Here is a 60948-nt window from a genome sequence, read left to right on the forward strand (position 1 = left end):
ATGCTATATATGGCCAGATATATAGCAATATATATATTTGGTGTGTGTGTGCGTGTGTGTGTGTGTACGCGTGGGCATGTGTGTATAATTTAAAATATCTGCAAAAGTAAAAGAAGGGTATAACCTCCTTCCCCCTCCCTTACTTCCATACCCCTCACTCTGCTCCGTTCATCAATTTCTCCTGGCCAATCATGTTTCAGCTCTGCTCCCTGATTCTCTCCCTCCCCACTAAGAGATTGTTTTGAAGCAATTCCAAAAACATTCTACACACATTCTTTCTCCTCTACCCCAATTCCACTTCCTTAACCCCAGTCTCAACAAAGCCTGCTGTCTCCCTGGAGGAGAGACACAAAGCCCAAGGGAAGGGGAAATACAGGAGACAGTGAGGCACAGCGTGGCCGTGGGACCTGGGACGGTCTCAGGGGGCGGCTGGGTCGTGAGCAGAGCGCTGCAGCATAGGTGGAATCCTGGTGGGCAGCAGTGACAAGATGGGAAGGAGCTTCCAGGCAGAGGGCAGCGGGCGCAGAGGTACCAGGTGTGCAGGGGTGCCAGATGGGGAGCTAGATCTTTTTAAGTCATTTTAAAATGTTTATTTTATTGATTTTAGAGAGAAGAAGGGAAAAAGAGGGAGAGAGAGAGAAACATTGGTCTCTTCCTATATGTGCCCTGACCAGGAATTGAACCACCAACCTCTGTACTTCAGGATGATGCTCTAACCAACTGAGCTATCTGGCCAGGGCCAAGAGAGAGATATCTTTGCCTTAAGTGGAGGGGCCAGGGCCTCAACCATCTTTGCTCTGTGCAGGCCCGATGGGATGTTTTCCTGCTAACCCGATGAAGCATAGTGATGAATGATAGCACAGTGTAGTAATGCTGTTAAGGGGTTATCATGGGTCAAACGATTTTGATAGAAGTTTTAGAGAATCACACACGCCGACTCAGACATTAACTTCCGCAGCCCAACTTGAACACAGCGCAGCGCTGGAGACCCTGCTGATGGTCGGCTGTTTGAGCAATTGTAATGACCCACTTCCCTTTGCCTTCGAGAACTTGACGTTCTTTAGAGGGTCGGAAGCTAGTTTGATAACTACCTAGATGGACCAGCTTATGCCAATTTCTCATGAACAGAGGAGGGACTTTTTTCTTTAAAAAAGATACGGGTTTGGTCAGAGGTCAGGTGTGCTATTAGCCCCGTGGTCCAGGCAGCCCCGGGTGGCAAACGAAGTAGGCTCTGTAGGTTTGTTCGTAGGTTGAATTTGTATGTGAGTTGGAACAGGCACATTCCCTGTTAAATGCAGCTTAGACACCTGTTGTCTTAACGTAGTCTGTAGTTATTCTTTTTTTACCTTTCTGTACCTATAAATATTTAAACATTTTCAAACCTACAGAACCCATCTCGATCATAATAACCCAGGGACGGCTTGTATTGGCTTAAAGAAGTCACCTCCTCCTCGGTTCTCTCTGTTTCTTCCATCCTGGACATTAGAGGAGGGATGTATCATAGGGGGAATTTATTCAGAATAGAGGGAGGTTCTTTGCAAGCGGCTTCCCCACTCCCTTGCTGGCCTCCCTTCTCCTCACGGCCTGGGGAGGGACTCTTGGCTTCCTCATTCCTGGACGAGGGACAGCGTGCCTGCTGCCGCCTCTCTGCCTGGCCCTCCCCGGGACTAACCGTGGCCCTCCTGGCAGGTTTGCCCCTTCCTCCAGGGAGCGAAGAAGCGCTGGCTCGATGACCAGTATGTCCCTTATGCCTACAAGGGGGAGGAGTGGGTTGGCTACGATGACGCCGTCAGCTTCAAACACAAGGTGAGGCCTCGGTCTTTTCTTGATCCAGCGTATAGTTTTCTGGCAGCCATGAGGCCCTTGTCTGGTGTGTGCGTGTGTGTGCGTGTGTGTGTGTGTACTGGGTGGAAGAGGAAGAGGTGGGGAGGACGGAGGACTATAGCAGGGGAGTTCCAGCTACGTCTGAACTCAGTGGGGTTCTCTAATCCCGTCTGGTCCAACCCTCTCATTTTGAAGAGAGGAAATCTCTGTGTTTCACGATCCCCTAGTTCAGGGGTCCCCAAACTTTTTACACAGAGGTCCAGTTCACTGTCCCTCAGACCGTTGGAGAGCCAGACTATAAAAAAAACAACTATGAACAAATCCCTATGCACACTGCACATATCTTATTTTAAAGTAAAAAAACAAAAGAACAAATACAATATTTAAAATAAAGAACAAGTAAATTTAAATCAACAAATTGACCAGTATTTCAATGGGAACTATGCTCCTCTCACTGACCACCAATGAAAGAGGTGCCCCTTCTGGAAGTGCAGCGGGGGCCGGATAAATGGCCTCAGGGGGCCGCATGTGGCCCGCGGGCCGTAGTTTGGGGACCCCTGCCCTAGCTAATCAGTGGTGGAGGCTAGATTCTCATCCAGGCTATCCTCCTGACCATGTGGCCGGGCTGCCTCCTGGGAGCCCGTCTTCTGTTTCTGGCCACGTGCCCCATCTGGAGGATGCCGGTGTAGCAGGCCGACTGACTGCTCCCTTTGCAGGCACTGTTCATAAAGAGAGAGAACTTTGGGGGGGCCATGGTATGGACGCTGGACCTGGATGACGTCAGGGGCACGTTCTGTGGCTCCGGCCCCTTCCCCCTCGTCTGCGTGTTGAATGGCCTCCTTCTGCAGGACGGTAAGCAGCTGTGACCTGGGCGCTGGGGTCGGGAGTGAGTGCGCAGGCGCCTGGGGGGTCCCTTCCGCGCGGTCTACAGGCTCTGGCGAGGCCACGTGACACGTGGGGAGAGAACACGCCCCCGCTCTCCTGTTTCGTTCCTCGGTTTGCTGTGTGTTCCACCTGACCTCTCTGAGCTTGGTTTTCTGTACCTGTGAAAGGGGAGCAATCTTTGTGCTCCTGACAGTATTATAAAAACCAAGTGAAATAATGGAACGAAAACTGTGCTAGCTCATAATGAGCACTCAGTATGTGTGAGTTGATTTCTATTTTTCCCTCCTGCTTTCATGGCCAAGGGCCACAAAAGGAAATTAGATCTCCTTTGATATCTCTTTGATAGTAAAGACTTCCCTGGCAGTTAGGAGACAGAAGCTGGTGCCCTAGAGCGGATGGTTCATAATCCCTGTTTTATGGATAAGGGGCTTGGGGCTCAGAAAGGTAACACAGCCTGACCTGTAGTGACGCAGTGGATAAAACGTTGACCTGGAACACCGAGGTCGCCTGTTTGAAACCCTAGACTTGCCCAGTCAAGGCACATATGGGAGTTGATACTTTCTGCTCTTCCACACTTCTCTCTCTCTCTCTCTCTCTCTCTCTCTCTCTCTCTCTCTCCTCTTTAAAATGAATAAATAAACATCTTTAAAAAAGAAAAAGGTAACACAGCTAGTCCCGGGTGGAGGTGAGACTCCAGACTGATTCTTTATGACACGCTGTCTAGAACCGCCTTCTTGACCTCATGGCTGACCCTGGTGCCTCCTACAATGGGGGACCTGGAGGGCGGTTTCTCCTTGAAGATTCCAGAAGTAAGGAACTAGGCTTTGGGGGCAAGTCTTGCGAAAGGTATCACCAGAGAGGTCAAAGTGTGGGCTTCAAGCTAGAGAACTGGCAGGCCCCTTCTGGGGGCATTCACCGGGAATGGAGCCCATCCATTCGGTGCCTCAGATTGTGTTTAACATGATGAGGTGGGGAGCAGGGCTTCCGTGTGGCGGGACTGTATCTCTGTCCTCAGGGGGGTGCATTATGGGCTCCCCCAGTGGATTTGAGGAGCAGGCCCTTCAGCTTTGGAGTGGCGTGACCTCTGCCAGTCATTATGGGATGGAGAGGGAGAGAGGTAGGTCACTCACCCTTTTCTGATGACTTTCTGCAGAGTCGAGCTCAACTGCTTCATCAAAACTGTGTCTCCCGTCTGCGACGAATTCTTCAACAACCAGCCCTGGCAGGCTGACTGTGACCACTGACTCGGGGGTTTTGTTTCCAGGAGGAGAGAGTACGGCCACCGAGACCCAGAGAAAGATGGAACATCTGACTACAGTCCCCACAGGTGGGGTTGAGACCCCTGCAAGGGGAATCGCAGCCTTTGTCAGGCACACTGTGTTTATGCAAGGGGAGACAGAGACCCCTCAGGAGGGGACCATGACACCTATGACCTCTGGATAAATAACTATGACCTCTGTGCGTCTTCCGACCGAGACCTCTGAAGTGAAGATCATGGTCCGTAGAAGAAAGGCTGTAGCACCTGCAAAGATGACTGTCCCCTTGGGAGAGGTGACCGTCCCCCTGATGGAAAGACTAAGACTCTAAGAGGAGACAATTTGACATCGGAGGTGGACACTGACTCCCTGTTAGGTTACTCCAGTCTTTAGACGGAAGCTGAAAACAGTGTGTGTTACTCTCTAGTCCCCAGGACCCAGGTCTCTCTGTTCCTGTGGACGGACACCATTTTGTTACCTTGGTGACCCTCCCAACAAGTCCTCTCTCTCTAAAGGAAGGAAACCCAGAAAACTCTGCTGTGGATCAAGGAGCCTAAGCTCTGTTCGTGGCCGGCGCTGGGGAAAGCCCTTGTCTTTTCTTCCAGGTCACCTGCCAGAAGCCACCTGTGTCCAGCCATTCATAAACCATGCATGGCACAAAGCGGGTCCCAAAGCCACACTGAGCATGATCTCTTTCCTGCTGAATAAACCGCAAATGCAAGAATCTGTCTGTGTTCTCTGAAGTTATTTTCCTGAAATGGCCTGTGCAACCCGATTTCAGCTTCTCTCGGGGCCCCTTTCCCCGCCTGCTGTTGTTGCGAGAGGGTATGAGTCCTGCCCACACTGCCAGCTCCCACCGCGCTGCTCTCTCTGCCAGGAGCCGCCTCTCACTTCACGGTGGCAGACCCGGAATCTCCTCTAGAGTGTTCCACCATCCTCCAGGGAGGCTGGGAGAGGAAGGGTTGAATCTTCCCAGTGCGTTCCCTGATTGGTACAATCTTAGTTGTCTCTGAAAAACTATCCTTATGCTCTCTTTCCATAAGAAGTGGTTGAGAGGAAGGCAAAACCTAGTATTTCTGTGTTACCTGCATGATTCTTCTAGTTTCCTCTAGAAACACCAGTTCGCACTTACTACGTACTGTGGTCTCCCCAGGGGGTGTCTCCTGGGCATATGGGCGCTCGTAAGTTAGCATAGACACAGGACCGATTTTTAATTCTCCCCTTCTAGGGAACGATGATGCTCAGAGTGGGTGTCACACCAACACCGATGTTACCTTTTTGTTTGGAAGTGCAGCCTCCTAGTTTTTAAGATAGGAGTCACAAATGAAAATGCCCATGGAGCTAGGCACCTATTGAAAATGACTGAAACAGATAAAGGGTATACCCACACAGTGGGGGCTCATGGTCACAGGCCCGTGTCGCCACAAGACAAATCACAAATCAGTTAAGTTGCATAACAGTCCAACCCCAACACGTAGTGACTTACGAAAGAGGTGAGATGGGGAGAGGCTAGAATGAACTCTGTGATGTTGGAATCAGAGGTATCAATATCATCCTTCTGAAATATATGCAGATCGGTCAATAGAAAAGTTCCTATAGAAATACAGTGTGTATATACATAAATACATCCCTAGCTTGGACCTCTGAGAGGGCCGAGAAGTAATGGCATCTCAGAAGCAGTAAGTACAATACAACTAATGCTCAGAACTTGATATCTAAATCTTGTTTTCCAATAAAAGGAACTGGGGACCCTCGAAGGGATGGCTGGTTCTCGGGCTGGAGCAGGAAAGGGATAAGACAAGACTGCAATGTCTTATGTTTTCAGGAAGTAAGAAAGTACTCAAAGAATAATGAGGCTATATCAGGGGGACACAAGAGTCACCTTGAAGGAGTCCCCAATGGCCAAAATGTGGACAATTTGAGCAGTAAAATACGGCTAATAAAGGATTATAGTTCACAAAATAAATATCATAAGTTCATATGTCATCAATGAATAATTGACTAAACAAATGGGGAAGAAGTGACAGCTGCTCCTTACAATAGAGTGTCAGTTAACAAACGTAGAAGAAAGAGTCCGGGGTGTTAAGGAATTACTGTGGGACAGAAGTCTCGGGAACACGGACAAGGTGATGATTTGGCTGATTGACGTGGGTGGGAAAGGGGCAGGGTGCAGGCTCAAGCAGGAAAGACTAATGAACAGGCACAGTGTCTACAGCCAGGAAAGTGAGCCCAGGGGAAGATGTTAGGAGCTTTTGTCACATCAATGTGAATGTTTGAAACACTGTATTTGTAACTTGGAAATACTGCCACCAGGGGGCAGCAGCATACAGGGTTACACTTTTTACGTGGACAGGAAGAAAACTTGGGAGTATGAAAAAAGCAATTAGAGTCTTTTTCTACAAAAAAAAAAAGGGAGATCAAGAATAAATATCTATATTGTTATTATCATTAAAGTCAATAGTTTCATGTACGTTAAGGCAAAGAGAACTTGTGCACACCAGGCTTAGAAGAGGGGCTGTGGTTAGATAGAGGCTGACAGCTCAGTCAAATCAGATTTAAGACCCAGACCTGCTGTTTATTAACTAACTATGTGATCATGGAGGAAGTTAAATTAGCAATGGTTACATGAAATACGTGCCTGAGCCAAAGTCAGTGGTCACTCAGTGGGAGTTATTTTATAAGCAGATGTTCTGTCACTCTGGTTTCCCTTGAAGAATTTATTTCTGTAAAGAAACATTTAATCATACACATGAAATCACAAACTTCTTTCCACTTGTGCATAGCTCAACAGCTTCAAGGGTAGATTCATGACAAAGTTCTAGTAACTTCTCTCATGCCAGCTATGATGTCACTTAGAGAATTATGTAGGCAACTGACCTTTTCCACTAATGCTTCTAAAACACCACATTGTATAAAATGATAGATAGAAGGTATTAAGTGTGCTGTTTTCTGGATTTAAAAAAACCACAAAACTTTAACAGCTCTTTACCGCTTACAGAATCAAGTCAATATTGCTTAGCATGACATGTAGGGTCTACCTCACGATCTGGTCATGTCCACATAGGCGTCTGGGGTTGATCCATGGTGTGTTGTAATCAGTTATGAGGCACGTCATAAGTAACTTGGTAGAATAATAGTTACAGTACTAAATAGGAACTGCTTTAATGTAGTACTGCAGACTCAGAGTATTGCTGTTTTAGCATTATAGTCCTTTCCACTTCAAATGACTTCTTGAGTAGAAGATCATTTCAAAGCAACAGCATGATGAGAATTGTGCAGATACGCGGTGAGAATTGTTCTTCCGGCCACATGGGTCACAATGTTCTCTGCATTCAACACCAGTTTCACTTCTTTGTTCCTTTGGGCCGTCGGTCAAGCTGTCCTCCGGCCTCCGATGGCTTTCCACTTCTCTTACTTCCCCATCCGGGGTCCTGCATGGCCCTTACTCAAGTGACCTCTTCTGTACAGCCTTCCCCATCCCACCAGGAGCCATCATCTCTCTCTCCGCATGCTTTATGAAAACTGTTATTACACCACTTATTCATTCAACACACATTTGAATGCCTAGAATAATCGCATTGCCTCATAATTTGATGATGTGTTGGTCATTCCAGTGGGAATGTAGGCATTTGTATCCAAGGACCATTTCTTTTTTTTTTTTAATTAAAAAAATTGTTTTATTCAGTGAGAGGGGAGACAGAGACAGACTCCCACATGCACCCTGACCAGGATCCACCTGGCAAGCCCACTAGAGGGTGATGCTCTGCCCATCTGGGGCCGTTGTTCCATTGTTCAACAACCAAACTCTTCTTAGCTCCTGAGGCCATGGAGCCATCCTCAGCACCCAGGGCCAACTTGCTCAATAGAGCCATGGTTGCAGGAGGGGAAGAGAGAGAGAGAGAGAGAGAGAGAGAGAGAGAGAGAGAGAGAGAGAGAGAGAAAGAGAAGAAAGAGAGGGAGGGGTAGAGAAGCAGATGGATGCCTCTCCTGTGTGCCCTGACTGGGAATCAAACCTGGGACATTCACATGCCAGGCTGATGCTGTACCACTGAGCCACCTTGTCAGGGCCCAAGGACCATTTCTTAATTATCTTTGCACTTCCAGAGCTTAGAACAGAGGTGAGCGAACACAGAGCAGGCATTCCATCCATGTTGGCTAATTTGTGAACTGAGTTGACAATAAAGAGCATAGAGTCAGGGAGAGTGAGAATCCTACAAGGAAAGCGATGGATGTGACTAGTCAGAGGAAGGGGAGGAAAAAGAGAAGAAGCAGAAAGTAGACTGCAAATCTCCAAAAAGCACGTGCCCTTTGGAGCTAAGGGGAAAACCGTCCCACTGCTCCGGCAGAAGGGGCCAGCACCCGCTTTCCAGTAGACATGAGCACCTGGGTCTCTTGTCCCGGTACACTTTCCATTGGTTATCACATCCCAGCCTTTACATTCCATCAGCAAAGCCATTAATTGCTGTGTAAATAGACCCAGAGTGGACACGGAGGTCCTTCAGGCTTGCCGAAGGGAAAGACAAACAGTCCGTGGGTGTGGAGGGAAGCAGGCTGTTACCAAGGCGGAAAAGCCCACGTGCCCAGAGATAAGTTCAGGGAGATCAGGGTATAAGAGAGGGACTCGATCTCCCGCCACGCGTCCCAATACGTGCGGCTGTCACTGTGCTGCGTGCTGGCGGGCACTGGAGAATGAGCACCATGCAGATCCTGGCCTTGGTCTTGGCTTGTCTACACCTCTCAGAGGGTGTGGAAAGGTGCATATGGGGATTCAGCCTCATCGTGAACTCCAGCCCTAGGGGGGCGTGACGAGCCAGGGAAGGACAGAGGGCTTCCTCCGCACGTCCCCTGGACAGGCAGCCAGAGCGTCTCCTGGTACCACGAGCTGGACACCCGCTGGGGGCCAGGACTTGAAAAGGATGGATGGATGGATAGATGGATGAATGGATGGATGGATAGATGGATGGATGGATGGATGGATGGATGGATGGATGGATGGATGGGTGTGTGTGTGTGTGTGTGTGTGTGTGTGTGTGTGTGTGTGTGTTTAAGGGTGTGTTGGGTGTTTTGTTGGCTTAGAAGGATGGATAATCCCTGTTCCCAGCTTAGAGGAGGGACTAGGAAGAAAAATATATTTATTCTCCAGGAACAATATATAAGCTTAAACCCCCCAACATATCATGTGGTGCATTTCTGTGCTGGGAATCCGGGGTGACTGCTGTGGTCAGCACTGGCTGGAATCCAGGAGGACTTCCTGTAACCACTCTTCCTGCGTGGAGCACTGGGGAGGTTTGCAGACTCGGGGTGATCAGTGAAGAAATGGCTTTCCCGGGGCAAGGTGAAGCTCAGGCCTCTTTTTCACCCTATTCCCTGCAGAATCATTCTGAAAAAAGGCAAGTCCATCCGCCAGACAATGGAGGAGAAGGGTGTCCTGGAAACATTTCTAAAGAACCACCCAAAGGCGGATCCAGCCGCCAAGTACCATTTCAACAATGACGCTGTTGCTTACGAACCCATCACCAACTACTTGGATGTGAGCGAGGGGCGGGGGGCGGGGGGTGTCCATACATAACTCTGGGCTGGTAACCATTTCTAAGTGCTCATGTACATCTCTCAGTAGCTCTGATTTCCTTTTCCATAGGAAAGCGAAGTTTCACTTTCCTATGGAAAATATCTGAATACATTATGAATTTGAACCATCCAATAGGACAGTAGCTTCCTTTCCTTTCCCCCCTTTCCTCTCATTGCTGACCCGTCTCTACAAAGCCCCATTGATACGGGTAAGAGCTTCACAGTGGAAATGTTCAATTCAGTTAAGAAATTGCCAAGGATGTCCTAACACTGAGCTGCAGGAGACAGAAGGAAAACACGGGCAGGACCACCAGGGAAAAAAATCTCCAGTGACTGCAGACGACATCCCTCCGCCTTGGGAAAGATACACAGGTGTCCAGAGAAAGTATGTGAATGTTCTTGGGGCAACAACGTCTGCTTAGGGCATCTCAACTATCGTGGTGCCCTGTGGACTGTTCTTAGCGAGGAGTTACATAGAGCATCGGAGCTGGAAGCCACTGCAGGGGTGTCTCCTGGTATAATAGGTGGAGGCGCCAGAGGAGGGAAGTGGCACGACTGGCCCCCATTCACTTAGAACTTAAACTGCCTCTCAGTGAAATTCGTTTCTTGCTTTCCACGTGGCCTCTCATCCTGGATATCCGGGCACTCTGTGCTAGTATGTGACCAGGAGGGAGGAGAACGGTGGTGGAAGTATCTAACGCTGGAAGAGAAGGGGAGAAGTGTGTGTGTGTGTGTGTGTGTGTGTGTGTGTGTGTGTGTGTAAGAGAGAGAGAAAGAGAGATGTAGAAGGGTAGATAAAAAGTGATTGCTTCCCCACCGTTGCTTGTTCTGGCATAGCACGCTAACTCCACGGTGGTGTCACCATATTGCAAAGTAGAAAACACATTGAGGAGAGGATGTTGTCTGCAAGACTGTCTCAGCTGGTCAGAGGCTGACAACTAGAAACAAACAAAAAAGGAAAACACTGAGAGGAGCTGACATGGCACATGTGTGGGAGAAGCCTCTTACTCCCCCAACGAAGTGACCTGGGTAAAATGTAACTTCCGGTGGGTCAACTTCTCCCTCCATAAGACAAGGCTGAGCTGCTTAATGATGGTGACATACTTTTCTTGGCAGGCTTTCTATTTTGGGGAGATCAGCATTGGGACACCACCCCAAAATTTCCTGGTCCTCTTTGACACGGGCTCCTCCAACCTGTGGGTGCCCTCCACCTACTGCCAGAGCCCGGCCTGCGGTGAGTAGGCTGCCATCACCACCTGCCTGAGAATGGGCGTGGCGGGGGGGGGTAGAGTCAGGACTTAGCCCAGCCTTCTAACGCCAAGTCCAGAGTTCTTGGTGTGTATCCATCGTCTGATCCTTGTTAAATTCAGAACATCTAGAAATCTTGCCCTCAGTCTATGTTTCAGAGGTGCTGAAAGTTCTGGAGAGACCTCAGAAATAGACTGCAACCTCCCTTTCTTTCTTTATGGTCCCTTCCACTCAGCCCTCTCCAGTGAGCCAGAATTCCTGCTATCTTTGAGGGACCCATCCATCATTCCCTGAAGGAATTTGGGCAATGTTTGTTAGCCAGGGGGACAGACTGTGCTGGGGATGACACAGTTTGTCTGTGTCACAGAGGATCTCAGGCTGAGCCCCAGTCCAGACTTGGTCTGATGATCCCAGGCCGTTGAGGGTATGGTGCTTCCAAGTATCTTGGGAAGCAGTAAAGGATGCTAATGGCTCATTCTGTCTTTCTACAGCCAATCACAACAGGTTCAACCCCAGCCTGTCTTCCACCTTCAGAAACAACGGGCAGACTTACACCCTGTCCTACGGCAGTGGCAGCCTGAGCGTGGTCCTGGGATATGACACGGTGACCGTGAGTGATATTCTCAGAGCCTCTGAGGGTCTGCAGTTTGGCTCCTGCTTCTAGAGCCTTGAGCTGTCATAGAAGTTCATGATTACGAGTCAGGTACAACCTTCCCAGGAGCTGAGAGCTAGAAAAGATGGTGAAGGCCATCTAACTCAACCTTCCTCCCAAGAAAGGAACTGCTCCCTTCTCAGTCCTGGCCACAGAAAGCTCTTCCTGTTGTTTTAAAGCCATTGTGTCTTCTTGTGACTTGGCTCCCTGGTCTTACCTGTTTGCTCCGGAGCCACACAGAACACATCCGCCACCCCCACCCCCCACCCTCCCGCCCACAATTTCACTTTGGATCTTTGAAGACCTATCCTTTCACTGGTCCCTTCTGTCTTTACATCGAACACCCACAGTTTCTCTCTAGATCATTCTTGTGCACAGATTGTTCAATATGAAACCCTGGATGTGGAAACTGTAACTCCAGAACACAACCGCTACTGCCTTCCCAGCACCCACACGTTTTCCAAAACACGCGTGGTTGGGTGATGCGGTTGTCCTTCCGCCTTCCACACCCACGCCCACGCCCACGAGTGAGCTCAGCATGAAAAAAAGCCAAGTCTTCTGGGGAGAGGTGCTGCTGGCTTCCAGGCCCTGGGCACCTACGTCCGGGGCGGATTCGCCCACGTGCCTTGCTCAGCCCCCCTGTCTGCTCGCCCCAGGTTCAGAACGTCGTCGTCAACAACCAGGAGTTTGGCCTGAGTGAGAATGAGCCCAGCAACCCCTTCTACTATTCAGACTTTGATGGGATCCTGGGGATGGCCTACCCCAACATGGCGGTGGGCAACGCCCCGACGGTCATGCAGAGCATGCTGCAGCAGGGCCAGCTCGGCCTGCCCATCTTCAGCTTCTACTTCTCCCGGTAAGAGGCCAGAAAATCATATTCACACGTTAGGGGAAGTTTTATTTTAAAGACACTGGAGGAGCCTGACCAGGCAGTGGCACAGTGGATAGAGCATTGGACTGGGATGCAGAGGACCCAGGTTCGAGACCCCAAGGTCACCGGCTTGAGTGTGGGCTCATCTGGTTTGAGCACAGGCTCACCAGCTTGATCCCAAGGTCGCTGGCTCGAGCAAGGGGTCGCTTGGTCTGCTGGAGCCCCCCCCCCCCCCCCAGTCAAGGCACATATGAGAAAGCAATCAGTGAACAACTAAGGTGCTGCAATGAAGAACTGATGCTTCTCATCTCTCTCCCTTCCTGTCTGTGTGTCCCTATCTGTCTCTTTCTCTGACTCTCTCTCTGTCACACACACACACATACAAAAGAAAAGATGCTGGAAAAACTTAAAACAATGGTCACAATGGTCATAAAGAATATTGATGACTTTATTTTTTTTTTGTAAAAATAAGCACTAGTTCCTCAATATTTGTTTGGTGAATCTGGAGATTGCTGTCAGATTGGCACAAGCCCTGTGGACCTTTGCTAGTGAAGAGAACAATAATGAGATGATAATTATAGTGACACCTGTGGCTTTCACAAAGGGCCCCTGTAGCAATGACTTCGAATGGCGTCTTAAAAATCCTGTTGTTAGCCTCATTCTGCCAGTGAGGAAACGGAAGCTCGGACACGGTGTGAATGTTGAGAAAAGTCACCCACTGGGAGGGAAAAAGCCAAGACTCAGACACAAATACCTTGTCCTGAAATCCAGTGCTGTCCCCACTCCATCTGGCCTCGAACTTCTGTGACATTGCTTTGCTCTCCCCCTTTTATCCCTAAACACATGCTCCTCAGGGTACCAGCGGTCCAAATGCCTTTCTCCCGTGACTGGCAGGTGCAGGGTAGTGAACGCACTAACTTAAATCCTCGTAACATTGCCTCGTGACCAGCCTCACCACAAAAGTATCCCCATCAAAGCACACCTGGGATGAGGCACTCTCAGAGGGAAGTCTCACTGTGCCCCTGGCAGGGGTTCCCTGGGATACTTTTCTAGTTGCTTTTTAGGTGCCCGGTCTCCAACTCCATCTTCTCTAGCGACAGTCTGTGTTTCCAATTCTCCGATATTTGGAGTGTTTCTCTGAGAATTGCCTTTCCCACTGTAGCGTGAGCCAGGTGAATTCTGAAGAGTACCCGCTTGTTCCGCGGTCCCTCTGTGTCCTAGGGAGGAAGGGAAGGAGAGAGAGGGATGGCTGACCCATTTGTGTTATGGGAACTCACGCTCATCCATGTTTCTTTTCAGACAACCCACCCGTCAGTACGGCGGAGAGCTCATCCTGGGAGGCGTGGACAACCGACTTTATTCCGGTCAGATCGTCTGGGCCCCCGTCACCCAGGAACTGTACTGGCAGATTGCCATCCAGGAGTAAGTAGAGAGGACAGTTCCTATGATTGATGGACATGCCTAGGGTGTTTCTCCTGTGTGACAGAATTCTTGTTCCTGTCATGGCATGGTTTTCTTGAAGAATCACCAAACCCTCAGGCTGAGATAGACTCCGGCATCTAGCTTTCGACCGGCTGTTTTGAACTGGTCACTGAGCCTTGTCATGCAAGCTGATTGGCCCATTCTTAGGCATTGTGAGTGCCTGTCTTTATTCTTGGAAGCTTCTTTATTTAAATTGGCATCATCTTTACCACTTCCATCATCGGTAAAAGTAACAGCTGTTATTGGTGCTTTCTACATGCCAGATACTATGCAAAATATCATATTTTACATATACGATTGCATATAATTTCCACAACTACATAAGAAGGTCAGCAGAATGTGTATTTCATTCCACAGATAAAGAAGCCAAGGCTCAGAGGTTAAGCAGCTTCCCTGAGGCACGCATTTCACAAATATCAGAATTCAAGCAAAAGTATATTTGATCCCAAAGCTCACGATCATGAGAGTGAGTTACGCCTACACCCAAGGTCCTCCAAAATTCTTCATCATGTGCAAATCAAAGACAAAACACCTTGGGCCTGTCCTCAAGACCATACAGAAGCAAGGCTCTGTCCGTCTATACAGTCATCCCACGACTTCTGATCTATGACATGGCCTACAACAGGGTGGGCTTTGCCTGCCAGATCCGCCTAGAGAGCACCACGCCCTTGCCCCTTGCCAAGAGTTCGCTGCTTCTTTTCTTTGGAATATATCACCTGACATGTGGCTGACTCCTATCCTCTGTGCTTGCTCGAAATTTAGGCATCCTTCAGAGCCTGGATTAATTCCTATTTTTTCCAAAAAGTCTTCTCAGGAAGTCCACAGTGATATCTCTCTCTCTCTCCCCCAAGCCTGTAGTATTTACCTGTGCTCATGTCACAATTTATATGTCCTAATCATTGGTTAAGACTTTGGGAAATAGCCCACTGTGTATGAAAGAGAAGTAAGAGCTTGGTATGTCTGAGGACTAGTTTAATGTGCTTGGAATAGAGGCACCTTTTTCTCACCCTTTTCAAAGTGTCACTTTCTCAGGAAAAATTCTGCCTGATCCCCAGCCCAGACTAGACCACACCCCCTCTCCTCTGGCATGTGGCATTTCTTTCACTGCGCACGGCGCTCGGCGCTCGTCAGGGCTGCGTCATCTGGTGTTTCTGTGAAGCGCCTGGCTCTCCCGTCGGACTGGGGTGTCCGTCTTATGCACCACTGTGTCTCCAACTGCCCTGGCTCATGACAGCGCTGAACAAACACACAGGAATAAGGAGGAAAGGGAGAGCAGCAGAAAAAGCTGGACGAGGAACCAGGAGCTGAAACACATAGGGCTTTAGGCACCACAATAGGGAAATTAGCAGCTACCGCCTCATGGTGTTAGCCATGGCTTACTGTGTTCTGTGGTCTCGTCTCTATTAGAATGAGATCCTTATAAACAGTAGGTACATCTTACTCCCTCCTTACATCACCTTGATCCCTGTGAGAGTGTTTGTCACGTGGTAGGTGCTCAAAGTGTATTTATTCATTGATTTCAAGCCCTGACTGTGTTTGGCATGGGCGCTGGGCTCCCTACAGGTGCATACAGGTAGAGTCAAGAGGACAAGATCCAGCCCTGGCTGGTTGGCTCAGCAGTAGAGCATCAACCTGGCATGTGGAAGTCCCAGGTTCAATTCCCGGCCAGGGCACACAGGAGAAGCACTCATCTGCTTCTCCACCCATCTCCCTCTCCTTCCTCTCTGTCTCTCTCTTCCCCTCCTGCAGCCAAGGCTCCACTGGAGCAAAGTTGGCCCAGGTGCTGAGGATGGCTCCATGGCCTCTATCTCAGGCACTAGAATGGCTCCAATTGTAGCAGAGCAATGCCCCAGATGGGCAGAGCATCGCCCCTGGTGGGCGTGCCAGGTGGATCCCGGTCGGGTGCATGTGGGAGTCTGTCTGACTGCCTCCCTGCTCTCACTTCGGAAAAATACAAAAAAAAAAAAAAAAAAAAAAAAAGAAGAAGACAAGATCCAGTTCCTGTCTTCCAAGAGCTGTCAGCCAGAGCTGGTGGGGTTGCCAGCCTAAGACTGAGGCTCTCACTCCAGCGATCACAAGGGCACAGAAGCCTAAGCTGGCAGAGGAGCTCAGGGTGGCCTGGCTTCCTAGAAGAGCCAGCCCATCGGAGCTGCGGCGTTGAGGGGATGAGCGTTGGGGGGATGAGGGTGTCATGGATGACGTCTGCAGCAGGGGCTCCTGACTCTGCACTGGTGTCCCCTCAGGTTCGCCATCGGTCACCAGGCCACGGGCTGGTGCTCCCAGGGCTGCCAGGCCATCGTGGACACGGGCACCTTCCTGCTGGCTGTTCCCCAGCAGTACATGGGCTCCTTCCTGCAGGCGACAGGAGCCCAGCAGGCGCAGAATGGTGACGTGAGTAACCAGAAGCCATGGGTTTCCCTGTACATCCTGGCAGCACCAACACAGGAACCCGAGCTCAGGCAGCAAGTCCATGAGAGGCAGGAGGAAGGGCTGGGTGGGCCCCCGAGCCCCTGGCAGGACAGGTCAGATGGGGACCCCACATGGCCTGTCAGGCATGGACCCTCAATGCAAGGAAGGGTAAGGGGACGAGCAATACCCATTCCATCCTGACCGTGAGTAAGGGCTCAGTGGTTGTCAGGAGGTATTGCTAATTCATTACAGGTCCTAGCAACCCCTGTCAGCTTGGCCTGGCCACTGCCATTTGACTGTGCTGTCATCGGGGCGCAATGCATTTTCCCATTCCTTGGGTCCCCGTCTTCACTAGGAATATGCCTTTGGGTTTTACTCCGAGAAGCCGCCTGTTCCCTCCCATACTACACAGGTATGGGAGAATATGCTTCTACAAGTGTGTGTCCACGCCCTTGCTCTGTAACTTGTACTTTCGGAGGTTAGAGATTGCATTCTGGAATGAGCCTGACTCCTAATGGCCATATCAGCACCACCCACATCTAGGAGCTGAGATGTGTTTAGGGCGAGGATTCAGGAAGCTAGAGGGTCTGGTTAGTGTTGTGCCTGGGAGTCAGGCCCTGCGGTCCGTGAAAGAGCCTCTGCTGGCAGGACAAGGGGGGCTCAGGCCCTGTGTGGGGCTCCACACCCTTGGAACTCTACAGCTTTGCCTTTTCTGTCCCCCAGTTTGTGGTCAACTGCAACTCCGTGCCAAGCTTGCCCACCATCACCTTCATCATCAGCGGGTCCCAGTTCCCTCTGCCTCCCTCTGCCTATGTCTTCAACGTACGTAGGCACTCCAGGCTCCCTGGACGTGTGATGGATGGGCCCAACAGCTGTCCCGTGTCCCAGCTCACACCTGGGCAGCTATGAGGGCCCCCCAGGGGGAGGGCTAAGGGTGAACAAGAATTTAGAGACCTCAACAGGTGCCATGGAATGTAGGTGGGAGGAGTTCCGGTGGGTAAAGGTCTCTACAGTGCAGCATGTTATAGCCTCATGTCCTTTGTCTCCACAGAACAATGGCTACTGCAGACTTGGCATTGAGGCCACTTACCTGCCCTCCCCCAGTGGGCAGCCCCTGTGGATTCTGGGAGATGTCTTCCTCAAGGAGTATTACTCCGTTTACGACATGGCCAACAACAGGGTGGGCTTTGCCTTCTCCGCCTAGATAGTGAGAGGCAGCTGTCTGCACACTCCCTGAGGACTCTGGGATTGTCCTATTGTTTCTGTGGGCTCAGAGCAGCCCGTGTGACTATTCCGACTCCTTCTGCTTGCTACAGCCTTACTTTCTGCACCAATAAACGCCGTTGAAGACCCTTCCAAAATGTCTTTGTATGTGTGTTCTCCTTTTAGTAGTTCATTCTAAATGGAAACTTAGCAGTAGCTATTTCAGGGGATTTGCTGATTGACAGACAGGAGAGAACCCAGGAGAGCAGGTCTCTGCACACCGGGTGTAGGCTCAGATGGTAAGGTGTGTGTGTGTGTGTGTGTGTGTGTGTGTGTGTGTGTGTCCGGAGGGGGGGTGTCTGTGTGAGGCATTCGGCTGGGGGTCATGAAAACAGATCACTTTCTTACACCACATACAAGAACAAATTCAAAATGGATCAAAGATTTAAATGTAAGACTCAAATCATAAAACTCCTAGAAGAAATCCTGGAAGAAAACTCTTTGACATTGCTCTTTGCAATATGTTTTTTGTATATGTCTCCCTGGGTGAGGGAAACAAAAGAAAAACAAACAAATTGGACTACATTAAACGAAAAAGTTTTTGCACAGCAAAGGAAACCATCAACAAAACAATAAAACAACCTAGAGAATAGAAGATATTCACCAATGATACATATGATAAGTGGTTAATATCCAAAATATTGTATATATTAAAAACTCCTTCAACTTAACACCAAAAAAATCCCCTCCAAAACCAAAAAATCCAATTAAAAAATGGACATAGGATCTGAATAGACATTCCCCCCCAAAGAGGACATACAGATAGTCAGTAGACATAAACATGCTCAACGTCACTAATCACCAGAAGATGCAAATTAAAACTATAAGAGATATCACTTCACACGTGTCAGAATGGCTATCATCAATAAATCAACAAACAACAAGCGTTGGCGAGAATGTGGAGGAGAAAAGCAAACCCTTGTGCACTGTTGGTAGGATTGCGAATTGATGTGGCCACTGTGGAAAACAGTATGGAGGTTCCTCAAAAAATTAAAGATGGAACTGCCTTATGCCCAGCAATTCTACTTCTGGGTATTTATCCAAAGAAATCCAAAATACTAATTGAAAAAGATATATGCAGCATTATTTACAATAGCCCAAATATGGGAGCATTATTTACAAGAGCCCATCAAAAGAAAACTGGTACATATATTTACAATAAAATATTACCTTCTCAGCCATAAGAAAGAATGAAATCTTACCATTAACGACAACATGGACGAACCTCTAGGGTATTATAGTGAAATAAGTCAGATAGAAAAGACAAATACTATATGATTTTACTTATATATGGAATCTAAAGAACACAATGAATAAACAAAACTCATAGATACAGAAAACAGACTGACAGATACAGAAAATAGACTGACAGTGGCCAGAGGGGAGGGGAGTTAGGGGACTGGGTGAAAAGGTGAAGGGATTAAGAAGTTCACACTGGCAGTTGCAGAATAGTCACGGGATGTAAAGCACAGCACAGGGAGTACAGTCAGTAATACTGTATTAACTACGTATGGTGCCAGGTGGGTACTAAAGTTATTGGAGAATCGCTTTGTAAATTATATAAATGTCTAACCACTATACTGTTCCACCTGAAACAAATATAATATTGACTGTCAACTGTAATTGAAAGATAAAAATCTTTTTAAATAAACTATATTTATATATATATTTATATCAAGAACCCATTAGAAAATTGAGTTAAAAATTTGAATAGACACTACAAAAAAAAAGGGTTAAATAAAGGTCAATAAAAATGTTAAAAAAAAAAGTTTAACATCTTTAGCTTCAGAGAAAGGCTAATAAAAATCACAATGAGATACTCTCATAAACACACGTCTTTATGCCTGTGCAGCCAAGGTGATGGCTCCTCGGATCACTCACGTGCACCTGGTGGGAGTGTATGCCTCGAGCCAATTTGGTTATCTTTGGTTTAATTTGGAAACATCTTTAACAGCATCTACTTAAGTTGTATTTATGCTTACCCTGTTCCCTGCACACAAAAAAGCACAACATACTTGTGTGCTCGTGTTTACCATGGACTGGTGTGGCCCAGCACCTGGGTCACGACAGTGCTGTGTTGTGAACCAACCAGCGACTGATCAGCAGGACAGCGAGCAAATCCCGTGCTCGCGGCCCCCAACGGAACTGCGCACAGCAATAGAAATTCTCAATTAACAGCGCACGACATTGAGGTGTCACCCCACACACCTACCAGGAATCCCTCCCAGGACAGTAAATACCTTCTGGGTCCCTTGCATGCACGTAAAACACTAAAATTAATCTGTGGTCCTGTTACAGCACAGGACAAGCCTGTCCAGCCAGAGACTCCCCAGTTTGACCTGAGACTCAGTGGAGTAAAGCAAGGAGGTGGGATTCCTTAGACATCTGAGCCGGTTCTGATGACCCGGAGAACTCTGCATCCCGGCAGTGAGTACCCAGGGGCAGTGAGTACCCAGGGGGCACCGAGTGACCAGCGGCATCATCACTGGACGTGGAGGGCCCAGAAGCCCACTTACCCGGGGGGTTCTTCTTAGCACTCTGTTGTGTGTTCATGGTACCTACTTTCTGATCTCAGAGCCCGTCCTCCAAAACTCCTGTTTCCTCTCAAAGCGGCCCAAAGCCCGGGTGTCTGTCCTCACGTGCGTGTCCTCACGTGCGTGTGCTCACGTGCACGTGCAGGGAAAAGGGAGTTGGTTCCCGTTGCAGATCAATTCCCCGGGAAAATGGCAAAATCCAGGTTTACTATCTGGCATCACCTGATTTCAGTTGTGGTTGGAGTTAGACCATCTACTTGAATTGTTCTCAGCTTGGATGTTCACTGGGACCAGCTGGAGAGCTTTAAAAACTGATGTTTGCGTCCAGTCCCAGGCATTCTTAGCTGCCGATGAGGGGTGCAGTCTGGTGTACAGGACTTTACCATTTCCAAGGGCCCAAAGGACGGACAGCCAAGGATGACACGTGTCCTCATGCTGTTTTGGAGGCTGTGGTTCTTGACCTTGGTTTGCATGAAACACACTTTGAACGAGAGGGTGACTGGGCGTATTCTCACCAAGTGTATCACAATGGCTGGGCAGGGGCCAGGAAATCAAAATTTATTTTTTTTGAAGAACTCCAAACTTTTTGACTGAAAGATGAAGGGCACTTCTCTCATTTCAAAGTTTCTCAGCACGTTAGAACGACGAGGTAAAATTGAAAACTGGATCCAAGGCAGGATTAATTGCCTCTTACCTTCGGGGTAGGAGTGGAGAAGGTATCAGCACTAGACACTTACCAAGGGGGTTTAAATACAAGGTGAATTGTGCCAGCCACTGCCTTAAGTATGGAGAAATGTGAATTCATGGCAATCAGTAAAGAAAGAATGAGTCAAAGGGCTAAAAGAAGTACCTAATAAACCAATAGCAATATTGCCCCAAATCAAAGGTGAAATAAAGACGTCTTCAGAAAAAATTAAATTGAAATTTTTCTTTGTTAGAAGACTTAAATTAGAAAAAAGTAATAGTGAGTTCTCTAGCCCAAGGACAATGATCCCACTGAAAATGCAAATGAAGGGGGTTAAAACCTACAAAAATGTAAACAAATGTTGATAAAGCAATACTAGAGTGTCACATAAAGATTAAAATAAGGAGAATTAAATGCACAACATGAATAATGAAAAAGGCGGAAAAGGGAAAAAGAGAATGCAAAGTGTTCTAAGGTATTAGCCCCTGGAGGAGGAGGTATAAGTAATTATTTCTATTAGACTATTGAGTGAGGGACTTAGGACTTAATCGTTACCACAGCCCTGGGAAATATATATATATATATATGACTGTAGCCAACATATGAGAACAATGACATAATAAAAATATTTACCTGAATGAAGTCAAGCAAAGAATCATATAGGTAATAAAATCAATTCCATTTATAATAGCATCAAAATTAAAATACTAAACAACCAAGGAAGTGAAAGGCTATACACCAAAAAAACTGCAAGATTTTGATGAAAGAAATTGAGAAAGACACAAGCCCATGGAAGGTTACCCTGTGTTAATAATGGTTTGGAAAAATTACCAATGTTAAAATGCCCATGTTGCCCCAAATCAACTATAAATTCAACACAACCCATATAAAAAAGACTCACAAATCCATTCAAAAGGCTCACAGTGGCATATTAGAATATATACATACATAAGTATATTAGATAGATTTAAGAATATATTAGAGATTAAAAATTTAGGAAATAAAAAGAAAATGTCCAAAGTTGAAGCAGAAAGAAAAACAAGTGGAAATTTCATTAAAAAGATCATTAGGAACACGTGACACACAATAAAAAGTACTGGAGTAAACATTAAAGCTGAGGAAATAGAATTATATCTAATGAGAGATGTGCAAAGCTTATCCATCCCAGATTGCAACATTTTACTGAGGAATGAAAGAAAATATAAATGGAGAAATATATCACCTTCTTGCACTACTAAAAACATTTTTTTGAGGAAGCAATTTAGAATATATTTAATCATACGTTATTTGGGTCAGAAGTGCTTTATTAAATGTATTCACAGATTGTAAATCACATCTTAATTTTGGAAATGGTAAATATAAAAAAAATGAACATCTTAGAATCAAAGAAATCTAATATCTGAACCACTGTGTCTGAGAGGTCCTGCTAGTACAGGAAATGAACATGAACCTTTGATCTTCTAAAAGAATAGAAAAGAAAAACTATTCAATGTGTATACTGAAGGGAACTACATTTCAATTAAGAATACTTATTGGTTAACATAAACATTTTTGAGTTTGTCTTAACTATAAAAATTCAACAGGGGTTATTATAAAATGCATAATGAAAACTGGGATCAGAGATGATTCCTGGGATCTGAGGATGTCACCACAGACAGACTCTCTGCCTAACTCACCACCATGGTCTTCACAGCTGCCGACCACAGATTTCATGTCCTGTCATTGACTTCCTTTGTCAACATGGATTTGATGGCACTGACCTGGGTATGCAATAGCTAAGGACCCAGGGCAGCCCACCTGAGAACAAACAGTGATTTAGCACCTTGATTAAGGTGGGAATAGAGCACTAGCTCTGGGTGTTCTTAGTAGATATTCTATGAGTTGCATTTCCCAGGGATAGCAAAGGGTACTGCCACTGGAGCGTACACCGGTTCAGGTGTTTGCGGTGGCAAGGAACAGACGTAGACTCTCTGGCTGGCTTAAGCCCACAAAAAAATTTCTTGGAAGATATAGGTATCTGAAGGAACACAAGAAAGAGATTCTTGAATTGAGAAGATGGAATCATTCGTTATTTATTCAGTAAGTATTTATTGAGCAACTACTGTGACCCAGATGTGTGCTTCATACTGAGATAGAGCAGCAGACAAAAAACATGATCCCTGCTTCTGTGGAGCTTAAAGCACTGTGGAGAATATGGAGCAGGAAGGACAGGAAAGGAAGGAAGGGAGGAACGGAGGAAGGAAGGAAGGGAGGAAGGGAGGAAAGAAGGAACGAAGGAAGGAAAGAAGCAGAGAACCAAAGAAAGCATCAAGTAATTGCAAATGGTGCTAAGAGTAATGATGGCAGCAAATAGGATGGTCAGAGGAGTCTTTTTAGAAGAAATGGCATTTGATCTATGATATAAAGAATTAGAAGGAACCATGTAGATGAAGAATAAGAAGAAGAATTTTCTAGTGAAGTGGTGACAGCATAGCAAAGAAGACTGGAGCTTCAAAGGGAGGGTGAAGTCACAGTAGTCAGACAACTCCTAGACCCTTGGCCAGGAGTTCCGGGGCCTTTAAATGTGACTTGGATTTAAGGACTCTTGGTGTCTCTGTCTCTTTGTTCCAAAGTATACCAAGACTTATCCTTATTTTTTACAGGCTTTTCCCAGAAACAGGGGAATTCCTATGAGCTAGAAATGAACCCAGGTGGTACTTACTACGTAAAGGAAATAGATAATGAAGATAGCCACTAAAACCTACCCTCTTTTCTCTCTCCAGGAAATGCTCTAGGCTTATGGAGAAGAGGCTAAAGAAAACAGGACACCCCAGACTCCTGATCACAGCGCTACGTCTGCTGGCAAAAGGACCATTGATACCGGATGTGAAATTACAGATTGGGAAGGGAGTGCATGGGGTCCCCCGGGCCTCCAAAACCCAGAGCAGACGTTCCTAAACATTTCAGTGCAGCATCCCGAGCAATTATGTTAAACATCGTGTTGAGAAAGGTGAGAACTTGCCAAATAGGTTTGGGGACTTAGTAGCTTTGGTATAAGATGGTGGCCCCTTTAAATTGTCACTGTGGTGGGCTTTGGGAAGAAAAGGAACATCATTTAAAACCACGGCAAATCCTTATAATAGCAATCTTCGTTGGCAGTTTCTTTTGAAAAAAGCTGTAAAATGAAGGAAGCTATTACTGGCAGAGCAATAGGAGAGCTACTCACCCGTGATTTCCAGGGCCCTAAGACATTTCTTAGATACAGACTTAGAACCCATAATTTTCTAACCTTCAGCTCTGGTTTTCCTTGTTTTGTTTTGTTTTGTTTTTTCCAAGGAGGTAAAGGAGACTTCCTATGTAGCCCTATGAGGATCACAGAAGATAACCTGCTCCCCGGAGGCTCCCAGGAAGCCACATTGTTGGGGCCATATGGACATCTTCCTGATATTATGGTTTTCCATTGCTACCATTTCTTTTAATTTTTTTTTTTTTTTGTATTTTTCTGAAGCTGGAGATGGGGAGAGACAGTCAGACAGACTCCCGCATGCGCCCGACCAGGTTCCACCCGGCATGCCCACCAGGGGCGACGCTCTGCCCACCAGGGGGCGATGCTCTGCCCCTCCGGGGCGTCGCTTTGCCGTGACCAGAGCCACTCTAGCACCTGGGGCAGAGGCTAAGGAGCCATCCCCAGCTCCCGGGCCATCTTTGCTCCAATGGAGCCTTGGCTGCGGGAGGGGAAGAGAGAGACAGAGAGGAAGGAGGGCGGGGTGGAGAAGCAAATGGGTGCTTCTGCTATGTGCCCTGGCCGGGAATCAAACCCGGGTCCCCCCGCACGCCAGGCCGACGCTCTACCACTGAGCCAACCGGCCAGGGCCGCTACCATTTCTTAAATTGTCTATAAAATGATGCCTTCCAGGATCCTGATGGCTCAAAATCTCACTTTCAGGTTCCCTGGTTTCATGTGATGACCTATGACTTCCACAGTGGCTAGGACACAACAGTGCCCCACATCTAGGATTCAAGGCACAAGACAACATGCCTTATTTTGATTGCGTAAGAAAGAATGGCCTCAAGTCATAAGAAGAGGGCAGATTCAGGAGAGCCTTGACTGTTGGGAAAGAGGCTTTCTCTCTGGGGAACAAGTAGCTAGACTTTGTTCATCAAACAGGACAAACGCTGGTGAGGAAGTAAGGTCCGTGCTGCCTGATTCAGGAATACACCAGGAAGTTCTGGGCAGACATGGGGTCCCTGAGAGGAAGCGCATCGTGGGGCTCCCCTCCGATGGGAGGACCCTCCGGCTGTCTTGGCACTGTGACCCCTTAGTCTGTGCCCCAGACTCTGGAGCAGGGTCATGCGGTTCTGACACACACGAGGCTGACATCTGGGCTTACTATAAATAATCAACAATGCCAATTCAGGTTGAAAATGCCCCGGGGAAAATCCTTTTATTCTCTTCAGGGGTCGGGAACCTATGGCTCATGAGCCAGATGTGGCTCTTTTGATGGCTGCATCTGGCTCGCAGACAAATCTTTAATAAAAAAAAATAATAACATTAAAAATATAAAACATTCTCATGTATTACAATCCATTTATTTCCTACTGCTCATGTTCATGGTTGCGGGTAGCTGGAGCCAATCACAGCTGTCCTCTGGGACAACACCAAATTTTTATTGGATAATGCATAAAGTACATGGGTCGTTGTATGGCTCTCACGGAATTACATTTTAAAAAATGCAGCGTTCACGGCTCTCTCAGCCAAAAAGGTTCCCGACCCCTGCTCTATGTCCTCTTTCTACCCTTCTACTCTTGAGATCCCACACCTTGTCTTCTCACAGCTCTGACCATAAACAGGCTGGGAATGGGCAGGTTGATGGCTTCACTTAAAAAAATCAATCTGAATTTCTTTTTGGGGTTTTGAAGTGTATGGCTCCATCTTTCCCACAGCCCCGAAGCTGTACTCACTTTTATTACGTCCATGTCAATGGCAGAAAGATGCCAATAGTCTAGTCCAGGGATGCAAATGATTTGATTTCCCTTCCAACTTCAAATGATTTGCGTTTAGTCAAACCCCGTGCTGACAATTCAGAGACTGACAGATGATTAGCAGTACTTGCCACCTCACGGAACACACAATAGGAACCCCCAGACCCACCCACGTTCGTACACAAGAAACCAGCGCATGGAGAGAGACCGTCCGAACTCATCTTTATGCTCTCCCGTGGTAGTTATGAGGCCCTTGCCCCTCCCTGGGCCCCCTGCTGGCAGACCAGAGGACTGCAGCCACGCAGAGGGAGAAGAGCCGTCCTGTCCTCCATCCAGAAAATTCTGCGGTCAGGAGGAGCACGTGAAGAAAGCATCCGCTTCTCAATTGTAAAACAGACTCAAGTAGGCCACACGGTTCCGATGTTTTCTAAAGTCCTTGTCGGTGGGTAGCTGCAATGAAAGAATGTTGTCTCAGACCAAATAGTGATGAGAATCTCATCTCTGGTCTTCTCAGCTGTGCAAAATAGAACCTCTCACTGCAGCTGTTGTGGCCTAGCCAAACCCCACCCTGTAGTCGTCTAGCCTCGGGGATTCTCTCAATTTTTCTATGTACATTGACCCTTAGTCATCTTACTCTGGTGTCTATCGCACTAAGAGTTATTTTTATTAGGTAAATCTCTAAGAGTTAGCTGGTAAACTTCTTGAAAAAAAAGATGATATGTTTCTTTTTTCTTTCCAACTAAGAGGAGGGGTGATAGACTCCTGCCTGCACCCAGACCAGTCCACCCAGCAACCCCCATCTGATGCTCTGCCCATCTAAGGCCAATGCTCACAACCAAGCTATTTTTAGCACCTGAGGTGGAGGCTCCACTGAGCCATCCTCAGTGCCTGGGGCCGATGTGGTAGAACCAATGGAGCCATAGCTGTGGGAGGGGAAGAGAGAGAGAGAGAGAGAGAGAGAGAGAGAGAGAGGCTGGGGGAGGGGGGGAGAAGCATATAATCACTTCTCCTGTGTGCCCTGACTGGGAATTGAACCCGGGCAGTCCACATACTGGGCCAATGCCCTACCACTGAGCTAACTGACCAGCGCTGATATGTTCTTGAATATTACCTCTAGGCTCTAGCACAATTATACTAATACATCAGGCATTTAATAAATATTTGTGAAATGAGTACAAAATGCCACCAGCAAATAAAAGGCACCTTTGGGATAATGAGAGCTAACATGGATAGATATCATTTCTTACGTTATATGTACTATAAATGCTTTTCTATCTTATCTCAATTTTTACAAACTTATCAGATTGATTCTATTATTATACTCATTTTAAAGATTTTAAAAAACTGAAGCTTAGAAAAATTAAGGGACTTTTCCAAGATCACACAGCAAATAAGTACTGGAGCTAGGATTTGAACCTAGGCAGTCTGTCACCAGAATCCATGCTCTTTCTAGAATGCTCTACAGGCCCCTAATGATCGAATACTCAGTGTGATGGAAAGGGCAGGGGCTTGAGGAGTCACAAGATCTAGATTCATGCTGTGCAGCCTGCACAAGTTATTTAACCCACCTGAGTCTCAATTTCCTGCTCTACCATATAACTCTCCTGTACCTACCACAGGATTAAATTTAAAAATGTAACTTTTGGGCAGTCATACATACCTTTAAAAAATCTAAAAATTATGCAACTTTCTCCCCATTTTCCCATATGCCTAGACACACAAAATTGTGCATATAAGTTCAGGGGGACAGGGACTTTCTAAAGCTCACTCCCAGACTCGCAGGCAGGAACCCCTAAGGAAGAACAGGGTAGTGTACTACAGAAGTTCAGTCTTATTACCTCAGCTTTTAGGGTTCTTTTCTGAAGACACGGAACCTGAGCCCAGTCTGGAGATCCAAATTTCATTGGCCAGGAGACTTTTGGGGGTGGCTTTATCTTTGGGTTGTATGTGCCGGGGCTAGAAATAAAAATATGTAACATCGTGTCTATGAGTTAGTGACTGTATGCGAACCACATCAGCACCAAAGCGATCCCTGAATTAGGTCGGAAGCTCTAGGTCCAGATCATGTTATTTTCTCAGAAAGAACTCTCTTGACAATCTTTAAATAAAGCATTGATAGCTTCCAGGCCCTCACTCTTATCATCACCCTGTTTTATTTTATTTTATTTTATTTTATTTTATTTTATTTTATTGATTTGAGAGAGAGGAAGGGAAAGGAGGGGGTGGGGGGAGAGAGAGAAACATCAGTTTATTGTTTCATTCATTCATGTAGTTATTGGTTGATTTTGTAAGTGCCCTTACAGGGAATCGAACCTGCAACCTCAGCATGTCAGGAAGATGCTCTAGTCAACTGAGTTACCTGGCTGAAACTGTTCTATTTTCTTCAGAGCACATCACCAGGTCATCATTCTTCCTGGTTTGCTCATAACAGTCCTAGCTTATGGCTACTGTCTTGGTGTAATTATTCAGAAGGCTCCCATTGACCCTCAGATGTGTCACATTCAGACTAGTGAATTATAGGGCTACTCTCCTCATTACTATTTTCCTTGTTTAGTTGCTTCTCATCTATCTGGATCCTAGAATGTAAGCTCCAGGAAATCAGAAGCCTTGCATGATAGGTTTAATGCAAATCGCTGGAACTTACAAAATTATGTGGCACATTTCTAAATATTTATTAAATGGATCACTATGATTTACACTTCTATGATGCCAAAGATCTGGAAGGCAGGAGGTTGAATGAATCTAGCGGCTGTTCAGCTGGCATGGTTTGAATGTAACCCCTTTTTGTCCTTCCTTTCCCATTGCTCTTTGTCGAAGTGCCCCCAGAAAAGAGGAGACGGAGACGTACCCGGGGTTATACATGTCCTTTGAGTATGTCCTAAATCGAGGCAATATGACATTAAATGGAGCAAAATTTTGTTTACATTTTTGCTCCTGAAGATTTACTGTCTGGTACGTGCCAGGGTGAGGTGTTACATCCTGTTTCCAAGAAAAAGATCGATATATTAGAGGTTGATCCATAGGTATGCATTGACAGCTTTCTAAGTATCAATAGAAAAAAACAAACTAGTATCATCCTCTTCTGGTTCATGAATCAGCTTAAACCATAGCTGGTCCATGAACCGGAAGAGGATTCGAGCTACAGAAATAAGCCTACAATGAGTAGAAAACCAAGCTACCTAAAGGTATACCATGCTTAGGTTGTACAACCCTACCTCCACCAAGAAGACAAACAAGGTAACTTGTTGCAGCTCCTATCCTCACCATCCCACTCAGAGATCCCTCTCCTTCAACTTCTTGAACTTAAGTGTTAGGAAAATGTCCAAGAGATTAGGATGCTATACTGAAGGTTTTTAGACTTGAAATCCAATCACACAAAAGGATGAAAAAAATGGAATTTGTTGTGTGTGTTTTTTTTAACTGACAAGATATTCTGATGCATATAAACAAAGTTTTCAGTATTTTTAACATCAAGTGTCTCAGTCAGCACTGAAACTCTGATTTGGTATCTTAATGCTTCTTCCAAGAATTGTTTCCAACTCTCCCAGGACACTCACACACAGATTTGCAATGCTAACCACACCCAAGTTTTTCAGATAGGCTTAATAGCCTTTGCCTAAGTGTCTATTTTCTTGAATTTCAGAGCATATTGTTTAGGTAACCTCCCACCCACCGCCCTGTGCAAATACTGCAACACCATGGATTACACACAAAAATTTAAGCCCAGGCGGCCATTTCTAACCTTGATTGACTTAAACCTCGCAGTTGTTCGGGCTCCCAAAGTGTATCCTTTTTTACTGGTTGGGATCTTGGAGAGATTGTATACCCAGTTATACCTCTTTGGGTAGAAGATAAAAAAAAAGAAAAAGAAAAGAAAGAAAGAAAAACACAGAATGTTATCGTCTGCAAAACAAGGAACCTTAGAATGCTCTTTTTTTTAAGTCTCTGCAAAAAAGTTGCTCTCTCTTGACTTTTCTGAGTCAAGACCATATAAACAATTACATAAGTAGACGTTAATTAACTCTGCACAGAAGTGTCCCTGGATAGGTAAAGGGACATTTCTATGCCTTCCCTCGAATTCAGTCCTCTGGGCTATGGAACAGAATTTGCTCTAATGCAAGTGTGTCTGACGGTATTATTTCACAAACTCATCTACCAGCACATCCACAATCCATGTTTGGACTCCTGGGAGGATAATTGGCATTAGTTCGCCAGTCTTTAGAGGTGGGAATGGAGTGGGCACTCTCCTGGTAACTATAGAAGCAAGGCTCGCATTTGGTTGGGGTTGGAAGGGGGAAGCAATGGTCCTTCAGTTTCTGACATGGACCCTGACAGCTGCTTGCGGAGAACATGGCCACTTTCTCATATTGGGACCCTGAAGATCACAAGTTCTGAAGTTTCTCTTCCACTAAACTTGCTGTCTTTCATAATATTATAGATGGGGAAGGGAAGGTCAGTACTCACATTTTCTACTGTGTAACATCCGGGCCCTCTGTGGGGTGCTCCCCTAAGAGGGAGAAACTTGTTCCCCAAGAAGTTGTGGGGATGATCATGAGGAAAAATCTTCTTATGTTGACATGTTCCAAAGGAGTAGTTACCCGGCTTTTCTGAAGATCAAGGAAGAGGAGCAACTCCATGTGAGGGAAGGACCCCAACCCAAGTGAGTGCTTTGGCAGGTAGGGAGGTGGGGGGGGGGCAGAGCGTAGGACCCGGCCCCACAGAACTCTTAGCAAAAACCCGACCCAATCCACGACGAGAGCGAACTGCATTTCCTGCGCTTGTCTTTCCCTCTACTCGACCCCTCCACCTCTACCCTGCTCACCTGCTCTGGTGAAGCCCATCGCGCGCAGTTTGGGTTAGTAGTTGTATACTGCGTTGCCAAGGGAACGGCCGCGAGCCTGGCAGCCCTCTCTACCCGCCACCCCCTGGCTCAGAAAGGCCCCCGAGCGCGCCTGCGCAGCAAGTTGGGGCGCCTGAGAAGTCACCCTCCCGGCGGGAGCCCCGGGGAGCGCAGGTTCTGCGGCTGGTGTGACGGTAGATGGCTTTGCAGGACCCGTGGTTATAGGAGCTGCGGGGGTGAAGGGTGCATCGAAAGACTTTTGAAACTGAGCCACCGGGAAATGGCTGAGGAGAGAGCGGACACTGGGGCTCAGGGTGCCTGGAAATTCGTACTAACGGGATCAGGGACGAGGAAAACGCAGCCGCTGCAAGGATGGCTTATGGAGGTGGGCTCCCAGGGCGAGGAGCAGGGCTGGGGAGGTGGAGAGCGAATGAAGCCTAGATGTTCTGTATTAGGCCCAGCTTGGACCCCTTTTCCCTTTAACACAAGCTCTTCCCAAGGTTGTCTCCTTGCCCCCCCCCCCCCCAAACGGTAAAGCCTTGGGCAGTCACTTAAGTGTCTTAAGTCCCAGTTTCCTAAATTGGGAATAATTCCTCTTTATGGGGTTGTTGAGAGGGTTGAAATAACGAAATTAAAGCAATTCAGTGTCTGGTACCTGGTAGGTGACAATGTAAGAGGTTGTTATTCCTGAGGACAATATCCAGCCAGCTCAGGAGCACTCGCTTCCATCCTAACCCAAGAAGCGCCAGGGTGTGTATTGACTTCTTTACCTTTGTCCTGGATCTTATTGCTAACTTGGTTTTAGGATGGCTTTAGGAATTGTCCGGTGTGGCAGGCAACAGAACACATGGTTTGACTAGTCCACACAACATTTTTGCCCCTAAGGATGATCCTGGGATCCACACTTACCCTGGGCTATCATTGTATGCAGGGGATGATTTTTATAAATCTAATGTAGGACCTGACAGGTGGTGGCACAGTGGATAGAGAGTTGACCTGGGACACTGGGGTCCCAGATTCAAACCCCGAGGCCACCGGCTTGAGTGTGGGCTCATCTGACTTGAGCTCAAGCTCGACAGCATGAGCGTGGGGTCACCAGCTTGAGCATGGGATCATGGAAATGATTCCATGGTCACTGGCTTGAACCCAAAGGTCATTGGCTTGAGCAAGGAAGGGGTCACTGGCTTCTTTTTGAAACCCTTCCCCCCTACCAGCAAGTCACATATGAGAAGCAATCAGTGAACAACTAAAGTGATGCAACTACGAGTTGATGCTTCTCATCTCTCTCTCTCTCTCTCTCTCTCTCTCTCTCTCTCTCTCTCACACACACACACACACACACACACACAGAATTTCTGTTGGTATATGTTGAAATAATATTTCAAATATATTGGGTTAAATTAAACAATATTAAAGTTAACTGTACTTGTTTCTTTTTACTCTTTCTAATGTGATTATTAGAAAATTTTAAATACATTGCTCACATTATACTGCCATTGGATAGTGCTCATCTAGAATATGTGAAATATTATTACAGATTAATAAAGAAAAACCAACCTAATAAAAATGGGTAAAAGACTTCAGTAGGCACCTCAGAAAAACAACTATCCAAATTACCAGTAAAAATATGAAAAGTGCTCAACTTCAGTAGTCCCAAAGAAAATTCAAATGAAAACCGCAATGAGATACCCAGATAGTTATTGGTCTGTTATAAAGACAGATACAGTGCTGCTAATGATGTCATCAAACTGGAAATCTTGAAAACACTTTTAGTGTAAGTGTAAATTGACACATTCACTTTGGAAAACTAGCAATATTTACTAAAGCTTAACATCTACATCCCTATAATCTAATAATTTCTACTTCCAAAAGACATTGATGAGAACATTGAAAACATTATCCACAGTAGTCCCAACCTGGGACAACCAATTGTCCAGAAACAGTCGAATTGAAACAAGTTGCGCAATATTCAGACAAAGGAATACTATACAACAATGAGGATGATAAAATTCTGCATCTGATATAGAGTAAACTCACAGTGTTGATCGAAATAATTCAGACATGAACATTTATACACCAAATTTACATAAAGTTCAAAAATAGGCAAAAATGTCTATGTGCTAGAAGTTAGAATGACACTGGCATTGTAAAGGAGGGTGACAGGAGTAGCTGAAAAGGGACATCAGAGGGACTTTTGAAGTGATAGTGATGATGTCCATTTCTTGGGCTGGGTACAAGGAGCTAATGCCTGCGTTCAACTTGTATATTTCATCAATCTGTTCAGTTATAATTTGGGCCTTTTCTGGTATATATGAAAAACGAATTCAAGTTTATTTTTAAAAATCTGACCACCCTCGAAGAAACATACACTGCTTACAAAAATTAGGAGATCAGGGAACGTGCAGAGACTCCAGTACTTTCAGTCTTTTGTATAGTGCATTTTTACCAATGAAATAATAGTTTTGCATCTCATTTGCATAATTGAACTTTCTTTGACTTGTCGTTTGCTTTTCTGATGTTCTTTAATAAAAAAAAATCAAATGCTTTTTTTTATTGCTTCATACTCATTTTGAAATATCCCCTAATTTTTGTGAGCAGTATATTAACATTATTTATTTTTTAAAAAATAACATAGTGACACTTTTTTCCTTTTCTAAAACTTCAATTGTAATTTGTCGAGTATTGCCCCTACTTTAACTAAAGCTGTTTACCATTTTCTGTTACTAGAAACCAGTAAATCTGGAGTGTTATTAATTCCCTAACATTTATAATTCTGCTTTTATTTTCCTACACTGCTTGTACAAAATGGCATTTGAACATCTGTCTTAATTCTAGACTTACTCATTAGTCATTACACAATGCAAGAGCCAGACTACTGTCTTCTAATGTAGTCATATCTGAGCATTTATATACTTGATTTTATTAGGAATTACTTTTCACCTTTACATTAAAATTATGGCATTATGTTGTTTATGAAATTCTGTGTGGCAAGTTATGTTATCCAAGAATTTGATTTTAGGAGAAAATAGTTACAAAATAATAATTTGAAATGTTACCCAAAATGTTACAAAATAATTTGTCATTCAAAGCAGGATTTGGGTCTGAATAGGATGGAGAAGCCATGACCCAGATCTGCTGAAGGATGGATGTATCTATACTAGAAGAGAGGAAAATAGACTTTCTAAATCCCACTTTATAGCTTTAACTACCAGCCTCTCTCATCTGGGGGTAGAAGAAACATAGGCTTGGAAGCTACTCAGAACTGGTTTCCAACAGGACCTAGCCTGTTGTTGACTAGCTATAGGACCCTGTGGAGGTTCCTCAATCTACCTAAGCCTTGGTTCCTCTATAAAATGGCTCTATTCATCCTTACCTCTTGAGGCTGCCATGAGAATTTAGGAGACAACATGAGGCAAATCTTGCATGACAAGGGACTGACCTATATATAGCTGGCATTTAACAAACATCAGTGCACTTCCAATCTGTCATCTCTATGCTCAGGGCTACAGCTAACTCCAAGGGGACATTTGTGCAAATTTTAAAAAATGATGCCCCTGCATCTGGATGGGTGCCACCCCACATCAAGGCTCATAACTTGGTGGGAAGAGCGTTTCCCCGTCTCCACCTGGATCAGGGTCCTTACGTAATCCTGTGCATACCTGCACCTCTTTCTAGTTAGACTTCATTACTGAAGGAATGCCTTTTCATAGTGCGCTAGAGTTCAGGAACACGATTACCATTAGCAAAGTTCCAAAGGAATGGCAGGGAGTTCGCCTGCCTCAACTGGTTGCCCTTTTTGTTCTTAGGTAGATCAAATGGCAGGGACTTGGAAGTGATCCACTCAGCGCTGGGCCAGATCTCCGCCTCAGAGGAGCTTTCAAAACTCCAGGTTCTGTCTGTCATATTCAGTCTTCATGAATCACCCTTCTCCTGACAGAACTTTAACCAAGAAAAATGAAGGGTATAAATAAAACTGGTCGCTTGGCAATAAATAGCCCCACCCTTGAAGTCCCCTTGCAAGTCATTATGACATGGCTTTCTGCAAACCAACACATTGTGGTGTAAAAGGGGCCAGAAAGGCCCAACCTTGAAAAGCAGCTTTATTACCTACACATTCTTGGCGACTTTTCTACCCAAGATCTCAATTTCTTCACCACACAAAAGATAACCTATATAAAGTACCTAGTCTAATGCTTGAAATACTCAACTTGTTAGTTCCTATCTTTTTTTCTGCCTTCTTTGATTCATTCATTCAACAAGTATTTCTTAAACTCTTGTAATATGTCAGGCATTGCTTTAGGCAATGGGAATATAGCACTGAACAGAAATCCTTGTCCTTGTAGAGGTTAATTCTCATAATGTAGGCAGACAATAAAATGGTAAATATTATATATAAGATGTATGCTATGTCAGGTACTGATAGGCACCAAGGAGAGGAGAAAGGAGTTTTTTTTAGGTGGTATAGCTAGGAGTGCTGTCATTAAAAGGTGGCTTTGAGGAATGGCCTGAAGGAAGTAAAATAGAAAGTCAAATGAGAGTCTCAGGAGAAAGTGTTCTGGCTGTGCAAAGGCCCTGAGGCAGTAACACACCTAGAGTATTTGAAAAAACAGCAAAGAGTTCAACATAGTTAAATTGGAGGGCAGGGAGGTGAGGTAGAGTGGTCATGAAGGCTAGATCATGTCCATCCTCTTCTTGCACATAGTAGGTACACAGTAAACATTCATCTGAATGAGACAGTAACACGTGAATCAGTGGTCCCCAACCCCCGGGCCGCGGACCAGTACCGGTCCGTGGGCCATTTGGTACCGGTCCGCAGAGAAAGAATAAATAACCTACATTATTTCCATTTTATTTATATTTAAGTCTGAACGATGTTTTATTTTTTAAAAATGACCAGATTCCCTCTGTTACATCCATCTAAGACTCACTCTTGACGCTTGTCTCGGTCACGTGATACATTTATCCGTCCCACCCTAAAGGCCGGTCCGTGAAAATATTTTCTGACATTAAACCGGTCCGTGGCCCAAAAAAAGGTTGGGGACCACTGATGTAAATGTAGCAGGAAATGGGGGAAGGCACCATATTTTAGGCTGCAGTAATATCTACATTCTAGAAATGGTGACAGAATTCATCTTTATGGGGAAAATAGTGACATTGGAAATGGCATTAGTCTGGAAACCACTTTGATTTAGCCACTGGCCACTATGTTGTTCAAAGATGCTTTTCCTCAGTCATCAGCTTCTTTCAAGTGCTTCATCAAGTCCAACGCCCCACATTCTCATGTCCCCTCCTCAGTGCTGTTATCTTAGTAGTGATCTAAATAGGAAACTCCTTCCAAAAAGACTCCTCAAAATTCCTATGCTTTATTTTTCTCCTAGCTTTATCATCCTTTGGCTAGAAATGCAATTACATTTATAAAAATACCAAAAATTACTGGCTCTTCCCTTCACCTGCCCATTGAGGATCCTAGTTCTCCATATCTATGTCTTCGATCTCCAAGGTGTGTCCTGTGAGAGCTCAGAAGTCAACATATCAGCTGCAATCACAGTGAGCATTGTTTTCCTATGCTCTGTGGCTCTATTATTTCAGTCTTCTCTTCTGAATGTTGAATTGTGACCACCCCTCCATCCCTGCTACATCCTCCTAATGGCTTCACAGCTCACTTATAATAAAATCCAAACCTGACCGTTGTCTTTAGTACCTAGAACATTAGCTGGTGCATAATAAATAACCAGGAAGTGTCGTGAGCTCATGAATAGTCATCGCCCAGAAAGCTGCCTGTGTATCCATCCTCATCACTACCAGAATGCTGCCCCTGCCAGGAGGATACTGAGGTCTGTGTCAGGGGAGGCCATAAAACGCAGTTGTTAGGACTGTGAGCTCTGAAACCAGTCTGCTTGGCTTTGGATCTGGCCCTGCAACTTATTAGCTGTGTGATGTTGGGCAGGTCACCTACTTCCTTTGTGCCTCGGTGTCCTGGGTTTAATAGTATCTTCTCACAAGGTTGCCAGGAGAATTAAATAAGTAAATACATGTAAAACACTTAAAACAGAGGTTGACACATGGGAAGCATGCCAGGAAGAAAACAGGAGCCATTACATTTGTTTTCTATTAGTTGAAGTTCTTTTAGTTGCAAATAAAAGAAAGAACCTTGAGCCATCCTAAGCAGCAAAGCACTTATTATATAGTTATGGGGGAGTTTCAGAGGCCACAGGCAGAAACGCATCTGGGCCTCAGGAAGGGGCTAGACTTGAGCTGGGAAGCCATTGGTAAGTGTTCTTGCTCCATGGTGTGGTGGCTTTTCTCTGTAGTCCCCCTTTCGTGTCCTTGCTCTGGTCCAGGGCAACCTTCCCTTCTCAGTCTTTTACTACAGCTGACGTATTACAGGCCCAGCCACACTCAAGGATTGACAAGCAATCTTGTTCCTGGTTGCAGATTCCAAGAGGTGGTGATCTGATTGACTCTGAGGAGTCGGATGTCCACCTCAGTGCACCAGCTGAGCCAGGGGAGGACACAATGCAGGGTAAGACATAATGCTGGTGCTCTGGGCTCAAAAAAGAGGGGCAATCTCCTGAGAAAGGGACACTTTCGGCCCAAGGGCTAGGCAGACACCCCAAAAGGAGTCCCCTTGCATAGGTCTTCCCAAAGCTGCCAATCCAGGAGGTGCTGGGCCAGCTCTGGGACCCCCGTAGACAAGAAGGGAACTCCCGGGTCTTCTCTCTGAGTGAGCCAGGCAGACCAGTCCCCCCACCTATGTCTCAGGGAATCACTTTGGTCCTCTTGAGGACAGTCACCAGGCTACAGACACATCCTCATATCCTCACCCTATCCCAGCACCAAACCCTCAAACCTTTCCTCCTGACAGCCTCCAACCTTCAGGCAGACACAGACCTGCGTGGTTGTCCCAGCACTGCCTCACGCACTCCCTTCTTCCCCCCCACCCCAGCCTGTGATTTCACCTCCAGAGAGGTTTCCACCCAGCTCACTGAACACCAAACCCATGCATGTTTTGACTGATGGATTTTATTGCAGAACTCCAGGTAGAAGCCAGATGTGTTAAACAAAGGCTGTGCTAGACAAAGGCGACTACTGAGAACCCTAGGGAACAGAGACAGGGCAGTTTATGGCCAGTTGCAGCAATCACAGCTGGTGTCAAAAACAAGCCCGGCCTGGCAGTTCTGCAGGTATGTGATTCCATTCAGGCAGTGCCAGAAGGCATTTCTGTTGTTCTCCACAGGATAGAGGCCATCGGCTTTGTCCGCGCAGAAGCCACTGCCCCCGCCTCCGCTTCCGCTTCCACTTCCGCTTCCGCTCCCGCTTCCACTCCCGCTCCCACTGCTGGGAGTTGTTGGTAAGATGGGTTGAGGTGGGGCAGTGCAACCTGGAACAACATGAGAGCAGACTAGTGACCCGACCTGGTAGCGGCTCCCAGCTTTGCCTGGAGGTGCAGAGCCTAGTGGACCTGGGGGCAAGGTTGGGAGGTGGGGTACAGTTAGCGCTGGATCCCTACAACTGAAAAGACCACAGGATAGCTCCATTCTCAGGAACAGAGAAAGCTGTAACTTCAAGCCAGCCTGGTTTGTAATTTATAAAATTCTCTCTTCCCTTACTATGTCAAAAATCATTAAAACAAATTTACTGAGCACCCAAATGTGCCAAAGACTTTTCTAGGATCTCAGTCTTAAGTCTTGATCAAATAAGGTCTAAGAGAAAAATCTAGGAAAAGTGCAGGGAGCTGGTACTTTTCCTGAATTACAGATTAGAAATATGTGAGCACTGCTGAGGGCTTCTTGTTAAATTTCCCCGGGTGGGCTGAAAGAGACTGTTTAAGAAGGGAATCATAAAGAAGTAAATGCTTTTGCTGCAAGGGCAGCCTAACCACTTGAGGCTTTGCCACACCATTCAGACATAAAAGCCCTGGAAGGCCCTGGCCGGTTGGCTCAGCGGTAGAGCGTCTGCCTGGCGTGCGGGGGATCCGGGCTCGATTCCTGGCCAGGGCACATAGGAGAAGCGCCCATTTGCTTCTCCACCTCCCCCCCTCTCCTTCCTCTTTGTCTCTCTCTTCCCCTCCCGCAGCCAAGGCTCCATTGGAGCAAAGATGGCCTGGGTGCTGGGGATGGCTCCTTGGCCTCTGCCCCAGGCGCTAGAGTGCCCCTGGAGGGGCAGAGCATCGCCCCCTGGTGGGCAGAGCGTCGCCCCTGGTGGGCGTGCCGGGTGGATCCCGGTCGAGCGCTTGCGGGAGTCTGTCTGACTGTCTCTCCCCATTTCCAGCTTCAGAAAAAACAAAACAAAAAATAAAATAAAATAAAATAAAAGCCCTGGAAAACCCACCTAGCTTGGCCTGGTTTCCCATAACAGCATGACACGTCTGACATGGAAGTTTAATGGTAGGGAAAGATTATAGCACCCGTCTCTCAAGAGCAAGGAGGTGGAATGTGCAAAGGTTCCCTGGACAATGGAGGCGAGAAGGTGAAAACTGTCTTCTGAGTTGGAGGAGTGTTGACAGATCCCTGAGCATCCTCCCACTGTCACTCACTTGCACTCTGCAGGCCCAGGGCCTCCTTCAGGGTGCTGGTCAGGGGGAATCTGCCCTGGTTGCAGAAGGTGCCTGTGAAGTCATCCAGATCAATGGCCCAGATCATGGCGCCTCCGAAGTTGTTCTTCTTCAGCCAGTCAGCCTGTGGTCATTCAGAGAAACCCAATGAAGTACAGACGCCAAGGCCAGCCTGGGGCTCCAGGGCTGCAGATGGAAACAAACCCACAGGCAAGAACAGACTATGGGACAAAGCCTACCTTGATCTGGAAGCTCTTGGTGTTGTCATAGCCGAGCCACTCATTGCCTTTGTAAGCGTAGGGGACATCCTGAGCAGACTCCCACACTTCCGTGGCTCCATTCTTCAGGAAGGGACAGATCTAAGAGAAGAGAAGGAAGAGGTCAGGAAGTAGGCTCTGCCTACCCATGTGACAGCGGGAATAGGGCATGGGGCGGGGAATAGAGAAGGGATAACTGAGAGCTACTTGAGAAGGAAGGTCTGAGCTCTATCAGCAAATGTCTCAGTTCACTTAGGATTTTGAATCTTTGTCCCATCTGGGTCATTTCTTTTCAACGTGGAAGAAGGTCTTAAGTCAAAGAATGCCTTGGCAGGCAGTGAGAAGTGCCTCTACACTGATATAATCTCAGTGATGATATCTTCTCTCTGTTCCTGGAAACCAGCCTGACATTTATCTTGCCTTCCCTGCAAATAGCCACGAGCATCCACTTTCAGCCCCAACTCCTTGTTAAGTGAGCCAGGAAGTGTTGAATTGTTGATATTGTTCAGTTATGGCCTGCAGAAAACCACTTTTCTCTGTCTGTCTACGATTTCCAGGAGCATACATACCTCATAGTAGGCCCAGAACCCGGACTCCCTGGTGTAGGGTCCAGCAGGACCAGGGCCGGTGGTAGGAGCCCCAACTCCATGGTTGGAGGGGTTGCTCAGGATGAAGGTGTGTCCATAGGTTGGGAAGCCAACGATGAGTTTCTCAGCTGGGGCCCCATTGTCCCTCCAGTAGTTCATGACGTAATCCTGCAATGGCAGAGGGTTAGCGAGAGGCCCCACCAGGCTGATGACCCAGGGCTTAGTTATATTAGACCCTTGTTCTAGCAGGTAAATTGTCAAATTTTTTTTTTTTTTTTTTTTTTTAGCGAGAGAGAGAGAGAGAGAGAGAGAGATGGTCAGATAAGGACAGATAGACAGGAAGAAAGATGAAAAGCGTCAATTCTTTGTTGTAGCATCTTAGTTGTTCATTAATTGCTTTCTCATATGTGCCTTGACCAGAGGGCGGTGGCTCCAGCAGAGTGAGTGACCCCTTGCTCAAGCCAGCCACCTTGGACTCAAGCCAGTGACCTTTGGGATCAAGCTAGCAACCATGAGGTCATGTCTACAATCCCACACTCAAGCCAGTGACCTGGTGCTTAAGCTGGATGAGCCCATGATCAAGCTGACCACCTTGAGGTTTCAAACCTGGGTCCTTAGCATCCCAGGTGGATGCTCTATCCACTGTGCCACCATCTGGTCAGGCAATTAATTGATGTCAATGACAGAGAATTTTTTAGTATTTAAAAGAAAAAACATTTTGGTGGAATTATAGTTAAGGAGACTGGATCAACCATTTCAGAGGATAATTAGAACAAGTGAGACATTTGCAGAATCTACGTTTGTTTTGTCCCCGAATCTTCATGTGACGTATGACCCCGTGTCTGGTGTGTACTGTGTCCGTGTAGGGACTCACCACATTGAGGTAGGCGTTGCTGCCAGTGTCGGTGGGGTATTTGTAGAGGGGGCTGTTCTCTCCCGTGTAGCCCTCCCAGGAGCCGTGGAGGTCATAGGTCATGACATGGATATAGTCCAGGTACCTGCAGTCCAGGTAAAGGAGTTAAAAACATTCCTGCCTGACCTGCGGTGGTGCGGTGGATAAAGTGTCGACCTGGAATGCTGAGGTCACTGGTTCAAAACCCTGGGCTTGCCCGATCAAGGCACATATGGGAGTTGATACTTCCTGCTCCTCCCCCTTATCTCTCTCTCTCTCTCTCTTACGCGCGCACACACACACACACACACACACTCTCACTCTTCTCTCTAAAATAAATAATAAATTTAAAAAAAATACTTTAAAAATTTTTATTAAAAACATCCCTAATGGTCATCTCCCACACCTCTGCACGCTAAGACACTATTTCCAAACACCTCAACAAGGTCCCTGAATAGCAAGACTGACTAAGGACAAGCATATCTTATAAAGTGACACACAGAGGAGTTTTCAGACACTCACTGGGACAGCTGGGGGATCTCATAGCCAGCCTGGATGTTGGAGATGCCACCAGCTACTGCGGCGGTGACCATCAGCCTGGGTTTGTTGACCTGCTTGGCCTCCTGCTCAAAAGCTTCACGCATTTCCTGTACAAGAGTAGGAGAACGTCTGTGAACATGAACTCTAAGTCGACTTTCATGAGAACTCTTTGAATTTAACTCAATTCATCTTCCGTCTTTTCTTCTTCAACATTCTCACTGGAATAGGGTATCCAGTCCTCACCGCCCACTGAGACTGTCGGGAGCTAAGTGTTCTGTACGGGCTCAGTGATCTTCCGTACGAGTGAGATTGGTTGTGTGCTTTCCAGAGACGAACACAAAATAATATTGAGTGTAAACTCTGATTTTAAAATGAAATTGAACTGTCGAAAAATGCCATGAAACGCAGCTCACCTTCACCAGGACAGTGAAGAGGTGCTTGTCCTGAGGGGGGCTCCCCCGGGAGCCGGGGTACTCCCAGTCGAAGTCCAGCCCGTCAAAGTCATACTGGCGCAGGAACCTGATGACCGAGGCGATGAAGGTTTGGCGGTTCTCGGGAGTGGAAACCATGGCAGTGAAGCTGAGGGAGACCCAGGAAGGTGGGTGAGGGTGTGCTCCGGTAGTCCCAACACCTTTTCGTGACATCAAACTCATATTTTTGCCTCATAGCTCTTCAGTAGGACCCAGAACCCAAACAAAAGTATGTTCCTGGTTTTTTCCTCTCCTTTGGAATCACTACCTTGTCCATGCGTAGTACCTCAATGGCGCCTTTATTGTGCTATCACCCTAACTCTCATCTTTCTCTCTAGTTGCACGAGCTGCTTTGACTGCCTGGATGTGTCTGCTTACCACGATCTCTCCCCTAATAGTCTCCCAAGTTCATATGCCCTCAGAGAAGCCTTGTTTATTGGAAGCCTCTTTATTATAAGACTTTCTTTTCCCTTCCCCCAGCAGGCAAATAGGGAACATTGTTCTAACCCAGCGGTTCTCAACCTGTGGGTCACGACCCCGGTGGGGTCGCCTAAAGCCATCGGAAAATACATAATGCATATCGGGTATTTACATTCCCAAACATAACTGTAGCAAAATTACAGTTATGAAGTAGCCACCAAAATTATTTTTTGGTTTGGAGTCACCGCAACATGAGGAACTGTATTGCGGGGTCACGGCGTTAGAAAGGTTTAGAACAGGGGTCCCCAAACTTTTTACACAGTGGGCCAGTTCACTGTCCCTCAGACCGCTGGAGGGCCGCCACATACAGTGCTCCTCTCACTGACCGCCAATGAAAGAGGTGCCCCTTCCAGAAGTGCGGCAGGGGGCCGGATAAATGGCCTCAGGGGGCTGCATGTGGTAGTTTGGGGACGCCTGGTTTAGAACCACTGTCCTAACCGGTCCTCAGAGGTTACGCTCTGGAAACACCCCAAGAAGAGATTACTTCGGAATCTTGTGAACTAAACCTAAGTCAGGGTTCTGCAAACTCATTAGTCAACAGAGCCAAATATCAACAGGACAACGATTGAAATTTCTTTTGAGAGTCAAATTTTTTAAACTTAAACTATATAGGTAGGTACATTCCTTATCGAGGTAGCACCCGTGTGTGGTATTTTGTGGAAGAGCCACACTGAAGGGGCCAAAGAGCTGCACGTGGCTCGCGAGCCGTGGTTGGCTGACCACTGACTAGGTCATGAGGGTCCCAGGATATCCATCCAAATTTAGGTGTCTAAAATATATCTATTGTGTCCTACGTAACATAGAGGCTCTGCTGTAGTCATTTATTTGACTATACCAGCAGCGTATTTGTTTAATATGTGTCCTTAATCCCCTGTATTAGATTGTGAGGTCTAAAGGGACACAGGTCACACTAAGATACATTGTTCTCAATAACAAATAATCACCAGCCCTTCCCATAAAGGACTTACGGGGCAGTCCCGAAGTTCCAGCCTCCGATGGCCAGGAGAGTTTTCAGCTCACTGTTCCTGTAAAGTAAAAGATAGAAAAGAGAAACTTCAAAATCTATGAGCCTCTCTCTATTTAAAATAACCTTGCTTTGGTGTTGGGCCTGGCCCTTTGATGTTGCCTTGACATGTTATATTGCAGAACAATTTTCCTCCATTACTGAAAACTATCTTTGTAAAAATTCTTTGTGTTGTGATCATCCTTAATTAACTCAAGATTCTTTTGGGGAATCTAAATTATGGATTTGGGTTTTTTGTTTGTTTGTTTGTGTGTGTGTTTTAAGAAATGTATTGGCAATAATTTTGAAATCTATATCCATATATAGCTATCTTTTTTTATCAGCATAATTAGCACATATTCAATTTCATCAAATAAAATACTAAATATTGCTTGAACACAGTTACTTTCTTAGCTTTTATGTGGCTTAGAATTATATGCATTCTCAATATTAGTTTATGTAAGAATTAAATGCAGTGGTCACAGCAGGAAGACAACATTAAAACGCTGTGTTCATAGCTCCCTTCCCAGAGATTCCGATGCAGGTGGAGTGGCGGAGGGATTGGCATTCTTATCAAGTGCCCCAGGTGATTCCCATGCAGTAGTCAGATGGACCACGTTTCAAGAAACACCACTCCAAGGGCATTTATTTCCCCTCAGGCGTCATAACTGGGATTCGAGTAGCTGCAGTTATGTGCTACTCCTAAAAGTAGCAATGGCCTCCAGCCTTACTTCTCCTACATTTAACTAAACTGAACAAATCAGAAGTGGGAAGGCACCAGGGTTTTGGTTTGTTTGATTAATTGATTTGTTTTTTTACACAAAACAGAACTCTCTTCCAATACAGCAAACTCTTCTGATTTCTCGGGCTTGACAATGAATGCCTAATTGTTAGTATCTTCCGCCTTCTGATCTCTGATGCGAGTAGCTGAGATGGCTGGTTTCCTGGGTCATAAATAAGATATTGACAAAGAAAGGAAGAAACAGAGGTAAGATTTTTGAATACCTGCTGGAGCAGGCAATGTGCTCTGTTCTCTCTATTTGTGCTACTTAGAGTGTGGCCCTGGGCCAGGAGCATCTGTGGCATCTGGGAGCTTGTTAGAGATGCAGCCTCTTGGTCCCCAGCTCCAATTCGGGGAACTGGAACTGCGTTTCAGGAAGACCCCAGGTGATTTGTTTGCACATAATGTTTGGGAAGTACTGAACTGAGAGATACCAAATTAGATCTCTCCCCCTTCTCTTACTTGTTCTTCAGGCCATTGAAAGCCTGGTAGAGGGTCACGTCGTTCCATTCGATGGTGGTGATCTCGTTGTTCCGCATCCCGGCGAAGGCGTAGATGAGGTGGGTGCAGAGGCAGGGGTCGATGTCCTCAGGCTTGAAGCGCCCCAGGCCGGGCCGGTACTGGGCCCAGTTGGTGAAGTAGCATATCAACTGGTAGGCAGAACCTGTGGGTAGTAAGGAGTGAGAATGGCGGCCTGATTTAGGCACCACTGAAATATGCTGTGCGTTTTGGCCCCGCCTCTGTTCCCCTCCCCCCTCTTTGCCTCACATGCCTGATCCTTGAGTAGAAACACTCTTGCAGACAAGTTCGAAGATTCTGACTTGGGAACTAGTCACAGACTGGGATTGGTTATTTTTAACTTTGACAGATTCATTTGGGGATTTTGTATAAGCCTGGGGACCATTGGAGGAGAGATGCCCAGTAGTCCTATGCAGCCCAGTGAACACCAGTTTACAGCTGTCAGGTGGTCATGCCAAAGAAGATAGCAATGACAGCCAATCCAACCCCTAGCTTCTCTCAACGTCAAACCCATCTGTCCATGAAGTAGATAGGAGCTCTCTTTCCCTAGTATGGCTTATCTCTGGATATACGTTTTAAGAAAGTATTATTGAAATATTTAAAAATCACTATATTAGGAGACAATTGCAATGTGAGTAATTCATAAAAATTTGAGGTTTCTGGCCCTGGCCGGTTGGCTCAGCGGTGGAGCGTCGGCCTGGCATGCGGGGGACCCGGGTTCGATTCCCGGCCAGGGCACATAGGAGAGGCGCCCATTTGCTTCTCCACCCCCCACTCCTTCCTCTCTGCCTCTCTCTTCCCCTCCCGCAGCCAAGGCTCCATTGGAGCGGGGATGACCCAGGCACTGGGGATGGCTCCTTGGCCGCTGCCCCAGGCGCTGGAGTGGCTCTGGTCGCAGCAGAGCGTCGCCCCGGAGGGGCAGAGCATCGCCCCCTGGTGGGCAGAGCATCGCCCCTGGTGGGCGTGCCGGGTGGATCCTGGTCGGGCGCATGCAGGAGTCTGTCTGACTGTCTCTCCCCGTTTCCAACTTCAGATTTTAATATTTAAAAAAAAAAAAAGAAATTTGAGGTTTCTGGCAGGAAAAGATGATGTCAAAGATAAAAAAAAAAAAAAAACGGAGTCCATAACTTACCTAGCTGAGCATTCAGCAGAAGGACCAGACCTAGAGGGAAAAACAAAACAAAACATGTATTCTGAACCAGTTCTTTATCCTGTAGAGCAGTGGTCCCCAACCCCCGGGCCGCGGACCAGTACCGGTCTGTGGGCCATTTGGTACTGGTCCGCAGAGAAAGAATAAATAACTTACATTATTTCCATTTTATTTATATTTAAGTCTGAACGATTTTTTTTAAATTTTATTTTATTTATTCATTTTAGAAAAGAGAGAGAGAGAGAAGAGAGAGAGAAAGAGAGAGAAGGGGGGAGGAGCAGGAAGCATCAACTCCCATATGTGCCTTGACCAGGCAAGCTCAGGTTTTCGAACCGACGACCTTAGCATTTCCAGGTCGACGCTTTATCCACTGCGCCACCACAGGTCAGGCTGAACGATGTTTTATTTTTAAAAAAATGACCAGATTCCCTCTGTTACATCCGTCTAAGACTCACTCTTGACGCTTGTCTCAGTCACGTGATACATTTATCCATCCCACCCTAAAGGCCGGTCTGTGAAAATATTTTCTGACATTAAACCAGTCCATGGTCCCAAAGAAGGTTGGGGACCACTGCTGTAGAGTCTAATTCTGAGGACTTGGATGTCATCTTATTTGTCATAGGTTGTTACAGCCCAGGTGGCACTTAGGGGACATGCCAAAGAGTAGGTTTCTCCATGAAGTCACTACTAGACCTACCCTTCCCTTCTCTCAGTCAAAAGCGGCCAAGGCTCTCTCTTCTTCCACCTTCCATGTCAGAAATAACTGCTATTGAATAAAGAATCCAACGTCTACTATTTATGGGAGCTCTGCTGACTAAAATTACCCGAAATTCAGTCTATTGAAGGACTACATATGCATATATGCTTCACTACCCACCCCTGAATTGGATGAGCACAGCCTTCCAGAGATAAAACAATTCTCTGAAGCAGTGAATTCAGTATCTCCTGGAACATTTGAATTTTTTATTTTTCGGAACCAACTTTTAGGAGCCCTTATAACAGAAGAGAATGAGAAACTGTGAAGCCTCTCCCTGGCTTCTGTGAAAGCACTTGCGATCTGATTGTTTTACAAATTGAGCCAGAGGCTTTCATTTCAAAAAGTTTCTGAAGTTATAAAAAATGTAAATCACAGCTCCAGAGCAATGAATAAACTATGGGACAACTTGGCTCTAAACAATTTACTGAATCAATGGCTTTGAATGATTGAATTTCTAACTGAGCCATTTTTACGACATATCAACAACTCAGTAGGACAGTAGGGGATGAGAGAGAAATAATTCTGAAAACCTTAGAAAAAAGAGATAACTTGCTTAACCTCTGTCTCAGTTCCTATTGATTTCCATCCCAGAATGCTAAACCAAGGACACAAGCATGTACAATAAAAATAATACCCTTAAAATGAGGGGTGCAGGAAGGTGAATGGGGCAAAGGAGCAACCCAATAAGAGATGAGGGAGTAAGACAAACACTAGAAGACAAGACTTTCTTTTAGGACCACGCCCACGGGATGAATGAAGGTGGAGCTGTGATCAGAGTCAATGAAGAGAACAAGAGGTAGACGGGTTCATATATATCAGAATCTCTTGGAGATCTGAAACAATGAAAGACGGATGGAAGAGAATTGAGGTGTAATGTGAAGACTGCCTCAAGGCTGCCAGGTTTAGAGAGAAAAAGAAATCAGACAAAAAAGAGTGAGGCTCTATCTCTGGTGATAAGCTCACCTGTGAGGAGAATAAGGTTTGCCATGGTTGCCGTCGGTACTGGTCTAGCAGAGCCCGGATTGGCTTTTTATGCCATTCGAGTGGCTGGTTATCAGGAGGCTTTCCAGATGGAGAGCGCTTTGCTCAGATGTACTGATAGCTAATCAGTAAATTAACAGATCTCCTTTCCTACAAACACGACTTGGTGGACCTCCGACCTACGTTCTCCTGCCACCACTACTTTCCCAGCACCATGAGGACAAAACAATCCCATGTCTCGCAACAGGGTGGTGGAGACCATCACCATGCTTAATAGCCCTTTTGGCAGTTCCCAGGGCTGATAACCATCTGTTCCAACATTGTGGTGAGGTTTTCGCGTTGTGGACATTTTGTGCCTGGCATCAAAGCATGTCTTTATGGGAAAGTACATAATAAAAGCCTTTGGAAGTTATTAACTGTTCTTAAACATTTTAAATGGGTTTATTTATATGTAATTTGTACAATCAGTGCCTAAGGAATTTTTCCACTTTAGGTGCTACTTTTCAAACATTCTACCTACACCTGTTCTTTGGAATGACCTTAAGTCATTATTATATAATAATTTTATCTAAGAATGTATTATTACCCTAAATATCTCCTCCAAAGGTCACCAAAAGCTATCTAGTGTACCCTAGATCCAAATTGTTTAAAAATATCTCATGTTGCTGATAGAGAGGATGGTTATCATATTGAAAGGAGTCTCTTTTAATAGGAATATTTGCTACTTGACTATTTCTAGAATTTTGTTTGAAATTTATTCCAACCCACCTTTCCAAACATTATCCATTATCATTATTTTATAATAAATTTCTGATGCAGCCAAAATGGTCAGTTGATTATTCCTAAATATGTCGCATGCATTTGTTCCCACTATTCCTTTATCCTTTGCTGTAACGTCTTCCCTCCTCCTCACCACCTAACCCAACGTTACAATTTTTCAAAGCCCAGCTCAGATCCTCTCTTCAAAACTCTGTGATCTCTCCTTCTGCTGAAATGCTTCATGGATTCTAGTCTGTATCATCCGTACTTCTTACGTTCTTGTGGCGATACCTGGAATGCAGTTGGTGGGCAGCCCCATCGTGGAATGTTGGCACCCTAGCAGCCTCACTGTGAATCCAGACTAGATGCGGGAAAGGATGGGGCACTTGGACTTCCATTTTCATCAGGACTGTTCACAAAATGAAATCTAAAAGTGTGGAGAGTGAATACTGACTGACCGAAAAGCAACGAACGTTCATCAGAAGGCTCCACACCATTATTTCATTTAGCCTATGGAAAGGATTATTACTACCAGCTCAGTTTTATGGATGAGAAAATGGGTCAGACCTTAAGCATCAGATCCAGGATTCAGTACCCAAATTAGCTGCCACCAGAATGGTAATCTAATATTTATACTGCACTACTTATATTAATTAAGTAGGCTGGTTAGTGGTCTAGGTTGAAATGGAATAGGCATTTCCTTGAGGTACCTAAGAAAATATCATTGAGACAAAGAGCCAGAATTGTGTCAAATCAAAGTTATACCAAGGATTTGAAAGAAAAAAAACAAGGAGCAAGGCAGTAGTCCCAGGTTTATCCTATCTGGCTATCAGGTCTAGCTGCTGTGTAGACTTAGTGATATATTTTCTATTGAATTTGGCACCCCTGTTGCTATATGAATGACCCGCAGATAAAGCATCCCTTCGTGATAACTGCTAAAGAGTGCCAGGTGAGTCCCCAGCAAGCTTGCCCGCATCTGAGCACTTGTGTGTTGGAAAGAATGACCCTCATCATAAGATTTGTAGAATAAATAAAAAGTTTCAAAGTGTTGGCATTATGTATCCTTTCATATTGTTCCATTTTTTTTTCAAGAAGTCTGTATTATTTTTAGTCTCTCCCAACTTTATGATAAATGTGCTATTCACATGAGTTTAGATATACTCTTAAATAAAAATATTAGAGTAAAAAACCCTGTCTCACCAGCCAGCTTAAATAAGATAATTTTATCTTTAAATATTACCTAAGATGTCCTTTCTCAGTTAAATACTTCTCACTCCCCTGGACTGTGTGCTAACCATTTTCTTGCTTTATTTAGAATTTTAACATATATGCCTGTGTCCCTAAGTAATACTGCATGCTATTCCATTATATGAATATGCTGTGATTCACTTATCCTCTCTGCATAGAACAATCTATGGCTTATTTCCAGTTCCCCCCCTACCTGCTTCAGTAAGCATTCCTGTCCATGTCTCTGGCTGGACATTTGCAAAGTTCTCCAGGGTTTACATCTAGAAATGGGATTGCTTGGTGAAACTGCATATGCATCTTAAAATTTACTATTTAGTTAAACCTTTTCCCAAAGTAGTTGTATCAGTTTGTAGTACCAACAATAATTGAGAGTTCCTATTATTCCACATCTTTACCAAAACTTGGTATTATCAGATTTCAAAATGTGTGTCCTTGTGGTGGGTAGTTTCAGTTTATATCTCTTAAGTTATACAGCCCAGAGAAGCTTGTGTATAACCAGGGTCAACCAGCCATTAGTTGCTCTCCTTACTGATGGGCACAATCATTATGTGGAGTTGAATAGGTCCTCATTGGTAGTTACAGTACAAAGGTCAAGAAGTAACTGGGTAATGACTACAGCACTAGTTTCCAATCAGCTGCAGTGGCCATGAAGCCAGTACCATCCCACAGGGAAGAAAATTCCTCCTGCGTGACCTGCTAGGCCTAGGACCCAGCAGAACTGTCAGGATCCTCTGACAGTTTGTTCCATTGGCATGTACTGAGTGCTGTAACTCAATAGAATATTCTAGAAAGATAGTGATGTTAGGAGACACCGAAATGGCCACCAGTTCTCCCTGACTGCGCTTCATTCGGTAGGTGCCGATTCAGGATTATGGTATCAGCATCAGGTGACAGACTCAGCACTGTGAAGTTTAGCAGATGAGTCCACCACCAGTGAGGGTTGCATCTAAGATCTTGGTGCGACTTGGGTGACAAATGACCTGGCAGATATAAAGCAAGGCACTGAGAATGCATCACCACCCCACCTCCCGTGGTTTCAGACGTGTCCTTCCTACCTAGGAAGAGACTTTTTCTCCTCCCGTAAATATCCATGCCGTTTTCCCCACCTGGAGCCATCACTAGGTGAAAACCCTGCACCCACACTTTCCCATTCCCGTGGTCATGCAATGGCTGGAGCTCTTTATTTGCACCAGCACCACGATGAGAATGACTTCTCAGTGTCCACATGGCGGAGTTCGAGATACAGGTAAAATGATGGACATGGCTGCAGCTGGGTAACCATCAACAGCCAGGTAGAGATAGCAGTGATGCCGGTTGTTCCCCGCTCACTCCTTAGCACAGGGTGCGATTCTGATTTCATATTCAATACCAGGACAGCAGGGCTGGGGGAATAAAAGGAAAAAAATACCTGGATTGGGATCTCAAATCATAGCTGTTTGGCACCAGGAAACTTCCTGTCCTCAGACCCCTAGGTTTCTAACAGATGGCTGAGAACAGATGGACTGTTGCTGGGAATGGCTCTATTTAGGGCATTTATAGCCCTGGGCAAGCAATCTAGTTAGCCTACCGTGTAGAAGTGAACACTAGGCTTAAGCGATTTGCCTTTGAGTTGACTTTATGGCATTCTTTTGTCCTCACCCTCTGTGGGTAATAAGAGAGGAAGTAGCCATCAGAGGAGGTTTGGACATTGCCTTAGTCAGCTTGGGCTGTCATAACAAAATATCATAGACTGGGTGACTTGAAGAACCAAAACTTATTTTCTCACAGTTCTGGTGGCTGGAAAGTCCAAGATCAAAGTTTCCAACAGGGCTCAGTCTTTGGTAAGAGCTCTTTCCGGTTTGTTGACAGCCACATTCTGGCTGCCTTCTCACAGGGAGGGGAGGGGGAATGAGAGAATGAGAAAGAGAAAGAGAGAGAGAGAGAGAGAGAGAGGGAGAGAGATATCAAGTGTCTTTTCCTTTTTATATGGATACCAGTACTATTAAATCAGGGCTCCATTCTTGTGAACTTATTTAACCTTAATTACCACATTCTGGCTGCCTTCTCACAGGGAGGGGAGGGGGAATGAGAGAATGGGAAAGAGAGAGAGAGAGAGAGAGAGAGAGATATCAAGTGTCTTTTCCTTTTTATATGGATACCAGAACTATTAAATCAGGGCTCCATCCTTGTGAACTTATTTAACCTTAATTACCATATTTTTCACTCCATAAGATGCACCTGACCATATGACACACCTAGGGTTTTAAGGAGGAAAATAAGAAAAAAAAAAATCTGAACCAAATGGTGTATTAAAATATTTAATAAAATACTGTATTTTTCACTCCATAAGATGCACAGGCATTTTCTCCTTCATTTTTTTTGGGAAAAAAGTACATCTTATGGAGCAAAAAATACGATATCTCCTTAAAGGTTCTTTATCCAATACGGTCACAGGGGTTAGGGCTTCAACATGAGGATTTGGGGGGACACTATTCTGTCCATAACAGACATTAAAATAATCTCTTCAATGCTTGACATGTGTGGAGATTATCTCTAGTCAGAAAGTTAATGATACCTCCAACTCATCAAGTCAAGAGGTGCTAGGCAAGGGTTGGCTATGCCAAGCCATCTGTTCCACCCCATTTGATCAACCACTTCCAATCTTATAGAAATTGGGGATGATTTTTAGTTCCTCATTATCACAAGTTCTGCATATTCCATTCCCTAATCCTACCTCTGGTTTAATCACTGAGTGATCAGTCCAATTGTACTCGTCCCTTTAGCAGTCACTGGAAGGGTACCACCAACTGGTATTAAGGATAAAAAAAATAAGGATAGGAACCATCATCAATTTCATCATGTTTACATTTTTTTTTAAATCTCAAAGCCATAATCACATAAACTTCTAAGACGGAATGTCAGTAGGAGTCTAGCAGTTCTGAAGGATAGCCCCTACCTGGAGTTAGCCTTCACATGTATTGGGGAGCTAATAACATAAGTAACCTTAACATCCTAACAACCTGCACTAGGTTGAACTGATCTTACCAGTCACAGGAAGAGAGTCAGAGAAGTGGACTAGTTGTTTGATCCTGTTTGCATAAGGTCGTATTTTTAAAAAATGATTTCACATTCAATCAATCTGAGCTTTCAAATTATTTCATCAGAGAGATACTGATTCATGCTCCCCTCAGTCCTCCTTTGAGCAACTTCCTGCAACGTCATTAATAATAACCATGGGTCTTTTTTTCTTCTGCTTTTTCCTAGTGGGAGGAGGGGAGTTAGAGCAGGGGTCTCAAACTCAACTCAGCATGTGGGCCGCAGAGCAAGATCACAGCCGTTCGGCGGGCCACACTAGGTCTACAAAAGGCAACTGTTACGCAACACTTTTCTCACTGCAGTTGAAAACAAAAAAAAAAATCAGTACAACAAGCACAATCGTACATGCAGTTTACTCAGTGTCACAAAACGACCAGAAACTGTAGTTCGCATCACAACTGCTGTTAACTAAGCTAATATCTAGCTAGGATGCTAGAGAAATGAAAAATACAAGTAGGCCCCTAGGCTTACTTAATTTTATCCAAAATATTTTGAACTTCGTGAATTAGTCTGTGGGCCGCCCAAAATTGTTCGGCGGGCCGCATGAGGCCCGCGGGATGAGAGTTTGAGACCCCTGAGTTAGAGAGACAGACTCCCACATGCGCCACAACTGGGATCCACCTGGCAACCCTCGTCTGGGGCCAATGCTCTGCCCATCTGGGGCCATGCTCACAACAGAGTTCTCTTTAGCGCCTGAAGCAGAGGTGCCACAGAGCATCCTCAGCGCCCAAGCCAATGCATTTGAACCAATTAAGCCATGGCTGTGGGAGGAAAAAAAGAGAGAGAGAATGAAGGGGGAAGGGATGAGTGGAAAAGCAGATAGTCATTTCTTCTGTGTGCCCTGACCGGGAATCAAACCTGGAACATTCACACGCCAGGCTGATCTACCACTGAGCCAACTGGCCAGGGCTACAACCATGGATCTTAACCATCCAATCTCTTTTCATCACTCTGGATCCATAAGAAATTGGGGATCTAGTCTCTGTGACTACTGTAACAATTACTTTTTTTTTTAAGAGAGAGGCAAAGAGAGATAGGAACATCAAGCTATTCCTGTGTGTGCCCTGACTGGGGATTGAACCGGCAACATCTGCACTTCATGCCATAATAATCATTGAAGGTAATGGGCCACAACACTCCAGAAAGACTTTTCTAATCCCAGTTCTCTTAGTCCTACTCTTATCTCCAGCCTCTGGATGCTGGAATGCCCAGGGTTAGGTCCTTGGATTCTCTCCTTCCCTATCCATAGTCACACCCTTACTGATCTCTCCAACCTATTGACTGTAAACACCAACTACATAGCAACTACCATATTTTTTGCTCTATAAAATGCACTCCCCCACCCCCCCAAAGTGGAGGGGAAAATGCCCATGTGTCTTATGGAGTGAATGTTCATTTTTTTTAAGCTGCTGTGGGAGCTGTGTTGGTAGACATATGTAGAATAAGTGCCAACAGCAGCGTAATCATACCTGCCATGGCAGCGTGTGGAACCCCAGCATCTGCTGAGTGATCTCCTGGTTCCAGTTTCCACAGTTGCACGCAGCACAGGAGGGAAGGTGAGCAATGTTGTGTGAGTGCATTCATCTGACATCATTGAGGGCAGATGCAAGAGGCGCGCTGCAGCAGTGGAGGGCTGCGCTGCAGCTGCTGGAGTTCTGTGTGAAATGTTGATGTCACTTGCTGCCTTATTAGTGCTTGACCAGTTTAGAGCACATATTAGTAAAACCACACACAAAAAAAACCCCAAAACTTTAAAGAAGTGAAGACTCATCTAGCTGTAATTCCTGTGGGTCTTACCAGCCAGTTGCAACCTCTCAATGTTTCCATCAACAAACCGTTTAAAGTCTTTGTGTGAGAAGAGTGGAACATGTGGATGGCTGCTGGTAACCATGATCTCACACCAGCTGGACCAATGAAGAGACCCACTATCACTCAAGTTTGTGAGTGGGTGAAAACATCATGGCCATCAGTGAAGAATGAAACCATGGTGGCCTGACCTGTGGTGGCGCAGTGGATAAAGCGTCAACCTGGAAATGCTGAGGTCACCGGTTCGAAACTCTGGGCTTGCCTGGTCAAGGCACATATGGGAGTTGATGCTTCCTGCTCCTCCCTCCTTCTCTCTCTCTCTCTCTTCTTTCTAAAATGAATAAAAAATAAAATAAATAAAAAATAAAAAAAAACAAAAAAAATAAATTAAAAAAAAAAAAAGAATGAAACCGTGGTACGGTCATTCAAAAAACGTGGCATTGCCCTGGTCGGTTGGCTCAGCGGTAAAGCGTCGGCCTAGCGTGCGGAGGACCCGGGTTCGATTCCCGGCCAGGGCACATAGGAGAAGCGCCCATTTGCTTCTCCACCCCTCCGCCGCGCTTTCCTCTCTGTCTCTCTCTTCCCTTCCCGCAGCCAAGGCTCCATTGGAGCAAAGATGGCCCGGGTGCTGGGGATGGCTCTGTGGCCTCTGCCTCAGGCGCTAGAGTGGCTCTGGTCACAACATGGCGATGCCCAGGATGGGTAGAGCATTGCCCCCTGGTGGGCAGAACATCGCCCCATGGTGGGCGTGCCGGGTGGATCCCGGTCGGGCGCATGCGGGAGTCTGTCTGACTGTCTCTCCCTGTTTCCAGCTTCAGAAAAATGAAGAAAAAAAAACCAACAAACAAACAAAAAAAACGTGGCATTAGCAATACCTTAGATGTCACTGAAGATGGTATCATATATGAAAATGGCTAAGAAAGTGATACCAGTGATTGTGAGCTACTGAGCTTCTTAAATTCTGACACTAGCGATGATGAGTTCCTGGGGTTCACGGACAACTAGAAGAGTATTTGAACATTAAAGTGTCTTCTCATGGTTGTTAATACTGCTGTTGAGTTTACATTGTGGAAATATTATTGTGGTATATTTTATTAAATATTTTAACACACCATTTTGTTCAGAATTTTTTTTTTTCTTATTTTCCTCCTTAAAACCCTAGGTACGTCTTATGGTCAGGTGTGTCTTATGGAGCAAAAAATATGGTACCTCCAAAAATTGTATGTCCAAATGCCTACTCAACATCTCTACTTAGAAACCTAAGAGAAATCTTGCCTGACCAGGTAGTGGCACAGTGGATAGAGCATTGAACTGGGATGTGGAGAACCCAGGTTCGAGACCCGAGGTTGCCAGGTTGAGCGTGGGCTCATCTGGTTTGAGCAAAGCTTACCAGCTTGAACCCAAGGTCGCTGGCTTGAGCAAGGGGTTACTCGGTCTGCTCTAGCCCCCCAGTCAAGGCACATATGAGAAAGCAATCAATGAACAACTAAGATGTCGCAACGAAAAACTAATGATTGATCATGCTTTTCATCTCTCTCCGTTCCTGTCTGTCTGTCCCTATCTATCCCTCTCTCTGACTCTCGCTGTCTCTGTAAAAAAGAAAGAAAAAAAAAAAGACAGCCTAAATTCAATCACTTCCAACCACCTCTATGTCGGCTTTCCTCTTCTGAGCCTTCATCTCTCCCAGATTGTTGCAGTAGCCTCCAAACTGGGCATTCTCAGCAAAGCAGCTACATTGCTGACCTAAAAACAAAAATCACATCAAATTATTTGTTCACTTGCCCTGGCCGGTTGGCTCAGTGGTAGAGCGTCGGCCTGGTGTGCAGGAGTCCTGGGTTCGATTCCCAGCCAGGACACACAGGAGAAACGCCCATCTGCTTCTCCACCCCTCCCCCTCTCCTTCCTCTCTGTCTCTCTCTTCCCCTCCCACAGCCAAGGCTCCATTGGAGCAAAGTTGGCCCGGGCACTGAGGATGGCTCTATGGCCTCTGCCTCAGGCACTAGAATGGCTCTGGTTGCAACAGAGCAACGCCCCAGATGGCAGAGCATCGCCCCCTGGTGGGCGTGCCGGGTGGATCCTGGTTGGGCGCATGCGGGAGTCTGTCTGACTGCCTCCCTGTTTCCAACTTCAGAAAAAAAAAATAATTAAAATTATTTGTTCACTTAAAAACCTTCAAAGGCTGCTGTTTCTTTTGGAGTAAAAGCAGAAGTCTTACAAGGCCTTAAACCAGAGGTCAGCAAGCTAATGTCTGAGAGCCAGCTCCAACCCACTGCTTGTTTTTCTACAGTGGCCTGTGAGCTAAGAATAATTTTTACATTTTTAAATGGGTGGAAAAAATAAAAAAGAAGAATATTTTGTGACACATGAACATTATACGAAATTCAAATGTCAGGCCCTGGCCGGTTGGCTCAGCGGTAGAGCGTCGGCCTAGCGTGCGGAGGACCCGGGTTCGATTCCCAGCCAGGGCACACAGGAGAAGCGCCCATTTGCTTCTCCACCCCTCCGCTGCGCCTTCCTCTCTGTCTCTCTCTTCCCCTCCCGCAGCCAAGGCTCCATTGGAGCAAAGATGGCCCGGGCGCTGGGGATGGCTCTGTGGCCTCTGCCCCAGGCGCTAGAGTGGCTCTGGTCGCAATATGCGACGCCCAGGATGGGCAGAACATCGCCCCCTGGTGAGCAGAGTGTCACCCCATGGTGGGCGTGCCGGGTGGATCCCGGTCGGGCGCATGCGGGAGTCTGTCTGACTGTCTCTCCCTGTTTCCAGCTTCAGAAAAAAAAAAGAAAAAAAAAAAAATTCAAATGTCAGTGTCCATAAATAACATTTTATTGGGACATGGCCATGCTTACTCATTTACATATCATCTCTGGCGGCTTGCACGCTACCACACCAGTAGGGCTGAGTAGTTACAACACAGATCATGTGCCCACAAAGCCTAAAATATTTACCAACTGGCCTTCTATAGAAAAAATGTGCCGATCTGCTTTCTCCCGACCACATCTCCAATGACGTCCCCCAAGACTCCTCCAACCTTGATCCCTTGTCTCCAACCAGCTGGGCCTTCTTGCTAGTGTTCCTTTAAGACTCCAGGAAGTCTCTTTCCTCAGGGCCTTTGTACTGATCTTTCCCTCTGCAGGCCACACTGTCCCCAGATAGCCACAAGATAGCACTGCCCAGATAGCCACAAGATAGTGCTGTCCCCCAGACAGCTAAGAGCTTCTCTTCCTTATCTTTTTGCTCAGGTAATTTGTGGGCCTGATATAAAATGAAAATACGGGATCCCATCCTCAGAAAGTATTAATAATTCCAAGATGTCAACAATAGAGTACAAAACTGAGTGTATAGATCGTGAGCCTGAGAAACTGGTCTGGCTCATATATCCCTCTTGTTAGTGGTCTATATCAGTGGTCCCCAACCCCTGGGCCACGGACCGGTACCGATTTGTGGGCCATTTTGTACTGGTCCACAGAGAAAGAATAAATAACTTACATTATTTCCATTTTATTTATATTTAAGTCTGAACGATGTTTTATTTTTTAAAAATGACCAGATTCCCTCTGTTACATCCGTCTAAGACTCACTCTTGATGCCTGTCTCATTCACATGATACATTTATCCATCCCACCCTAAAGGCTGGTCCGTGAAAATATTTTCTGACATTAAACCGGTCTGTGGCCCAAAAAAGGTTGGGGACCACTGGTCTATATGACCACCTCATCTAAAACTGAGACCCCACCCTGGATGGTTAGCTCAGCTGGTTAGACTAGAGCACTGTCCTGATTCACCAAGGTTGTGGGTTTTATCCCTGGTCAGGGCACATATAAGCATCAGCTAATGAATGCATAAATAACTGAAACAACAAATTGATGTTCCTCTCTCTTCCCTCATCCTTTCTCTCTAAAATCAATAAATAAAAAAGAAAATAAATAAAACTGCAACTCCTTCACCATCAGCCTCCAAGCCCCTACTCTCCTCTATATTTTTATAACACTTTTCAGCATCCAACATACTATATGGTTTATGTATTATTACATTTATTATTTAATATCTGTCTCTCCCTGCTAAAAATATAAGACTCATGTGGATGAGGATTTTTGTCTGTTTCCTTCACTACTGTATCCCAAATATATAAAATAGTTCCTGGAATATAGTAGATGCTCAATAAGTAGTTGTAATAAGTTTTATTGAAAAAAGTACATGAAATTCAACAAATTATCTCATTCATATTTTGTTTTATTTTTCTAATCTTAAAAATAAAATTAAGTGTACAATTTTTGTTGAAAAAAAGCATTTCTACTAGAATATACAAAATTATTTCTGTCTGGCTATTTCTTCACTTCTACATATAATAGCTAGAAGTTACATAATATTAATAAATACTAAGAAATACAATTGTGAAGTATTTTTGACTTTTTAATTATATACCATGTATTATACTGACCAAACCTAAAATTTAAATTTAAAAAGTGATCAAGGCTGAGAATTTAAAAAGAGATCTGCGTCCTCAGATTGAGAGTGAGCCTTCAGAACTAATAATAATAAGAAGAAGAAGAAGAAGAAGAAGAGGAAGAAGAAGAGGAAGAAGAAACAATCATACAACTAAAAATAAATTAAACTATAGGAAGTGCAAAACTTCAAGAATGAAGAGACATGGTAAAAGTTACCTGAGAAGAAGGAAAGTAATAATGATTAAATTGACATAGACCTCAACAAATCTTTTTTTTTTTAAAGGTATGCCTGTAGTGCTATGAACTTCCCTCTCAGTACTGCTTTTGCATTGGCCCATAAATTTTGAGTTATTGTATGTATGCTCATTATCATTCATTTCTAGGAATTTTTTTATTTCTTCTTTGATCTCATTGTTAACCCATTTGTTATTTAATAACATGCTATTTAGTTTCCAAGTGTTTGAGTATTTTTCAGTTTTTCTGTTGTAGTTGATTTCTAGTTTCATGCTATTGTGATCAGAGAAAGATTAAGAAGATTTTAATCTTCTTAAATTTGTTGAGACCACTGTTGTGCCCTAACATGTGGTCTATCCTAGAGAATGTACCATGAGCACTTGAAAAGAATTTATATTCTGCTGCTTTAGGGTGAAAGGTTCTGAAGATAATCTATTAAATCCAGTTATCTAGTGTGTCCTTTAAGTCTGCTGTTTCTTTGTTAATTTTCTTTCTTGAGGATCTATCTAGTGATGTTAGTGAGGTATTGAAATCCCCTACTATTATAGTACTGCTGTTGATCTCACTCTTTATATCCATCAAAGTCTGCTTTATATATTTAGGTGCTTCTATATTAGATGTGTAGATATTTATAATGGTTATATTTTCCTGTTGAATTGCTCCCTTTATCATTATGTAGTGACCTTCTTTATCTTCTTACTATAGACTTTGTTTTAAACTCCATTTTGTCTGATATAAGTATTGCTACCCCAGCTTTTTTTTCATTTCCATTTGCATGAAATATTTTTTCCATCCTTTTACTGTCAGTCTATGTGCATCTTTTGTTTTAAGGTGTGTCTCTTGTAGACAGCCTATGTATGGGTCCTGTTTTCTTATCCACGCAGCTACCCTATGTCTTTTGATTGGATTATTTAATCCATTTAAATTTAATTTTTTAATTTATTGATTTTAGAGAGACAGAGAAAGGAAGGGGGAGAGAGAGAAAGAGAGAAAGAGAAGTATTCATGTTAGTTGCTTCCCATATATGCCCTGACCAGGGATTGAAACTGCAACCCTTTATTTTTCCAGATGATGTTCTAATTGACTGATCTAACTGCCAGTGTCTCAATAAATCTTATTTTCAAAACCCCCAACATAAAGCTGTTCAGATAGACCATTCCTGGTTATTAGAGATATGATCTTGGTGGTAAATATGGGCAAAATTAGAAAGTAACTCATTCTCTACAGTTCTCTTTGATTTGATTCCAATCTGATCTGCTCACTTGTGCAAAACTTTGTAAGTGTTGAGGAATTCCTGTCTTTCCAGATCTGCACTCCCCTGCCCGCCCAGTGGCACTCAGTCTCGAGAGGAGTTTGTACTATCCACACTGAAAATTTTCTTGAATTCCACTGGAGTCAGAAAGTGTGCTGTTCACCTGAAATACACCTACTAGCCCTATTCCTTCTATTTCTGTAGTGAGTGCCACTGGTGGCTACCCATTGTCTTTGTATACTCCCTATATTTTGATAACTTCTGCTTTATGAATCCTACCTTCCCAAGTAGAAGTCAGAAAACTCACATTTCCTGTCTCGTTCACAACTATGGAGCAGGCCTGTGACCCAGACTCTGCCAATATGTGTGAGTCTTGGATTTTATATTAAGCACTGTGAGAGGTGGCCACATATGGAGATGCAACGGTGGATGAGACTTGTTCTTCTGAGGCAGGAGTGGGGAGCTGCTGGCCTCTACTCCTGGGTGCCATTGGTTGAACTCTGGTGCCAGACAGTGAACTCTGGTGTCACAACTAAAGCCACTCCCATAGTAAAGACTGGCACTTGTTTCTAGCTATCTTGACTTTTCAGAGAGTCTATGAGTGAACAAATACCTTTTTAAAAGTCCCATTACTCCTTAAATTAGCCAGACTATAATTTGTTGTTAAAAACTAAGGCCCCT

At 45.4% G+C, this 60948-nt stretch overlaps 4 protein-coding genes across 4 annotated transcripts in view; 2 read left to right on the plus strand and 2 right to left on the minus strand.

Annotated features, from left to right (window-relative positions):
- OVGP1 (oviductal glycoprotein 1) overlaps positions 1-4152 on the plus strand; it is an 11775-nt gene extending 7623 nt beyond the window's left edge. The window contains exons 9-11 of the mRNA XM_066352809.1: positions 1690-1806; positions 2541-2676; positions 3863-4152. Coding sequence (XP_066208906.1) covers positions 1690-1806; positions 2541-2676; positions 3863-4152 — 543 coding nt within the window. The remainder of the gene's footprint in view (positions 1-1689; positions 1807-2540; positions 2677-3862) is intronic.
- Positions 4153-8601: 4449 nt separating this feature from the next.
- LOC136383185 (pepsin B-like) lies at positions 8602-17551 on the plus strand. The gene is made up of 9 exons (XM_066352810.1): positions 8602-8719; positions 9339-9495; positions 10650-10767; positions 11273-11391; positions 12090-12289; positions 13604-13726; positions 16030-16177; positions 16919-17017; positions 17247-17551. The coding sequence occupies exons 1-9, from the start codon at positions 8655-8657 to the stop codon at positions 17397-17399; spliced, it is 1182 nt and encodes a 393-aa protein (XP_066208907.1). The 5' UTR covers positions 8602-8654; the 3' UTR covers positions 17400-17551.
- A 7018-nt stretch (positions 17552-24569) lies between these two features.
- Positions 24570-30480, minus strand: CIMAP3 (ciliary microtubule associated protein 3). The gene is made up of 6 exons (XM_066352856.1): positions 30462-30480; positions 30104-30246; positions 29382-29477; positions 28488-28618; positions 27478-27595; positions 24570-26089 (listed from the first exon to the last, which is right to left on the minus strand). Exons 1-6 carry the CDS (start codon positions 30478-30480, stop codon positions 26021-26023), a joined length of 576 nt encoding a protein of 191 aa, XP_066208953.1. The 3' UTR covers positions 24570-26020.
- A 7006-nt stretch (positions 30481-37486) lies between these two features.
- On the minus strand, positions 37487-47492 carry LOC136383486 (acidic mammalian chitinase). Its single transcript, XM_066353407.1, has 11 exons — positions 47433-47492; positions 45695-45724; positions 44506-44707; positions 43228-43284; positions 41723-41888; positions 41292-41416; positions 40752-40875; positions 39860-40045; positions 39273-39392; positions 39016-39157; positions 37487-37860 (listed from the first exon to the last, which is right to left on the minus strand). Exons 1-11 carry the CDS (start codon positions 47455-47457, stop codon positions 37601-37603), a joined length of 1437 nt encoding a protein of 478 aa, XP_066209504.1. The 5' UTR covers positions 47458-47492; the 3' UTR covers positions 37487-37600.
- Positions 47493-60948: the final 13456 nt, after the last annotated feature.

Source organism: Saccopteryx leptura, chromosome 11, assembly GCF_036850995.1.
Source record: "Saccopteryx leptura isolate mSacLep1 chromosome 11, mSacLep1_pri_phased_curated, whole genome shotgun sequence".
Classification (NCBI taxonomy): Eukaryota; Metazoa; Chordata; class Mammalia; order Chiroptera; family Emballonuridae; genus Saccopteryx; species Saccopteryx leptura.

Excerpts from the sequence above, each read along its gene's own strand:
- LOC136383185 (XM_066352810.1), top strand. The coding sequence starts at position 8,655 with ATGAGCACCATGCAGATCCTGGCCTTGGTCTTGGCTTGTCTACACCTC. Across the intron at positions 9,496-10,649 it reads CCATCACCAACTACTTGGAT|GCTTTCTATTTTGGGGAGAT; the intron begins GTGAGCGAGGGG and ends TTTTCTTGGCAG. Across the intron at positions 17,018-17,246 it reads CCTCTGCCTATGTCTTCAAC|AACAATGGCTACTGCAGACT; the intron begins GTACGTAGGCAC and ends TTGTCTCCACAG.
- CIMAP3 (XM_066352856.1), bottom strand. Across the intron at positions 29,478-30,103 it reads GATGTTACACAGTAGAAAAT|AGGTATAACTGGGTATACAA; the intron begins GTGAGTACTGAC and ends TTCTACCCAAAG. Across the intron at positions 28,619-29,381 it reads CGAGGTTTAAGTCAATCAAG|GATGTAACACCTCACCCTGG; the intron begins GTTAGAAATGGC and ends TCTTGGAAACAG.
- LOC136383486 (XM_066353407.1), bottom strand. The coding sequence starts at position 47,457 with ATGGCAAACCTTATTCTCCTCACAG. Across the intron at positions 44,708-45,694 it reads TCTGCTGAATGCTCAGCTAG|GTTCTGCCTACCAGTTGATA; the intron begins GTAAGTTATGGA and ends TACTACCCACAG. Across the intron at positions 43,285-44,505 it reads TTCAATGGCCTGAAGAACAA|GAACAGTGAGCTGAAAACTC; the intron begins GTAAGAGAAGGG and ends TTTACTTTACAG.